The 72,089-nt window shown below is 39.4% G+C and overlaps 2 protein-coding genes across 4 annotated transcripts; one reads left to right on the plus strand and one right to left on the minus strand.

Moving 5' to 3' along the window:
- The first annotated feature begins 25,443 nt into the window (after positions 1-25,443).
- Positions 25,444-37,293, plus strand: CHMP2B (charged multivesicular body protein 2B). The gene is made up of 6 exons (XM_052794658.1): positions 25,444-25,613; positions 28,842-28,933; positions 31,914-32,108; positions 34,640-34,742; positions 35,779-35,885; positions 36,042-37,293. The coding sequence occupies exons 1-6, from the start codon at positions 25,580-25,582 to the stop codon at positions 36,153-36,155; spliced, it is 645 nt and encodes a 214-aa protein (XP_052650618.1). The 5' UTR covers positions 25,444-25,579; the 3' UTR covers positions 36,156-37,293.
- A 4,797-nt stretch (positions 37,294-42,090) lies between these two features.
- POU1F1 (POU class 1 homeobox 1) lies at positions 42,091-54,008 on the minus strand. Of its 3 annotated transcripts, none has more exons than XM_052794574.1 (7): positions 53,867-54,008; positions 51,005-51,070; positions 49,993-50,110; positions 48,762-49,003; positions 46,768-46,932; positions 45,232-45,292; positions 42,091-42,446 (listed from the first exon to the last, which is right to left on the minus strand). In XM_052794574.1, exons 1-7 carry the CDS (start codon positions 54,006-54,008, stop codon positions 42,233-42,235), a joined length of 1,008 nt encoding a protein of 335 aa, XP_052650534.1. In that variant the 3' UTR covers positions 42,091-42,232. The 3 variants fall into 3 exon arrangements, with proteins under 3 accessions (XP_052650534.1, XP_052650531.1, XP_052650535.1); XM_052794571.1 differs by having other exon boundaries at positions 51,005-51,154; XM_052794575.1 differs by lacking the exon at positions 49,993-50,110 and having other exon boundaries at positions 48,762-49,007; positions 51,005-51,154.
- Between the last annotated feature and the right edge of the window lie 18,081 nt (positions 54,009-72,089).

Below are 72,089 nucleotides of genomic sequence, written 5' to 3' on the forward strand. Positions count from 1 at the left end.
ATATGCAGCCTCTTCTCCCTTTCTTTCATAACATAGCGACATAAACACAGTGGTATCTTTTTGCTGAAAGATGATAAAATGTACATAATAAATACGTCTTTAGGCTGGGCAAGATGGTCTTTGAATTTAGCATATCCTACAGCTTTCCTAAACATTAGCAACATTACCAACCTCTGTCAAGAGATGGCCAAACTAATTTTTCAGGGGTCAAAAGTCATGTTTGAGATGTGCGGGTAAATTTATAATAAAGTTTGTGAATGCTTGACAAACCACTCCTATTAGTACCCACTAATCACTCTTTGCTGAATGTAAATTCAACAACGTTGCTACATTTCCAACAGCCTTTGAACCAACACTTTGTCTTGCCAGTATTTTATCCAACAGACTACACAGACACCAGCTTTTAAAAATGTAAAAGATGCTAAGTGATAAATTAGCCACCAGAGGGAGCATGTCCAGCTTCATAAAAATAATCCAACCCAACAAAGACTGACCAAAAGAAATACACTTGAACATTAACATATTTTAATGCAGACAGTTGCAGGGTTCACAGTGCAATCCAGGTTTCACTCTGTATACATATATTTGTATACATAATCTAAGGTGTGTGGGGGAAATCAGATTTAATTTCCTTTTTTCTTTCCTGTAAAAGCAGAAAGATAGCACATTGCATCACGTGTTTATCTGTTACTAATGTACCTCTTAAAATTTTTAGAAGCAGCACTAGGGTGAATGGTGCTCATGTATCGAAAACCTATAAACAACTGAGATTGCCGTGGCAACGTCTTGGCTCCCCAATTAACATAAATCCTGGGTAAAATCCTGACAAATCTGAAAAGGGGAGAAGGACATGCAAAGGTAGAGAAGAGCATCCTCTGCTGAGAGACATCTCAAGACAGCTGTGCACAAGAAGCAACTGGAATGATTACTACACATGCCCATCCTGCTGGTGAAGCGAGGCAGTTTAATCTCTGCTGAAGGCATTATTGGCTGACGTTTATGACATTACAACATAAATGTTAAATGCTGCAATTACATTTACACTGTTTATAAGTCTTGTGTATTGCTTTAGTTTTCTGTTCTAATTCTCGTATCTGGAGCTTCATTTCATTTTTACAGACAAGGCTATCAGTTACATTTGCACAAATGTTTCAGCCATTCAAGCTCTTCTCTAGAAAAGCCCTATACAAAATAGCAATTATGAGTTTATTGTTGTTCTCTCTGCCTTCCAAGAAAACCCCATATGTACTAGAGAGTAATTCCAAGAGGGGGTTTCTGGGTTTGCTGCTATAACTGAACACAAGCTTGATCATTTGCTTTCCAGAATTTTTTTTTATAAGAGGTTACACGAATTCCTTTAATAGTACTAACAGTTATGCATGCTGCCTGAGGACAGCATGATAGATGTCCTAAAGAACAGAAACCAACGAGGCTAAAAATTCTATAGGAAATTGGAAGGTACCTGCACATAAGCTGAAGAGAACATAACAGTATGGGGCAATATGTAAAAAGCTTATTAATACAAGGTTTCTCCAGTCAATGAATAAATTAGAAGGCACAGACCAATATAAGTTAAGTTTCTGTCAAGAGCGACAGGAAGATAATAAAAAATAATCCGTTACCTGTAATAAAAAGGTAAGCAATAGAGACACAGAGTGTGAAAGCTCTCAGATCAAAGATTTATCCCTGGGAACAGCAATAAAACTAGCTGCTGCAATTTAATTATGAAAGGGAAACATCTTGGACAACAAATTTACAGTGAGGTTCCAGCACACAAATTAGGATACAGTACTTTGTATCTTATAGAATTATCCCTACTCATCGTAAATCAACAGAAGATGAAGCTCATGCAAGGCCCAGCCAAGCTGAACAGAAAGCTACCACTGCCTTCCTGAGGTTACAGAGCAAGTCTTAACTCAGAAACTTTCCTTTAGAGGAAAAGGAACAGCTGCACTTTTTTCCTCCTACCGTATTCTCAGGTAATAAAGAAGTGCATATGAGAGAAATGCTGGCTTCTTCCCTTTTTGAAAAGCCAGGTTAAAGAAAATAACTATGACATAAAAAGCAAGGACACCTTAAAAATCTACAAACTATGCTGGAAGCTGCATAGGGTGGGATTCTTTTAGGATTTAGAAACAGCGTTTCTTTTTCTGAAGCCTTCACTCTAACCCTTAGGTTTTTATTCCATCAAAGGTATAATTAAGAAGTGTTGGATTTCAGAATTCTGCATAAAAATTTGGATTCACATTTACTCCTTTTGGACTTCTTCATAGGTGTTCTCAGGGACTGTAATATATAGATACGTGCGCTGAAGGAAATCTAAGGCTTTCTGGAAAACTTTTAAGAATACAAAGGCCTAATGCTGCTCCCTGTTGACTTTAAGGAAAAATTCCATTAACTTCCTTTGTGTCTTTGAAATCAGACCTAAAATGAAGAATAATTTGTTCATTTATTACCGCTGATTTCCAGCAGCTTAAAGCCAATCAAAAAGAGAAAAAACATCTATACTTATAAATTAAACCCTACCAAAGGAAAGCATTGATGGAAAAGGGCTAACAAATCCTAGCTTAACAAAGTAGATATTTATTAAATTTTGCAACCTTGCCTTGCACATAACCCAGCCTGACTAGAGCTTAGGTACTTAATGAAATCTGACTGGATTTGAGCATGTGCTTAAGCAGCATGCTGACACGGGCCTTGGGGATGTCTAAACAGGATTCATTGTGGAACAATACATTTATTTAGCATCTGCTGAAGACGGATTTCAGTCTGTCATGGAACACACTGTATTATGATACAGGAGAGGCTTTGGATGGCGTGTTGGTTGCTTTCCCCACATTCACATCCTTGCTGGATTAAACTTATTAAGTTTTAACATTAAACAGTTCCCTAATCCAGTTTAAAGCGATGCAGTGTGAGCAGACAGCAAGCCAGTGACTTAAGGACCCAGTGAGGTAGGGCAAGGAAAACAGAGCAGCTGTGCAGGATTTAACTGCACTGCAACAGATTCATTTTTAGCTACTTTTTATATTCTATAATTATCCCTTACACTGTCATTCTAATTAGCCAGATAGATGTCCTCTGCTGACAAGCACCTATAATCATACAGCTTAATTAAAATATAACTGAAATACCTGTGGTGATAAAAATACCTCTAGGACAAAAAAAAGCCTTGAATATAAAGGAAACTCACTTTACGTTTGCTACTAGATCCTACAGCTTCCTTCTTGCACCCTCACAGCAGAGTTTGTCTTGGTGCTCTGCAAGTTAAGCATATATTTGTACTCAGTCACCAGAAGGAATTTGGAATAATACTGCTATTCTCTTATTAGAAAATAAAACCTGGTTCCAAACCTTACTCACATTTTATTTAGTCACATACATTTGTGCAAAATCAGTCAACAACTGGTGAAACCAAGCAATTCAGAGCAGTAGTATTTTAGAGATGCTTTGCACAAGTTACATACTGACCATCCAGGGAGGACGACTGTGGAGAAACTGGCCTGGGGCTGTCCAAAGTATTCGGACTGATAAACGTCTTTACACCATGGCTGGCCTTTCAGCAAACAGGCTATAGACTAAGAGCAGTTAACACCCTTCAGGATAAAATAATAAATACTAAAACACAAAAGCAACCTTTATATCTTCCTAAAGTGACATCATCTTGCCAAGGTAGCTGGGACTACGGTGAAAGAAAAGTGGTGTGCTATCTGTGAACACACAGAGGCGATGTCTCCCCTCAGCCCTGGCGAGGGCACAGCAGGAGTGTGGTGTCCAGCTCTGTGTTCCCCACATACTGGAGCAAGTCCAGCAAAGGGCCAAAAGACAACTAAGGGACTGGAACATCTCGCGTATGAGGAGAGGCTGAGACAGCTGGGACTGTTCAGCCTGGAGAAACCTCAAGGGGGATCTTATCAACATGTATAAATGAAGGGCGGGGAGGGGACTGAGGTGATGAAGGCAGACACTTCTCAGTGGTGCCTGGTGGAAGGATAAGGGACAATTGGCACAAATTGAAATACAGGAAATTCCATTTAAACATAAGAAAACACCCCCTTCTTTATTGTGACGGTGGTAGCGCACACAGTGTAGCCTCAGCAGTCTCTCTCTTCCATGGTAGCTAATCAAAGCTAGTCATCTACACGGCACAGCATTTATCGCTTCAAAATTATATAATGGTTCCTTTAAACTCTACGTTGCTCTCTCTTTCCTTGTGACTTTATTTTTCTTTTCTCTGTGTCCAGGCAGGTCTTATTCCTGACGCTTTCTCCGTAATGTCTCATTCTGAAAATCTCATTAGCAATTCAGATAATATAGGAGAACGTAGCTGCTCTAAGTCATCATTTTTATCGGTTGATGGTGTTTTCTATGTATCCTGAAGATGCATCTTAAAGTTACAGAACACAGTCAAAACTTACTATAAATTTGAGAAAAGAGAAAGGTAGACTTTCCAGAAATTTGTGCAGTATACTTTTGATGGAACAAGCTAAATTGCATAAATTTTCAAAGTGCCTTTTAGCTCTCCACTATTGTATACATCTGTTAAACTGAAAGGATCACATGCAGTGCCTGTTCTACTTAAATTATTCAAATTCAGGATTGAATTATAAACCCCCTGAAAATCAAGAGTCATTTAATACAGTAGCAGGAACATTATAGGTTAAATTTATGAATATGTATCCTTATAATTTGTTTCATTGCACACGTAGGCGTGCACAGATTTTAAGCACTATTATAAGACATTAGGAATTTAAATGAAATATTAATTAGAAAGAAATTACTGAGTTTAGCAGCAGAGAGTTCCAGACAACAATTTGCTTAAGATTTGTTTCTAAGCCACAAGAGAAAAGGAGACTCATAGTGCCATCTGTTGGTCATTTTAAAATGGACATCGTTTAACGGAGGTTTGTGGTCTAAGGTAATAGCTGTTATGCTTAATGTAACACCAGCGAGGTTAACCACCTGACTAGTCTTAATAGTGAACCGCACTGTACTCACTTCACAGTAGTGTGTGTGGAGCACAACACCCCAACACAGAGCTGGGGGGTTGAAGTACTGATCAAACACGCACAGTTGACCTTAAGAGACTTTTAATTAGATTTTTTTTTTTTTTTTTTTTAACAATGCATCATGTATGATACGTACCAGAAGACAGTTTTTCAGAGTGGAGCTTCGTTACCGTTTTACTGTGAAGCAGAAGGGCACTTGAAGCAAGTCCTCCGATCTTCCCTGCTAACTGCACACAGGTTCAGACAGTTGAGCAGTGCACAAGAACTAGATTGCTGTTGGTGATGTGCTCCAGGTGCACACATAGCACACTCCAGTGGCTAATAGGGCAAAAAAAGGTCTGAACTAATGAGCAGTTCGTACAACCGTGAAGTCCTCCAGCACGTTCCCAGCTTGCTTGATGCAACAGACTGCTCTCAAACTACTGAGAGCTCATATGACATCCCAAAGTACTTCTTACGCTATGTAAAAAGTCAGATGGCACCTAGGTCATTACAGTTGGCCTCTGGTGGGCCATGGTAACACATATGGAAATGTTTGTGTTTGGGCTGTTTGCTTCACACACCATTTTCCTGTCTTTCTCTTCACATGTCCTATTACCTCCTGTGCCCCCTCTCTGTTCATTTCCACATACGTTACGAATCATGTTGGCTCTTGCAGGAAATAAAGTTTTCTTTTCCTTTGAACAGTTTTGCTGACCAGTTTCTCCCAATCATATTTTGGCCTTTGCTCTCTACCAAGCAGGTATTTTCTTTCTAATGAAGTAGTGGGGATTTTGGGTAATGGAATAGGCTGTCACGAGGCTGGCAGGGCACATTCACTTTCCAAATAGGTGTTTTTAATCTTTGCATGGGAGAATGGTATGAAAAGCTTGGCCAGTAAAAGAACATTCACAATCAGCCATCCATACAGCTGTTGGCACATTGTCATAGACATGGTGTCTCACAGACAGGCAACCACAATCTGATTGCATTTCAGAATGACATAAAAAAAAGGCCATTTAATTGGCCATAAGACCATAAGTCACTCTCTATGCACAGACTCATAAACCCAGTGGGCCAGGAGGTATGTGGCATCTCCGACAACTCTCCAAGCACCCAAATAATGCAAGTGACCCTGTCCCTACTTGAAATGAAGATGCAGAAGGCCCTTTTCAGTTCAAAGACTAAAACACAACCATTAGAGAATTTTCACATCTTCCTGAGATACCCATGACCTTGCTTTATTGGTGTACCATGGCCTGCAGGACAATCTCACATGGTAGCCCTTGATGCTTACATCATCACAGGTGCCCTGAGCTAGCCATAAAACAGAACTGTGGACAATTTCAGAAAATCCTACACAACTCAGGAAACCATGAGGAGTAAAGGTCTAGTCGGCACTTCCCCCATACACTATCTGAACACAATGGACTTGTGCATGCCTTCGGAGATTTTGATCAGACTTCTCCCACAATGCTCTTGCCCACCACAAACTGGTTAGCTGCTGACCGCTGGGAGTGGTGGCTCACAACACTCCATAGGACCAGTCTTTCAAAAACAGATTCCTGACATTTCATCTGATGATGCTCCAGCTCCAGTGCCAGCTCACAGGAGACAGCACTGACTGTGCCCTTCTGACATAAACTTCTGCACATGCTGCTATTTTCCCCACATCCCCGGGACTGAGTACATTGCCTGGGCCCACAGCTTCCTGCCAACTGAGGACATAGTAGTCTCTTGACAAGGACTTCCAGACTGTCAATCAGACAACAGGACATCTAGGATGGAAAGAATCATTTCTTGGGGCGGGGAGGTGTCTTCCCAGAATAGCTGCAAAGCCTCAGAAGGAAGAAACTTTTCTCCAGACAGCACATCTGTTTGCCCAGTGACAAGACTCAGCATCAGAAGGTGTTTGGGTAGTAGGCACCACAGTGCCATTTGTAAAGATGCAGGGATAGAAGTACAGCAAGAACACAAGGAGGAATGGAAAAAAACCATGATTTGCATGGGCATACAACCCACATGCACATACAGACTTACAGGCAAACATTTCTCTATGAATCCTCACATAGGAATTAAAAGATTAAATAGCTAATGAATATGCAGGCAGCAAGTAGGAGCAGTAATAGGCTTAGACAGGATGCTGGGCAACAGCATGATATGAAGACAGAGTGAGGTTCTTTTGTAGATTTAATGTCAAGGACATCACTTTTGAAATACACTTATATATTTAGATTTACATTTGTTTCACAGCTAATTTTTGCAGCTAAGCCATTGACCAAGGGGGTAGTAGGGGAACGAAACAGACATTAACAGGTTATGAATTTCATGTCCACTCACAAAAAAGCAGATTTCTGCTTTAGAACGATAATGTTTCAGTGACTTAGCAGGCTTGTCTATATATAATGGAGTCCTTGCAGGGAGAGGGGGAGGAAAACACTGTATAAAACTTTCCCTTCACTGCATATGTTTTGAGTTGAGAATTAAAAACACTGTCGTATCTCTGGATTATTTGCTCCATATATATATATGGTGTCTTGCACATGAAACAGCCAATGTACTCTATTGTGACAAAGTATTTACTCCAGACAGTGCAAGAGAGTACAGCAGCACGTTACACTCAATAACAGCTTTTGGTCAGATCATCAAAGGACATAAATGACTGTAAAAATATTTTTACAGTTTCACCAAATTCAGTTTGCTCTCAATAAGGATTTGACCTTTTATGTTTGCCATAGCAAAGACATGCTCTGTTACTAAACATTTTTTTCTTTTTTTAACTTATTTAAATAAGGACTAGCATAACAGGGGGCGGGGCGGGGGGGGGAGAAGGAGCTTTAGGCAATTGACTTTTCCAAAGTGTTTGCAGAGATAATTGGAAAATGTATTGAAAATGCTGCCAATCACCTTAATAGATGCAAAAATCTCATATACTTCCAGAGAGATGGAGATGCTCCTGAGGGACACCAGGAGACAGCTTCACTGTATTTGATAAGAAGTTTCCATTGGAAAAAATTTCAGGCTACATCATAATTTCATTAAACTCCATTAGAGTCCATGTTTGCTCCCAATCATTCTACTATATCTGCTAATTATTACAGAACAAACCTTTTTTCTTCTATTACACAGGAAAACATTAAAACATAAACACACACCCCCTCTGAATGAAAGCACTTTAAGAATTTTTTAGTGTGAAAAAAAAAAAAAGAAAAAATCAACCACAGCAGTCAAAAAAAATCAGTAGTAAAAGAGATGCCTGTATTATTTCACTATTTCTTTACAAATTTTCTCTCAGATTGTGGTGTAAGACTGTTTCAAATATTTGTTCAATATTCACTTTTCCAGTGTCTACAGGACACTTTGTCACCAACTACAGAAACACTCTATATTTTCTTGCATCTCTGCACATACTGAAACCAGGGACATGAGAGTGAAATGATGTTACAGATATTATCGCAGTATTTTGTATTAAGAATCCTGTAGATTTAAGAGGCATTTTTTTCCTTTTAAACTTCACACATACAAAAAATTTTGAATTAAAAAAAAAAATCTGTTACGCACCTACATAAAATGATCAAGCAATTGATCTTTTACAGATTCACTGCTTTTGCCACACAATTTGCCTTCACTTACCATTTGGAATTCACCAGACGATATATTTGGATTAGTCTTCTCTGGCTAAGTACCAAAGAAAAGGAATAAACATCACAAAGAAACAGATCTTCCACCATTACTGGTATGTTTTCCAAAACAAATATTATAGAAAACAGGGAAGGAAATGGACAATTTACTGATTGCCATTTTACTAGATTCAGCTCCCACTGTTTGAGCTGGATGCAATGTAGAAACTTGCATGGAATAACTGTTAATTTTCAGAAGAGCAAGTGGCTCACTAGATACGACGTAGCACAGTCCTGACTTAAAATATAGTTTTCTCTAAGCTCTACTGACAGTTAGCCCAAGCTGCATTCATCACTAAAAGCAAGGCATGGCACATACTGCTCTTCATTCAGCTTCTGTAATCCTGTCTCAAGCCTTTGGTGCACATAAGAAGAGAAGCGCATTTATATGCCAGACTGACATGTTGTACAGTAAAACATTGTACTGAGATGTCATTCTTCATACAAAAAAAAATGAAACACAAGATTCACTACTGCCTTCCTCAGTGAACTAGAAGAGCAATCGCAACAGCGGGTGGTTAACTATTTTGACTTAGCTGTTATCTAATAAACTCACATAAAACCCATTTTGCATACCTAAATCTTCATTACAATGGCACTGAGTAAAATTGCAGACCAAAACAGGGCTCCAGTGTTTGACAGCTGAAAATGCCTGGCCAGAGAAGTTATCAAGGATCACACAAAACTGTGGCAAATAACAGGCTATGTATTTGCTTTCTGACAATAGCACACAAAACAACTGCAGGCTAACACATTTTTGAGCTTAGACAGAAGCTGCTTGGCTACAAATGAACAAAATGGCAAATGCACACATATATAAAAAGAGACCCATAGAATGTGATCCTCCCTCTCCAATGGCAGTTTGAATGCCACCAGCTTAGTTTAAATTTTAATTAGATTTTACTGTAACAAATATCATAGATTGTGCATGCATACATGAGTACTGCTGCCAAGACTGCCAATAAAATATTTTGTCTCTTCACAATTTAGATAATCACAAATCTGCCCTTTTCTTTCAGCCAAAAACCCATTCTTAAAATTCAGAATGATAGGTTGTTTTACGTTGATGAAATAGCCAAGATAATTACAGAAACAGCTTGTTTCTCTCACAGATGCAAAAAAAGATACAATGATTGTCCCTCAACCACAAAATCCTGTTTATTATTTCTTAGGACATTTGCACAAAATCTGGAATGCAGCTTTACGATGCTACTTTTTCGACCGTGCCATTATAACCTCTTTCATGCAGTGTTTTGAAACATAGGCCTATTAGACACTTTTGTGCTTTACATAGAATATTTATGGAAGATTTTAGCTGCAAGTCATAAATGAATTAATAATGGTAGACTGTAACACCAAGAGCCAAAAAACAGCCCCCACAAAACACTATCTTCTCAAAGAAGTTAATGACGCCCCTTTATACAAGACAGCAGCCTATCAGAGATTATATTTTTATCCTGAAAAAGACTGCTTAGAATACAAATACCTACGGGGTTTTTTATACATTCAGCTTCCTCAATGTGATGATACACTCTGAACAGGATATCTGAACAAGAGAAAGTTAATTTGGATGTGTTACCCAGTCATAAAACTGGACCTCACGCCTTTCTTTATGCCAAGGAGAAACTTTGCTTCCGATTCATCTATCTGCCTTGAAATAGTTTTGTTTTGCAAATTTTTTAAAGTTCTCATTCTTTGAGTGCTGTACAGATCCTTTATATAAGGGCAATACTTTCCAGATAATATTGGCTACTTCTATGTCTCTACTTCAAAGTACACATTTTTGTTGTCCACTAAATGCTAAAGTGATATACTCTTCTTTCAGAAAATTGTTTAAGAAAATTTACATATAGTTGCAAGCTGTCATATAACAATTATTTGATGCAGCTTATATCAACATCAAGGATATTTTGTATGCTAATGAGAAGAGGGGTTTTGGTAATATAATCAGTTGTAAATGGAAGATGACATTGCAATACAAAACACTGATTAACTGGTTAAATTTAGAACTATTTAAGTTTAAAGACTAATATTTGTTCAAATACAAAATGTTTGTTTTATTTTATTGAATCAATATAGCAAAAGAGGAGTTGGGTTTTGTTTGTGGGTGGTTTGTTGTGGTTTGTTGTTGTTGTTGTTGTTCATCATATTAAAACTTCTCTGGAGCTGAGTTAATGTCTCAGGTGACGTAAAACTCTAAAGATGTTCCTACATCTTCCTGACCAAAAGACAAAAACAAAGGAACTAGAAAGTTGAAGAGTTGTGAACTTCCTACATGTTCTTGGGCTGGAGCCACCAGTAAAACCATCCTATGACACCTTTGATCCAAAGGAAAGATGACAGTGATACTTGAACTGAAGCAGTATTGGAAAAAACAGTCTTTCACCTTCTAAGAGATCTTGAATGAGAAGAATATATATTCATCTGAACATGGACATTTCTGCAATATGACTAATAATTCAGGGACAATCGTGAGGTGGGGTTTCTAAAAGCATAAGATATTTACTTATTTATCAGCAATTTCTATTTATTTTAAGCAAACTGAAGTTCTGTTAAAACTTAAAATGCTAGGACATTGTCCTGGCACAGACCAGACTGATCAGGCTATGTTTCCTGAAAGAGAGATGTGAATTGACCTTGTTAAAAGGCAAAAAATAGTGAAATTTGATTTAAATGCAAGTGTGTTAATACTAGTTGGTTAGTTGTTTCAGTATGAGACTCCAAGGAGCTGTTTTTAAGCAACAAAGTTTATATACCTTTGTTAGGTTTGCAGGCTGTAATTAAGATCACTACCTTTTCCCATTGATGCACTCTATTACAGATAGAAGTGGTTTCACTAACACTGAAATAGAAATTCCTTTGCCAGCTCCTAAGCTGATTTAGTTACCCTTAATATATTGTTACAGAATAGAGTACAGCTTGGTCTTATTTTCCTTTAGTGAGACTATTCCTTCAGATACACACTTTTTGCACTAATATGAACAGGAACATTTTAGCATTTGTCAGCTATGCTTTGCTGAGATAATAACTTTTATAACCACACTTGGAACTGATAGATATCTACACAGATCTGCTTTTCTTTAGTGGGATGGAAAACACTAAGAATTACCCAGTAAAAACCTTTGAAGCATTAACTGGATAAAAATAGGTGACCATGAGCAAGTAAGAATAAGCAGACAAGAATATAATAAAACTCAAATGTCATACAAATAGTTTTTGTGACTATATTTAGCAAAAGAGTGCCAAGAATCCTCCATTTTTTTTTCCTCAAGAGTTCCCATTATTCTTGTCCCAATGTTAACGTCATTTTAGGGGTACTGATAACTTTGATGTGAAACCCTAGATACAAAAAGCCAAGTTCAAAAATTTGTGAGAATCGTTGTTTTGCAACTAGCTGTAGAACTTCAAGACAAATTAAATTTAGGATGTTTTTCATTTACAGAAGAGTTTTTAAAAATAACGTATTCACAAAACAAACCCTCACAATTTTCCAGATGTACTCATTTATAGAGGATTCACCGAGTAACCAGAGGACAAGGTTCTCTTCCAGCTTCCACCAATCTAAATTAGGACAACTGAAATTAAACTGAATGATGGCATTGTAACAATGGTATAAATGACAAGAGGGTGTTAATTTTATTGCCTAAAGCTTTCAGAAAACTGTAGAGAATACAAAAAAAACAGAATGTGTGAAAAGCCTTGCATAATACTTCATCTTCCCACCAGCCAAGGGTGCAATCTCAGCAGTGCTCTGAGGAGTGAGCTGTGCATCATCTATTATTTCAGCACTTTGGAAAATCCATACATCTTGAAACATGCAATATCTCAGATGCTAGTGATTAAAACAGGTAACTGTTTTGTCCAGATCTCTGCAGGCATTAAAATGTGCATTTGTCTAGGAAGGCTAACTCTAGGCAAATAACTCTCTCTCAAGCTGGGTGAAGGTCACACAAGGGTTAAGAAAAAGTTTAACAGCCACGTTATATTGGAGTAATCATTGTAATGCCAGTGCTCTGGGCAATGACAATCTGTTAGCTCTTTTCTAAACCCAGTACAAGCATTTGTTATGCAAATGTTAGTGCACTGAATATATCGCACTGTTCCTACACTCATTCATACCAGGGAGGGGAAGAATCATGTGGCCCCATCCTCCCTCTGCAGCAGATTTCTCCCTTTAGCTCTTGTTTACTACCCTGTGTTTTCTCTAATCTAGCTTTAAATGTCATCAAGCACAGAGATGGTTGTTCAGGACTGGTTATAGTATTTGTTAGCCTTGTCTCTCCTTCCCAGCATAGAGCAGATTGATGTATACAGTGAATAAGCGCAATTCCCCTTTCAAGTGATTTTTAATGTGGTTTTGTTGAGCTGCATTGGTGGTACCCTGAGTACCTATAAACATTTAGCGCTCTATAAACAATTTGCCCTTTAGAAAGTGGGAACAGGAAAAACGGCCAAGTGTTTTGAAAGATTTAGGGCTGGATTTCCTTGAAATCTGTACGCTTGGTAAAGTACTTAGAAAAACTGGGAAACTGATGCTCCAACTGAGAAAGGTTCAAGATTAAAGAATGGCATGAAGGAAAATGATTCCTGTTTGATGTTGCCATTCAGTTAGCCACAGAAAATATACAGATAAGTAATATGCATAGAGCGTTTTGTGTGTATCACCACCCTATAGCACTGGCTTGCAACCATTTTTTGTTCGGAAGCCATCTTAAGAATTTTACCATGGACATGTGGAATACCTGCAAAACCAATTTAAGCCCACTGCAGAGCTTATTTTTCTGACTGACTTTTCGTGGACCTGCTAGAAACAGGCCTTAAGTTTGTTGAGGGCTCTGTAGAACAAATTGGAAACACATACACATATCTAGGTTTTTTCTGACAAAATCCCTCCAGTGACAGTTCACCATGCAAGTGAACAGAAAGATTGTTTCCAGCTTCCCATTGCCCTTGATTAAAATAAACAAACCAACCTGCCAGGAATAAAAGAAGTGAATCTGGTTACTTATCTTGGAAGAAATTAGCAGAAAGAAGTGTATGACAAAGTACATTAGCCACATTCAACAGTTTAAGCAAGATCTGATAGCCAAAACCACAAACCGAAAGCCAAATTTTCAACTTTTTTTTTCTTCCCTTCAAATGCGTGTGAAAACTAGGAACCCACCAAATGTTCAAGGAGACAGCCAAGTTCTGCCAAGGTAGACACCTCTGTCAGAGCAGTAGGTATGAAATGGAATTTCAGGGTTTTTTTGCACAAGTGCTAAGATACAGTAGAATTCATGGCTTCTCACCTCTAGATCTACAGAGACAAGAACGTAGTGATAATTGATGTGACTTAAGAATTACACTGGAGCAGCTGCCATGGCACACATGCTAGCTGAAGGACACACGGGAAGAAGATGGTAAATGGTCTGCACAGAGGGTGAACAGATGTAATTAAAGCAGGAAAAAGTGCCTGTTTTCTCCTCAAAACAGGAATAAGCAAATATGTACCATTAGACCATAGGACTGAACAGCTATTTGTGTTGATACAATAAATGAACAACTTGAACACAGGCAAATCTTGTGTGACTGAACATTACCTGTCCCCCCAATAGACTCATGCCCCTAAATGAAGGTGCTTATTTTGAAAATCCAACACTTCATGTGAAGGGCTTCGATGATTAAACGAAGCACTATTTTTCAAATTCTCTCATTTACAATCAATGACCCACAGAAACCTTCTTGGTTTTATTCAAAATGACCCCCAAGCATGCAAGTAACTAAGAATCAGTACCCTTCACATACCTGGCTATATATCCTGAAAATAAAATGAAAATAGTGAACTGCCACTCCTGAACATGGCTCAGGGCAGGACATTTAACTTTGTACTTTGTAGAGTAAAATAGTTGAACTAGTCAAAAACTACCTCAGAGGAGAAGACATTTTAGGATTGATAGCATATGGCAACTTCCCTTATTTTATTCCTAAATGTATCAAACAATTCCATTTTGAATGGAAACAAAATTATAAATACTTTAAAAACAACAAGATTCATATTTCTTCCTCAAAGTAATTATTTAAAGACATTATCATTATTTCTTGGGGGGGGGGGGGGGGAGAAGATACAATTCTATTTAGCATATCAATGAAATCAGAAGAGAAGTCCTATTGAAGGACTAACTCTCCTTAATGCCCTTATTCTCCCTTCATTATGCCATCGATGTCCCATGACAACAACATTAATGTGACACGGATGAGTTACGACCCACTGTTTCTTGCACAACTCTCAAGAAGCCCAAGGCAGGGTTTTCTACTTTGGGTATTGGGGCCAGAAAGCCCATGCATAAAACCAGTGTAGTAGAAGGACCAATTAAGCTACAGGTTGTTTTGCTGTAAGCAGTTAACCAGCTGTGCCTAATAAATTATTTGATTATACAACATCCTATAGTTTTGACATCGATTATAACCATGCATAAAACTAACATTCAGTGACTTTGTATATTTGCTTCTGTGATTATAACATTAATTCCTCCTGGCACTCATTAGTGCACCCTGGCAATCCAGCACTATTGGGTTTTCCATACAAATGGTCTGCATGCTCACAGCACCTCAGAAACATGGACTAATAAAATACAACAATCCTGAGAAAGAAGTGGGAAATGATTGCTATTCCTATTTGCTGACGAGAAACAGACCTGTGCAAGGCCACTCGCACACAAAGCAGAAATGAGTAAGAGAGTGAAACTGAGGCATGTGAACAGCATATGTCTGTATGTATACAATGGGCATACACACATGTAAGTACACATAAACAAAACACAATGCAGTGGAGATATCCAAGAAATTCCTGAACTAGAAGCCTGAGAGACAGAGATTTTTTTTTTTTTTTAATAGGTAGAATAACATGCTCATGTACACACTCTGTTTCTGGCACTTGCCCTACTTTACTCAGTGGCTTTCCATCATCTCTATATGCACTGCTTCATGCTTGGGAGCTGTAGCTATGGACATCACATTTCCCAGTCCCACACTGACTCTATACTACCCTGCCTTCTCACAAACAGGGAATTTGCTCTGATAAAAAAAGACAGATTACAAGGTCTTGCACAAACTTGAGTTTAAAAAAATCACTGTGAAACAGACTTCACTACCTCTGCAATTCTGAACAGCTGCCCTCTCTGCCCACATCCATTTCCTAAAAAAATACTGGCACGAGTCCTCTTCATAGAGGAGAGCCATCTTTTCATGTGACCACAAAGAACTGTGGATGGCTGTAATTGTTCTCTAGCTAGAAGTTTCTGTCCTCCAGTGAGGACCCAGAAACTGTCAAGATGACTCGGAGGACCATCACACATCACATGTAACAAAGCAGTGAATTAAGCACATCTCAAAAAAATTCAGACAGCAATTCATAAACTATTAAATGCAAGATTATGAATAACAAATAGATGAATGTAAATTCAGTTCTCCATGGATAATGCATGTACAAAAATGCTAATTTTTCAGGCTAAATTATTCACAACAAATGAGTCAATCAGCTCTATTCCCTCACAGGCCACTATTTCCGGGAGCTATTTGTAAGTGAGACAACATTGTTGTGCTTGTATCATCTATTTCTGTACAAGAGGCAAGTGCATGATAATCCTCTTTCTATTCCTTTATTGAGGCATTCTGTGAACAAGAATGGCAACAATGAACACAAGAACCAGCTGTAATTGATACTGCAGTGAGAGCTAAATTGCAAATTGGTGGATTTGGCTAACATTACAAATTTCAGTAGTTCTGATCAGGCACTTAATAACAAAATACCTCATTTATTAAGTGAGGTAGTCAGCAGAACTCTGAACAAAACAGCCTGTTTCAGAATTCTGTCACCATCATGTAAAATACTTGCTGTACAGGGACTATTCCTAAAACCAAAATATCCATAATTCCCAGGAGCAGTTACAATCGGAAACCACTATTGAAAAAAAGGCACATAACAGAGCTGCTCTTCCCTGACTTCCCAGCCAGCTGTATTTCCCCCAACGACAGGATCCCCTCCTACTTGGAGGGACTTAGCTCTCCTGGGCAGCAGGAGAAAAATACAGTTGAGTTTTTCCCCTCTGCTCCACAGAGCAAGACTTCAGCATAACACAGTTTGCTGCGCACTATACAAACCAGCAAAAACAGACCAAGTCTTCCTTCTCAGCAGAATAACTGTATCTCTGATTCATCTCCAAAACTGGAGCAAGTCCTGATAAAAGGACTTTTTCTGCTGAAAGACAGATCAAGCACTTGCATACAGGCTTGCATACAGATTCAAAAGAACTTTGCTGAACTGGGACATCAAAACCACCTGTGGTCCATGCTCTCCCTCTAACGTCGGACCAAGAACACAATTGTCACACACACATTTTTGGCAACTATAGCCGTATCAGAATCAAGGAGCAAGTTAACATAGTGATACTATTTTACAAGCAAACAGTTGCTACATTAGTCACTTCAACAACTTGATACAAGTTAAGAAAAAAAGAGCCACCACAGAGACACATTTTTTCAGATACGATTTAAAGGTTAAGCCAGGTAAGTCCCCTGAATAGGGATCTAATTAGATCCAAAGGCTCAGCTCAGGAGACCCATGTTGTATGAGCAAAGGAGAGGCTGCTCCACATCACTTCCATCGGTGACAGCTGAGTGTCCCAGAAGGTTACAGGCACTTGTATGTGGATCCTGGCTACCTCGTCTACCAATGAAACATCCCAATTAATTTATAAAGGGATTACCCATATGAATTCCCACTGAAATTAATGTGGCCAAATGTCTTTCCTGGCTTTGTAGAATTGAATCCTCATTTACATGTGGCTGAGCTCCCCCCCCCCCCCATCCCTGGAAATGACACGTTTTACTCTAGCTGTACAAAGTGACGATGGCATTACACAATTAAGAAAGAAATTGTAATCATGATGTAAAAATAGAGTTTTAACTAATCCAATATAAAACAGAATGCCTTTTTAAACAGTGAAAACAACACTGGTCTAATTTTTTCAATACTGATTCACACACAGACAACAAAGAGAACATAGATTCAACTAAAATCAAATGAGATTAAAAATTGCTTCCAGAGTTGGTGCTAAAAACAAAGCATGCACAAGGGCCTACTATGCTGCACTCTTGCAAGGCATAAACAGGGTCTGCAATAAACTGCTTGATGCTGTCTTGCTGGTCATAAAGCTATGAAAAAAAAGGGATATGCCATTTTTTATAACACTTTAGGGTCCAATGCAATATAAAATATATCTGGCTTTCTGGCAGTATATGCTTTGGGAGCAGATTCTAGTGATTTCAAGTTTTATATACACTTTTGCAGTACAGGAACTGAACATATTTTTTGTTGGATTGGACCATTAGGTAGCTATAGCTATTCTCAAAGGACAGCATTCTGAACCCCAGTGAAAATATAAATCATTAACAAAAAGACCAAGATGGGGAATCCTTGATTTGACATTTCCAGTATCAAGAGATATTGTTATATTCCTTTTATACTTCAAAGAAACATTAACTTTTCTAAAAATATTAAAATTAATTTGTCTTCATGTGAATGCAAGAATACCATCACAACTCCACTAAGTGTTTGCTTCTTCTCACAGCTATCAAAAGACTGAATAATAAATGTTTTAAAGTATTGCAAAATCATCATAACAAAAAAAAAAAATCTTACCTTCTGAAGGGATGAAGAATATCATGCACTTTATTTAGAATAAAATTAAGTAAATGGTTCCACTTTATCAAATTTAAAAAAAAAAAAATCCCCTCCATAACAATAATTACAAAAATGCTTTAAAAAAAAAGCATACATTAAAGATGCACCCTTTCATTTTCATGAGGCCCTATCTTTGTTTTCCTTTTTCTCTATTCTGTTTCTAAAGAGTCTCATTCATTAGTACAAAACCTCCACTATCCCACTTATTCTAATAACTTATAGTTCTGCTGCTCTACTTCAGGCTTCTTTTTGAAGAATCTGAATTGAAGTGCCAGTGTCTGTCTACCATTAGCTTATAGTTATTCAGCACCACAGGGCAGTGCTTCCAACCTTCTCCCTTTCCTAATCAGTACAATCACCAGCACCTTCACCTCCATTATTGAGGGTGGTCAGCTGAGCATCATCTCCAGATCCACATCATTTTAGCTGTATAAAACTCTTAGCACTCCCTCTTGCAGGGCAGTTCTGCTAGACCAGCCTTTCCAATTGAGGCACAAGGCTGAAGCTTTAATCCAGATACTCATTACCGTGGTGCAAGATGAGTACAATATCTTTCTTCATGTCCCTGATGAATCCAACCCAGCTCCTTCAAAATGTTTTGCAAAAGGCCATCTTCTTAGATGGTTGCTTTGACCACATTGCCATTTTCATTGCCTCCTTCCAAGTGGTTCCTTTGGTTATTCACCACAGACAGTGCATCTCTATTCAAGGCCCTCCCTGGCCTATCCCAGTCTCCATACCACCACCACCACACATTCACAGTCCACACCGACTCCCTCCTTCAGTTCTCATTAACTTTAGCTTTTAGCATCCTGTTATTGTTTTGCTTCTAACAACCATCTTTCATCTTCTCCTTGCCTACTCATGGCTGTTGGAAGGACTTCTTCACAAACTCAAGCAAAGATCTTTTTTCAAATGCTTAACATCTTTTTACCTTGACACCACGCACAGACAATATGTGAAGCTACATAAGGAAATTCTGGTTTCTCTGCACTGTCCAGTCTGTTGATGTCCACATATTATTTCTTACTATATTGGGACAATATGTTCTCTGGGGGATGGAGTGTCTTCCCCCCTCCAACATTTACAGCATTCCTAACCCAAAGCAGTCATGTTCCTAGATAATAATGTAAAACAAATAATGAACAGTAATAACCTTAAACTGAATTTCCTAGGTTTGTAATGCATTATTTATGAACAACTACTTGTAGTGTCTTTTACTTGAAAAAAAATTGTACACACATTCTCAAACCTGAACCTATTTAACACAGGTCTTGATGTGTTAAATCTTGATGTGTAGTGAATTCCAGCTAAGTTAAACATAACAACTTTACCATTAATGCAGCATTTTGCCTGGACAACATACACTAAATATTATCTAAGATACACATAGGAAGTACAAACAATAAGAACATTACCAATAAGGTTTTCTCTTTAGGATCAACAGATTTGGGTTAAAGGCAAATTATTTGAAAACAAGTTACTGAGGCAATATTCAATCAAAATTACTACTATCAGCCATAAACATACAGGACCCTTTAACTACCCAGGGTAATAAGTCTTGTATATTATTGCTGGGAATTCCTTCAAAGCCCAAATCATGTTTAGTTCGCAAAGCTCTCTAATTTATTTTCTGCGGTTGGGAGGAATCTGCTGCTAAACTAAAAATACAGTTTTACCCCCCATTATCTCTGCACATAAAGAGTCACTGAGCTTCAGGCTAGAATTAACATGAGATAGGCTATTATGACTGTAAGAACATTTAGCAGTCCCTGTTGACTTTGTGGTTTGTAATAATACATATCCTCCCCATAATCTCTCGCTCTTTTTTCTAAACTTGATGCCTTGAGGAGTTCTTGAAGCTTGTGATAAAATGCTAACTGTATTTACCTATTTTGTTGCTAGCCTGGATTTCCTTTTCTCCTTGGGCAAAGTCATTTAAAGATACGATATTTGCAAGCAAATGCTTTTAAAAGTATAACCCTTGATTTCATGAATGCCCTACAGAAATATGATGTCCTACTGTACTTGATTACTGAAGCAAAACTAAATCTGCTTGTACAAAGTAATAGCACTATTTTATAATGGAGTGTTCACTCTTTCACCAAGGAAGAACCTTGCAATCAGATGTGAAGGTTATAAAAGACATAGTCTGCAACTAAGTAGTATCTTATTATCACCAATCAAGGTAATAATTAAAACCAGATTTCTGTAAGGAGGGGTTAGGCATTTAGAGGGTTTCATAAAGCACTGAACTTCATGCACATACTAAATGGTGCAAAGTACTTATACTTTATTAAGAAGATGTTGAAAGTGACTGAAACTAAGGTGTAATCTTGCATACATAAGTATCTTACTTTGATATGCTGCAACAGAAAAAAAATAACTTGCCTAGTCTCTCACATGTATTAAGGATGGTTGGGTTTTGGGGGGGTTTGGTTTTGTTTTTTCAGAATTGTTCACAAATACATTCAGGAGTAAGAAATTAAGATGAAGACAACATCCTTTAAATGTCCAGGGTTCCAGTTCACTAAAAGCTCTTTGGCAAACTACAGTAACATTTCACATTTAAGATACTACAGCTTTTCTTTGACTCATTCTTGCCATTTTTTACTTACTCAGAAGTCTGTCAAGTGAATTCAGTGGATTGTCAGGCAAAACATGCACATCACAAAGCCCCTCTCACATAAAACGATAATTGCAGCCTCCATAGATGTCACACAGTCCTCACAAGAACAAATTAAATCAAACCATGCTTCCACACCTGAATGTGTATTTCTCTCTATCCTGTACACCTTGTATGCTCTAGGGCATAGATGAGTAGCAGTCTATTGGCAATTGATCCTTTTTAGGCAGAGAAAGAAACAATTAAGTTATTCATAAATCCCACAATACACTCTCTCTGCTTCACATACACGCCCAATTCAACTTAAATAATGAACAGATGGGAGGGAAGACAGTCACTTATATTTCAGATTCACCACATTCCTCAATATTTTCTTAAATTAATGAAAAATATCCTTTTTTGGAAAATGAAAATGTTTAGAATTATAAACTATTTTCAAATAGATAATACACTGATTGTCCTGTAGCTCACTGACTTGATTCCCATTGCAACCTCATTTATTTTGGCACTGTTCTTACTTGACAGCAATTCACTACTGCCATTATTTGTAGACAGTTAAATAGTTTTCCCTTACGAAGTCTCTCTCATAATTTTACTTTAGTGTTTCTAAGGGTTATTTCATACCTGTGTATTTGTTAGATGCGACTTCCCCCTTTCTTCCTGTGAACAAGGTATTTTTCAGTTCTCGTGAGCCTTCCACAAAAGTTGCTGGAAAGTTGTCTAATCCGCAAGGTGGGGGCGAGATATGTTGTATAAAACACTGTTTTATACTTGTACACATGAATAAGTGATTTCATTCTGAACAAAGCAAAGAAAATGAATTTCAGAACCACAGCACCAGAGGGAACCTCCAGCATCTTAACAGCTGCACCATTTCCACTGCTTTTCTCCACCTTCTTTATCCTCTCCTCTAGGGCCTTCTTCATTTATTCCTATTGTTTCTAAGTCTTTGTTCTTTTTCAAAAGTTTCCACACACACCTTTCGTGAAGGCCACCGATCCTCCCCTGCCCCTTTCCGCTTCATCTTCTTTCCAGCGTCTCACATCTTCTGGCAACAGAGCACGTTGCCATCACCTCTCCACCCTGGAGAGCACGCTTCAATTTCCAAGTACCATTACTAATGAATGTAATTAGAGATAACATCATGACACACACACAGACTTCAGCGGAGCCATAAATTTAAACACATCCATAATACTGAGCCTGTGCCACAGCAGATTCTTACTTAGGAAAGAAATTCAAGCGCTGAGTTGAACCACAGCCTGAGCTTCTACAGGGCCTGCAATTCTCTCCCTCCCTTTTCCTTTCTGTCCCTCTCCTAGCTCAGCCTCCCTTCATACGACAAGGTATGAGGTCACGTAGCCTTTAGAGCATGATCTCGTAAACTCTTACACGTGTAAGTGCCATGTCATTTGATTTCAGTGGAGTTCCTCCAGGATAAAGTAAAGTGTTAGTGAGTCCTTGCAGGATTTGGAAGAGGGCCAGTTGCTCAGGCCACAAAGACACTTCTCATAACCTTATTTTACACGTTAAGTGCTGTGCATTTCATATAACAATGCATTTATACCAGTCTGATTATTTATCTCATTCAGGCTCCTGTAATTTTCAACTTACCCACTTCATTCTTTACTACACATGGCCTCATTTAATTTCCTTATATCTGCAGCTGAGAAATTAGACAGGCCCAGAATAGATCAAACAGAGCACTGAATTTGGGTCATTATCCACAAAGCATCCCAAGACAGTCTGCCTTAGCTTGTCAGCGAAAGTTCACTTGCAATGTTTCCCTCACCCTCGAAAGGGAGTTATGGAACACTAATAACTTTCATTAGACCAGCTGACATAGCCAGAAAGCTTGAAAAGATTTAAAGCATAACCTTAAGAGTTTCTTGAGGACTCACATGCCTGAAAGCTCACTTCTTTTTCTCCTGAGAGCGTGTCAGAAAAGTATTTTTCCAAATCAGCCACTTTATCTACTGTTCTAAAGAACTGTACCCGAAAGTGCCAATTTGCAAGGGTTTCTTCATAGCAGCCATTTCATCTGAGCACCTGAACATGTTTAGCTTCAAGCAGACTGAACCTAGTCAACAATATGCCTAAATACTTCAATGGACCAATGCTAGAGTAGCTTTTATATATATATATATATATCTTTAAAACCAAACAAACACCACCTTTTTCTAAGTACAACTCTAGAACACAGAGCAGCTTTCCTGCTGTTAATCTGCTTTTATTACCCAAATTCATTTTCCATACTTTGCTCAATTTCAAATTAATACAGGATATCATACCATCCTTCTGAACCAGTTTTTGTGTCCTATTTCACTCAACATCCAACAACCAGAAAATACAGTCACTGCTTTTGTTTGCTACTGATATTTGCATACAGTCACTAAAGAAAGGCTATTTATTCCATCTGATTGATTTTTAAAGTTTGTCTATAGCATAAAGGACTAAGATATCATTTTTATGTTTTGATTTGCAAATAGAACCTGAAACAGGACATTGAGAAGCTAAGAGAAACACTGAAGTTTAAGCGTTATTCTCTTAAAAGATAAATTCAAAGCCTTCTCTTATCCTATCACTACTACCAAAAAAGATTCAAATCAAGTATACGATAGAACCCCAGCATTCAGGCTTATAGCACAAAAAAGTAAGTCTTGGCAAGCAATAGCTCAGACATACTTTATACATCGCAATCATGAAGCCTATTACAGACATCTTTGCTTACCTCATCACAAGTAAACATTCACGAAGAAATATTGTGGAAAAATGCTTTTCTGGTCTCATAGCTAATTAGCACAATTTAAGAGTAGCCCATAGTTAAGCTGCCCAACCTCTCTCTCAAAGAAAGGGGGGAACTGAATCTAAATTACAAGCACTCTCCCCCCCTGTGCATTTTCAAAGCCAGGATTTCAGTTTTGCTTACTAACTCATCTCTGACCGATCTGACCTAACAGACAGTACAGACATACAGGAGTAAACTTGTAAAGGGTATTTTATTTAACTTATCTCATAGTGAATCGCTAAACTTCCATAGTATCTATGTCATCACACATGATCTGGACTTCAGTTTAGCACCATTGGAGAAAAATAACTAAAAGGCCACGTGAAAAACAATGAAAACTTGCTATTTGCAATAAAGTAAGTATTTTCAGAAAATCAAGAAATTGTTACACCAAATATACAGTTTATACCTTCCTGTGTCCACATACATCTCCACACTGCTATTATAATATTCTAATAGATTGGTTTTCCATGCAAGGTTATAAAAGTGTGGTTTATTAGGGTACTGCCACCATAAACTTACAATTCTTCCTCAGGTTAAATTTATATCTAGCTATCAAAATGCATTACTACATTCCAATCACTTGTTTTTTCTTGCAAATTAACATACTCCCCCCCCCCCGCAACACTTTAAAGCGAGGGAAGGCATATCTAGCTAGTATTCAGACCAATAGCTCCGTATTTTCTACCGTAGCCTCTTTTTTATTTTCTAAGGTCGTGATGTGTACGTAGGTAATTGCCAATGATGAAACCACAGCTACATTACAAACTACCTTATTAAAAATTAAGGATTGTAATTAGACAGCGAAACCCAAGAAAATTATCATTCCTTTTCCCATTCTTTTGCATCTTGTGCACCACGGTAGCCGCGATCCTCAGGCAAAGGCTTATCTTAGAAGATGAACGCGTGACCAGCTCCCTCGGCACGGCGACGGCTCGGGACGAGGGCCCAAGAGCCGGGGTGCCCCTTGACAAAAACCCGAACCAACCAACCCCCCAGGCCGCAAGCCCACGGCGCGCCTGCCGAGGCGGCTGGAGCGCTCTGCTCGCCACGCGCCTCGTGCAGCCGCACGCCCGCGCCCCAGCCCCGCGCCTCGCAGGCGGAAACCGGCCCCGCGCCCGGTGAATCGCGACCGGAGCCCAAATCCCGACAGCTGCTCACGCGCGAAGCTGCGCGGCGAGGGGCGGCGAGCCCCAAGAGCACTACGCTGCTTAAGTTAATTAGTTTTTAATAATTAAACATACACGAAGAAAACCGAAACCGTTCGGCGGTGCCTGGAGCTGGCGGGAAAGCGCGCTGGCCCGGCCCGGCCCGGCCGCACACCGCCGGCGGGGGCCTCCCCGCGCTCCCCTCAGCCGGCTCCCAGGCTCGTCACCCCGGCGCCCGGGAGGGTCCCGGGGCGCCTCTCCCGCCGCCCGGGGTGACCAAAGCCAAGCGCGGAGAGAAACCCGGCGGAGAGGTGCTACCGCTGCCCCGCCCCGCCCCGGAGAAGCGACCCCGCGGACCCCCCTGCTGCGGCAGACCCCGGCGGGGAGAGGCGGCCCGGGCCCCCCACGGCCAGCGGCCGCCCCGAACCGCCGCCGCCGCCGCCGCCACCGGGTAGGCGGGTGCAGCGCGGCGGCCCGGCCCGCCCCTCGCCGGCGGGGAGGCGGAGCCGGGCGGGTCTCCGCGGCCCGGCCGCTTCCTGGTCACCTGAGGGGGAGGCAGGAGCCCGCTGAGGCGGCGGCGGCGGTGGTGGTGGGGGGTCCGGCGGCTCCCGGTCAGGCTGCCGCCATGGCCTCGCTCTTCAAGAAGAAGACGGTGGACGGTGAGTGGGGCGCGGGGCCGCCGGCGCCCGGCGGAGGGCCCCGCCGCCCCTCCCGCAGCCCGGGGGCGGCTGGCTGCCGCCAGCTCTCGTACGGTCCCGGGCGCGGAGCTGGCCCCGGCCTGGGCTCGGGGGGAGCGGGAGCCCGGGGGTGGTGGCGGCGCCTGCGGGGCGGCGGCCTCGGGCTCTGTGTCCTGGCGGAGCGGGAACTCGCAGCGAGAGGAGGAGGCCACAGCCCGCCCGGGGTGACTCACCGGCGGCGCTCGGGCCAGGCGGGGCGGCGGGGAGAGTCCCCGGGCCGGCTCCCTGGGACAGCGAGGCGGGGGGGGGGGGGGGGGGAGAGATTCCCGGGGCATCGGGCCCTGCGGGGCGGCCGGGCCGGGGCGAGGTGTGGGAGCCGGGCCCCAGTGATCCCGGTGTGTGGGTGATGGAGGAGGGGGAGGAACGTCTCTCGTTGGCAGCGAGGGGACAAAACAGGCCGGCGAAGAGTTGCTGGAGCCGAGAAGGAGCCGGGAGGCGAGCGGTGCCGGTCTGCGGGAGCCGGCTTTCTGCGGCGGGGAGAAGGCGGCCGAGCACGGCCGCAGGCTCCGGGAGCCGCTGCCCGGCTGCGCAGAGCAGCTGCCGAGCCGCCACCGCTTGCTTGGCTTTGTACGCGGGTTTTAAAACAAGTTGGTCTTGATGTTTTTGTAGTCGGTCTGTCAACAAAACGCTTAAACTTACACAGAAGTAACGGTCTCCAAAGTAAAGCCGAAAAAGATCGCTTACCTGGCAGCAGTCCTGTGGGCAACGGTCAGGCCTCCAAATCGGTGTGCCCCAGGCGTGGCGGTGGGGCAGAGGCTGGCTGGGGGTTGGCGAGCCCCAGAGCTGGCTGTCTGGCATGTTGGGTGCCCTGTGTCAAATCAGGTGTGTCCTCGTTTGAAAATGGCTCGCCAAAAATGACGCTGTGCGTCAACCAATTGTGTGTCACCAACGGAGAATACGTACGTTTCCCACTTGTCTCTTCCCATTTTTGGTGCAACACCTGAAAGGGGAGGAAGGGGGAGATGGCACTGAGCTTCTCCCATGACCAAGGCAGGATCGTAGGAGCCGGATCAAGCCCTACTGGGTGTCTCTTGTCCAACCTGTTTTAAGGAATGGAGGTGCTTCCTCCTTACCCTGGTGTGCGAGGCAGTGGCCTGACACACGGGAGTGGCTATCAGCAAAAGGCTGTCTCAGGAATGCCCCGTCTTCTGTCTGCTGGAGTAAAGAATTTGCGTCAGTTATCACAGAGAAACAAGAACCAAGGTCTCATCTTGGCCTTCACTTGCAAAAACAAATGAAAGGGCCTGTAACTGCAGATAGTTGTTTTCGGTTTATTGCTATCCTTAGTTTGAGCTTGTGAGATCAGAAACAACAGAAATAAGCATCGTGCTCACCCTTATTGTCTCCTGACAAGTACAGTTCTTGTTTCTTATCATCTTGAAGTTCTTATTTCTCAAGCTTTCTACATGAAGGGATTTTTTTTTTAATAGTTATTGTAGTTAGACAACAATCTTGTGTGTAGCTATTAAGGTTTTTCTTTCATTTTCGCAAGTGCAGCTGTGCAAGTAATATACGTTTATCTACCTTCAAAATTACTTGCCTGTAGCATTGTTTTCAGTATAATTTTCACTGCTGCTTTGCTGGTGTGAAGAATGCAGTGTTATATTCCATGTCATCTTTCAGCTCTTCATTATTGTCCATTGAAAAATCTACATCTCCTGAAGATGCTTTTTGTGTAGTTCTTGGAGCAGTAGTAGCACTATAAAAACAGGTCTCTCTTTCACGGAGTTTGTTTGGAATATGTATTTATTTGGCCAAAAACAATTGGTGGGAGGGGTTAGTGTATATGCTCTCTTTAGAACGCCACTGAAGGTTTGGGTTTTTTCTGGTTCAAACCTATTAAGGCCGAAATAATTTCGGTGATGGATGTTTTACAGTATTTCTGATTGTGGAAATGAAGAACGTGAATGCTTCTTTCTTTTTGTAGAAAAATTGTCACAAGCCTTAAAAAATGAAAAGGGTGGCTGCAGTGGCTAGAATTTATCCTTCATGCCTTTATTTCTGGTAGCAACTCTGCCTGTTTGTATTGACTTTCATGTGCTTCAAACTTTGTAAGTACAATAGCAGTACCCTGCCATGTTACTTCTGTGGATCAGAAGAAAGAGCTCTAAACAAAGTTTATGTGACAGTCTGCTCCTTTTAAACTCCCACCCAAAGTTTATCTAATGTCGTGTAGACGGGTACATTAGGAGTAGATGAATCTCTTCCTAAAAGTACTAACTTACTTCCTCTATAAAGGTCAGAGGATGCTGAGTCAGATGCAGACCTCTCTACCTTTGCCCAGGTGAATCACACCTAAGCACATGCTGTAAATTCTAACGAAAGTTAATTGCAACTAGCATGATTGATGCCTATATTGTAAATAATACTTGCTTTAATAAGTGGATGTTACTGGTAAATGATTTTTAAATAGTACGGTGGACAAAACTCCTATGAAGGATGATACATTTCACCTGATAGACAGGGTTCAAGCTTCTGCTGGCTATGTCAGTTGTCAGGAAACTTAAATTCACTATAAAGGCCTCCACTTTCATATGTTAATATTCTTAAGCATCTGCTAATTGATAAAGTTCGAACACTATTGCTCTATAGTCTGACTTGAAGTTGGGCTGTGCAGATGCGGTATGTTTATGGAAGAGAGTAATCTCTGTCAAACCAGAATAAGGACAGAGAAGAGCAGGATCCAGGACTTGCATCTAGGAGTATCTTCGCTGTTTTAATGGACTTGAGAACTCCTTAACTGCTCTCAGATCTCATATATAAGGTTTCTTCAGCTGGTCTACCTGTTGCAGTTAGGCCTGACTGGTTGAAAAGCAGTGGGTTCACAGTGGATGTTGTTGCTAAGTTAGTTGAACTTGCAGAAAAGTGTGTGTACCTAACTTACTGTGTGGTTAAGGCTATTGCTAGGGTGCAAAGAAACATACTAGGTAAAATAGCCTTTTTGTTATGGGATATGGCCTATGCTGCTGAAACACAATCATGTATACATAAAATTGTATTTTGCTAATATTTCATATATTTGAAATGCTGACAGTTCATTCTGAACAAAGGGAGGCTGCCAAACACACTGCATGTCTGCAGAGTGCTTAGCAGATAAAATGTTTATGTAGTATTGAAAACTTTTCCCAGCTATAAATATTTTCTTTCCAGATATAATAAAGGAGCAAAATCGAGAGTTAAGAGGTACACAGAGGGCTATAACCAGAGATAGAGCAGCACTCGAAAAACAGGAAAAACAACTGGTAAGTAGAACAAGGAACTTTATTTTACTCTTTAAAAACAAAGGTACACCCCCAATATAACGGAGAACTTACAAAGCGCTGAAGATACAACTCAATGTATAATAATTGAACACTAAAAAAGTTGTCTTCCCCTTTTTGACTTTTCAATTATTAAAATTGTGTTGGAAAAAATATACTATCTAAAAGTGATTCTCAGCCTTTAAATAGGAAAAGCCTGAAACAATATGTTTAGATAAAATAACCACATTCATTTTTCCCTTCCATTCTTAGCATTCTCTATCCTTCAGAATGTTTTTTTCTAACAGGCTTGTAAATCAGTGGTCTTGTGGTGGAAAAGCTGAAAGAAGTGTCAGTGCTATCATATGTTACCATGATTCTTCAGTAGGAGAGTACTTGAAAAACCATAGGGTATCATGAATACCCCATAGGGTGTTATTTTCATTCATATAGAACTTCCCTAAAACTAGCTAATAATAGTAAAACTATCTGCCTAAATTAAGATCTATTTAAAACTTAGTGTGTGTGAGCTATCGAGCATTCAGTGAACGGATGCTGCACCTGTGTGGCAGTATAATTGGATAAATGGATGTGACAGATGGTGGGGTTTGATGCATGAAGACATGCTCAGACTGTGGGAAAAGCTATGCGAATCCAGCCACTCTTTCAGTAGCTATTTGGTGTTTCATGGCAGCAAGTGGCATGAGTACCAAGAGGTAGGAATAATAATAAACTAAAAGAGGTCAGAGAAATTGTTTCTGGAAGCCTTGAACATGTAAGATATAATAGGTTACTCACAGGTAAGGAGTTTTTCAGTATGAAATATTTTGACTCTGGAAATAACCTTAATTTTCATTGAATACTCAGGTTGAAGTTTTGATTACTACAGTAAATTGTTTCAGAAGTGTTGGATTTCTGAGAATAAGAAAGGAGAAGTGAAATATGTCTTTGAAAAAGTTAAAAATTGCTATTACAGTGAGAGAATCAATGGACAATAAATATTAATTTTCAGAGTTATATCAGGTGAAAAAGGACCAAGGGCTTGTCAGTCAATCTCAGAACATTTTGTTATGTACTTTCTTCAGAAAGACTTTTTTTTTTCCTTAACTATGAGGTACTACCCTGAGAAAACCTAGTTATATTAATTCAATGTATAAAAATACCTTAAAGTATACAGACAGTTCTGTTTCAGTTCAGTAACCTCATATGACTGTATGAATTTTGATTATTTTTTTCCAGAAGAACGTAACTGACTTTAATAAGCTTGCCCCAGACCTCTCAAAAGCAAATAATGTATTTCAGGTCTTTACCCAAATTCTTCTTAATTAAGAATAAAATCACCTATATATAGGGTTTGATTTCTGCGGCTGGATTATCTGCAATGATTTAGCAATGGTTGGTGTAGGTTTGCATTTTGCTTTGAAAATCAGGTTATAAATGCTACTTAAGTATTTCCTCTGGATGAGAAAAGTCCTATTTTCAAATGTTTGCTGTTAAAACTAGAGTGCAAACTAGTGTTTGCTAGTGTGCAAACTAATCCCTCCTATCCTTCGCGATACTTGAGGTATGAGAAAAGGAGATAATATTCTGGGCATGTTATAGATATTTGGTTTTGTGGTCTCTGTGAGCTACTTACAAAGAGGACAGCTTTACATATATTTCAAGCCTCTAATGTTTGAACTGTCTCATGCTCCTTATTTGCTGATCTGTACCTTCTTGGATTAAAAATAGTATGTGTGACACAGCCTTTCAGAAATTATGGATTTATAGAAAAGATCTTGTGCTGGTGCCATCTCTATAGTAAACTTAACCATGATCTTTCCTAGTAGTAAAGCTAATGCAGTAGGTCAGTTTACACTTGCTTTAAACATGACTGTTTTCATATCCTGGTGACCAGTATTTACCTTTTCAGAGCAATATATCTTCTTGTAAGTGCAGTTTTCTGGACTATCTGGACTACCAGTGTACATAAAGTGAAGCAACTGTATTCCTGTAGTAGGTATATTCTCCTGAAGAATCACAGGAGAAAGCTGGTCTTTAAAGGCTGCTTTTACTTGATGATAAAAATCAAGATGTACAACTGGAGATGTACAAAGAACTGAGATACTATGGCAAGCCCTCCTTAAAAAGGCTGAAAAGGAAAAATTAGTTGAAAGGTTTACATTACCAAGTCACAAATCAGAAGGCATACTTCAAAAAATCCCAGCTGATAAGATTATTTGTGCCAAAATTTTCCCTGGTGCCTCTGGGCTAAATAGCTTGCTATTTCTCCTTGAATTGATAGATTGGGGTTTGGGGTTTTTTTGTAAGGCAGAAGTGTCTTTCTTAAGGTTTAAGCACATGTTGTTGTAGACGAATTATACCACTTTTATTATGTGCTAAGTTAAGTCCAGCTAAATTATGTGGGCAAACAGCCTATAATTATTGCTTATCTAACTTTATCTACTTCTTCCCCAAAAAGGTTATGAGATTCTCTCGAGGCTGAAAAAGTGTTAAAAAGAACCTATGAACTCCGCATTTCTTCCATGGGTGTGATGTGGCTTGATTGCCTGTGAATGCAAGAAATCAAAGATGATTAGAGTCATGACACTAATAGTTAGCTGGCCATAATAATTTCTTCACTTCTGGGGTTTTTTCTGAAGTGTTACTCCCTATCCAGATATGGAATTTAATGTGCGCATATAAGTGAATGTGACATTATGCAGAAGTTGAAGTCTTTTGGGGAACTGTGTGCTACCATACTATAATTCAGTTTTGTTGTGTTTTTTTCTTCTCGTCAAATCATAACAGCATTGCATTTATTCTACTAAATAGCCTTGGTAGAAAAGCAAGGAAGACTATTTATATAACTTTAAATGTCTTAAAAAAATAAAAATTGAGAGGATATTTAACTTTTGGAATTTAATTATTAGTGTTAAGGTTTAATTATAGTCTTTGTTTGAATGAAAATTCTGTAGAATTAATCTTATATCTTTTTTAACAGGAACTGGAAATAAAGAAAATGGCTAAGACTGGTAACAAAGAAGCCTGTAAAGTGCTAGCAAAACAGCTTGTACAACTGCGGAAGCAGAAAAATCGAACATACGCTGTTAGCTCTAAAGTCACTTCTATGTCAACTCAAACAAAGGTCATGAACTCTCAGATGAAGATGGCAGGAGCTATGTCAACTACAGCAAAAGTAAGGCATTACAAGATATTCTTTTACATTAAAATGCAGCATAAGGTTGCAAAAGTTAAGCTGTGTTATTTTGTGTAAGATGATTGAAGGGATAAAACTTATTGCTTAATATCCGAAATGGTGTTGAGCATACAGTAGGGAAATGTAATTTGATTCATATAATGAAATTTTTGTCTAGTCAATCCAGCCAGTTAGCACCTAACAAAGCATATTTTCTTGGGCTAGACATCTGTGAAATGTTTGCGTGATAAAAAATAAACTCGAATGCCAGTGGAAGAACTCTTTTAATACATCAAAAAACCCCAAACCATGCCACTACATGTCTGGCCTGTATACCTTGTCACAAGCAGTTTTTATTGGGAAAAAGTAGGGCATGCTTCATCTAGAAATCAAGGCAGTATGTCACAGTAGCTCTATGGCTTGTGCAAAAAGTAGGTTATTGCTTTGGATCTTAAGTTCCTAAGGAAATCTAATCTGGAGTTCCCTGTCATTCTCACTCTCCATGCTCTAAGGAAACAGTATTGCATTAAGTTTTCTCACAAATCTCATCTCATGAACTCAGATTTTTCAGACTCTTATCTGAGCTAGTTGTGAACTTTCCCCTATTTCCTTGAATGGATGAATAGGGAGTTTGCTTTTGGCAAGGAGGATTGTTCAGCTTGAGGTGTAGGAAACAGAATTAGCGTGCATCATTGTAGACGAGTTGTGCTTTTATCATAGTCCAAGTTAAATCCAATTACATGCCAGTTAAACACAGTAATGCAATGCAACTTAGTGCAGAAAGTAACGACTGCTAAGGCGCTGCTGTCAGATGTCTTTTAGAAGCAGTGTGTTGGCAGATGTCAGCCCTTCAGTGATACAAAGTTGTGTCTCTGCAGCAAACTTTCCATCCTCCATGACTAACCCACAAAGGGGGAGCTCGTCTGACTGTACAAGCAATCGAGTTAAACAGCTTACTCCTTATTCGTACGACAGTGTTGCATGTGAACGAGTTGGTCTGGCTTTTTAATTATTACATGGTTGACTTGTTTTTATCTATGAGACATCTTGGATTAAATTTCTCAAAACCAAAGTGTCACTAGACTAATTATGAAGGTAAGTCAGTAGAAAAAACAAAAATATTAAAAAAATAAATTAACCAGCATCCAGAAAAGCGATATTTTTTGAAACACAGCAGGTACCTCTATGGGCTAGTTTGTGTAACATTATTGGAGAGGAAGGTGTTAAATTCTTCTGGTAATTTTTAAAGTGAGTATTTTGCCTTATCAACATGGGGATCTTAAAAAAGAAAAGTATTCAGTTGTTCATTTTGAAGATCATAAACTATTCTTAATCTCACACAACCATCAGTGAAAAATATATGGACTCAGTTGCCTCAACAAGCAAGACAAATACATGCATGCGAAGTTTTCAAAGTATTTTCTATATACTTTTTAGCATGTATGGCACTAATTTTGGACATAAGAAAGTCCAGTTAATAATTACCTGTTTCTTTTAATCATGCATCTAACCCTTATTTTCTGAAGATATATAAACTCTGTATGAGTTTAGTGGAAATATTTTTTTATTTCCATCTACAACTCTTGTGAAAGAATTCTAAAGAACCAACACCCTCTAAGTCCAGAACAACTTTTTAAATTCAAATATCATCACTATGAACACAGTCTTTGAAATTGAAGTAACATTAGAAGCATAATACATTATCACTTTAAACAAACTCAGAGATGAAGGCAGAAGAGCTTCTACAAAGCCAGTAGCAACTGTAGTAGCTTGACAGCATCCCTTTTAATTAATCAACTCTTTTATCTTCTTAAAGATGGTTAGACTTTATGTTTGAATTGCTCATGTCTATATTTAGGTTTTGGTGTCCCATGAGACATACAGTAGCTTGCTTCTTAGGAAAGAATAAAGTACTAAATACTGGTGCCTGCAAAGGCAGTGCTACATGCTCATAGTAAAACAGGTGAAGTTTTATTACACTGTCACAGAAAGATTGCTACCCATTACAAAGGTTCACCCTAAGCTAATATGTACTTCCTGAACACTTCAATATTTGCTTTTCAGAGAAAAGTAATTTTTCCATTAAATTATAACATAAAGAAACAATTGCAATTTAATGCCTGTCCTCTAGTGGTGGTTTAAATAAATGTTCCTTACTGAATAGAAAAACCTGCAGCCATTTACCTCTTTAAAGTGTATAGCCTGCAAGTTAGGTAATATTGTCCCATTCTTTTCATTTAGATCAGGCAGATTTTTCCTAATATAAGGCCAGGAGAATGGTCGTGGTGCAAGACAGACGCATACATTTAAAAGCGTATTTATTAGGGTAGTAGCTAGCAATATTTCTTACTAGGTACAGACTGTACTGTTGATCTGTTGTGTCTACAGTTCTCACAGGATGTAAAGGTACAAGGAAGGTGAAATTTGGACTGAAGCATTTTTCATTAGAAAACTCTTATTCCTTCTTAATGTATATATTGGTATTTACTAATGTCTCGTTGTGTGATTAAGGGTTTTTTCAATATTAATAGACAATGCAAGCAGTTAATAAGAAAATGGATCCACAAAAGACACTACAAACTATGCAGAATTTCCAGAAGGAAAACATGAAGATGGAAATGACTGAAGAAATGAGTAAGTTCTGCGCTGCAGGGAACGGCTAGCTACAGCCCACAGTGCTCTTGGAAGGGTAGAACCAGTCTAGAAATACTGATGCTTGAAGTTTTACTTCTACAATGAGATTGACAGCAAAAATGAAGAGCAAACAAAACAATGCATGTCTGAGCAGGGGAGCTGAGCCTTAGGCTTTTTAGTAGCTCTGGATACTAAATCTAGAATCTGTTCCTTCCCATCTTCATGCATAACAGCCATCATACTTCTAGAAACAACATACTGGAAGGGAAGAAGGTTTGAGACCAGTTCAAAATCTTGTTGGCATAACTGGTAGGGGAACTTGAAAAATTGCCCTTTCTGTAGCTGATAGTTTTGCATGTGCTTTTTCTTCTGGGGATGGACACTTAATTTAGAAATTATTGATAACACGGTGGTATGGGATGGTTTTGTCTCCTTTTTTTATTTAAGCCACAAACTTCTTGGGGGGTAGCAAGTTTCTTATTCCCAGTTGCATCTGTCCATTGTAAACTAAGTAATACCAAACTTCCTGGTGTTGCTCGCACAGTCTCCTACCTATCCTAATCCCTGCCACTGTGTTGGCCATAGTAAGTAGTATGGACTCAAACCAATGTTGTTGAGCAAGATGTGAACACCTCAACTGTGCAGAACTGTATTGTTGCAATTCAGAAATTAGCTGAGTAGTTAACAATTTAGCAACATACTTGGAGGAGGAAGAGGAAAGGGATTTTTATGAAACCGTAGAAGATGTTTTTAAGAAAAGTTAAAACCTAGTAGAGGGGGAGATAGTTCAGTTGCTGTATTTTGATGAAACTAAACATTTTTATAAAAGCAGTCATGCCTTACCCCGTTGTTGCTCTAGCTGTGCTCACAGGCTTTGCAAGGCAGAGGTAAGAAAGCCTCTCCAATATACAGGTGCTTTCTGTTAGTATCTTACACAGTAGTATTACTACTACATTCTGGGAGGATAGAAAGTACTAGGTAATTTTAGTAACCTTTTTGCTTAAAGCAGTGTGGATTTTTTTTTCTTTCTTCTAAGTTAATGATACTCTGGATGATATTTTTGATGCTTCCGATGAAGAGGAAGAAAGCCAAGACATTGTTAACCAAGTGCTTGATGAGATAGGAATTGAAATCTCTGGAAAGGTATGGCTATTTTTACCCAGTTCATGTGCTTCTTCCCCTTCATTCCCTTTTTTTAATAGTTCATTCTAGCAGCCTTTATTCTACAGTCTTATTCTAGAAGTCAGCTTGTCATAATATGTATTATTTTGACTGAAGAAAACTTCTGTATTCTTCTAGATGGCCAAAGCTCCGTCAGCTGCCAGAGGCTTACCATCTGCATCAACATCAAAAGCTGCTACCATATCAGATGAAGAGATTGAACGACAGCTCAAAGCTTTGGGAGTCGATTAGCTGGATGGCAATATGCAATCTGCCTTCTAATTATTCAGCTGCAGACAGATGTAAAAAGTGCAAATACTCTTTCAATGCAACTGATATCTAGGAAAACTCTGAAGCTTCAGAAACGACAACTTGAAGTTGGTACTGGGGGAAGGAGAAGAGGAGAATATTTTGAATCAATTTACAGGGAGAAGTACACTTGGTGTATCCATTGCATGGAGTCTTTTTGAGCACTGGACCAACCAGGGCTGTAGTTCTAATGATAGATTCATTTATACCTGATCTGAATCTGTCCTCTGAATTCAAAGTTTTCTTCTATCTCGCTTCCTGATCTATCTTTAGAATTGGCTATTCTGTGGCTGGTGGTGATGCCTCCTAGGACAGCACCTATATAATATATATCATTTTTATAAAACTATTGCTATAGAAAAACTTTTAGTCTGTCATCTTAGCACAAACGAAACTTCACCTTTGCTCTTAGTTGGAAACTATTTTCTTTTGATGAGAAATAGCCTTGAAAGTCTAGCAAAATTAGGCAGAAAGAAAAAGCATTTGATGTATTTCTTTCAAATTCCTGTAGTAACTTTGAGTTGATTAAATAATAGCTGGTTATTCTTTTTACTGAAAGGGAAGGATATAGTCCTTGTGCAGTTAATTTTACTGGAAGAGGATTTAAATTTGCTAGTGAACTTTGTTGCATGAAAGGCACTGACTGAACTCTATTGTACTGTAACATAGCTGGTTTCAACAGAATTGCTGTGCCTTTATGTATATAAATCTTGTACCTTTGTGATTTTTTTTCATAATGAGTCTTTGAAAGGTGAGTAAACTTGTACTTAAGATGGTTTCACAAGACACTATGGCGAGACCTCTGTGTACACTTGATGGGACTCTGCTGAAGTTCAGAAATGCACTTGTTCAGAAATGCAACCAGTGCACTTGCAAAAAGGACATTTGCCTGAAACAACATTTGTATATATTTTACAGTATTTCTTAATGGAAGGTAACTGTGCATAATTGTATTGTTTACTAAGATGCAATTGATCACATTGATAAGCTAAATCTAAATTTTAGTTTTGAGAATGATTTTGGATGATACTTCATAATTACTTGTCTAAACACTATAATAAAAGTGTTCTGGTTCTGTGAAGGTTTTTCTATGGTCTCTGAACTGCATCAGCATGGTTCTAGCTTTAAATGGAACGCATCAGGCTAGTGAAATAAGAACTGTTCATATTTTAAATAGATGACAAACTCTGAGAATGCAGTTCCCAGTTATGACTTCCCAGATGGTGTGAAGTTCCTCAGCCCTTAGCCTGCTGGAGATTATTTGCCCCTCAGTTGTGCTGATTTAGTGGGGCTGTTCATTGAACAGAAACAACAAGATCATCTGGGCTTTGAAAAGAGAAAAGCAAAATACCTCCCAAGAGTGAAACCAGGATAACTGTGGGGGGACAAACTTCATAAAGAGACTTTGCTGCTAGAGAAAGTGTAGCAGGAAACCATAACCTCTATGAATCTACTGTTGTCGCACCATCTGCTTTTTAGGATTGATGTCAACAGAGAGAGAAAAAACATAGGTAAGCCCTCATCTGTTTTTGGCATAGAAATGCAGGTGTTCTTTCTCTTTGAAGAAGTAATGGACAAACTATGAGTCTGTGAGGTAGTGGGTAGGAATGTGTAAGTTTATATATTGCATATATCCAATATGAGGTGAATTTTTTTTTTTTTTTACAAGTTATTTTGTAAAAATCTAATAAAAGGCTTTTTATTCCACAATGACTTTGTCCTCTGTAGGGTTAGTCTAACACATCTGTCTCTTAGTGGTCTTTCTGTGGACTTCTGTTAGCTGTGATAAATTTTCCTTTGACTGGAGCTATAAAGCAGCACAATATTTGTTGTAGTTGCTTGTGGGCCTTTGACTTAAACTCAACATTCAGTAAAGACTTGATCAAGTTTACATTCCCTTCTGTTTGTAACTGGGTGCCCAAGTACTGCTCGTAGGCATTGAAGGAGAAACCATAATGTGAAATAGTTAGGTATAAAATGTTACTGATTGATTGCATTTTGGTTGAACACCAAGGCTTATGTGCTTTCTGAATGAAGTGTGCACTTTATCCTTGTAATAGAATTACACCCAGGTTTGACAGTCATTAAGAGTTCTTTCCTCTGTCTATGGGGTTTTGGATGAACAGGAATAAAAGCATTGCTTTTTTGGTGTCAGTAAGACTGCTGAACTAGGGCTGCTGTCAATATCTATCCAATGTTTCTGTTAATAGTTACCTTTTAAGTCCTGCAGCTCTAATCTGTATAAAAATCTTTCAGTAGTAGAGTGAGAAGTGTTGTAGGTTTGCAGGTTTGCTTATATTTATTTCAATTATGGTTAGTATGTTGTAGGTGTCTAACAAAAGTGCATCTCCTACTTAGAAACAAATTCCTTTTAAATCACTTTTAGCAGACTAAAAAAAAACCCCACTCAATCCTTAAACTCCTTTATCTTTGCTGACACCTTAGTAGCAACTCAATCTGAAAGTCCTCAGTCCAAGAACAGCAATGCAATTGTACATAAGCCTAAGAATGGCTCTATTGGGGCAGCCCAAGGTCCATCTCACCCAGAATCCTACTCCACAAATGCCCATAAGCAATGCCCAGGAAAATATGTTAACAAGATAAATGTAGATGACACTTCCTCCCCTAATACTCTTCCAACCTCTAACTATTTTCAATTTGGAGCACTTCCAGAGCCATATGTAAGTTCCTCAACAGCTTTGAGTGGCCTTCTCATCTGTGAACTTCTCTATATAAATAAACTTCTGGCACCCACATTTTTTAGTAGAGGAGTTCCACAGATTTTTTCCCCACCATATTAAGAACCACCACTTTTGTTTTTTTCTTAAGCTTCTTGCCATCTTCACATGTTTGCTCCTAGTTCTTACATTAGGCAAGACGGTGAACAGCCTGGCTCCATCCAGCCTTTCAATACAGCTCATAATTCAGTAGACCTCTATAGCATTCAATGCACACACATTAAATCTAGAAAAGAGGCAGTAGCTTAAACAGCTATTCAGCTTACCTTTGACCTCAGCTTTGCCTGTATAGGGGCCTTTTCTAGGTCCTTCAGATGAGGGGAACAGAATGCTACACAGTATTTCAGAGACAGGTGAACCACAGATTTAAATGTCATCATAATGTCATTTTGTCCTAGTTTTAACACCCTACCTAAAGTCACTGGGAAAAGTAAGAGCAAGAAAAAAACCCACAAACATCTCAAAGAAAAATGGTGCAGCCCATGTTAGTCAAATGGCCAACTAAACTCTTACTGGCAGGTTTATAAAGCTACCCCTCAGAACTCTTATCTAGGGGTTTTTCCCCAATCAAGAGTGATTGATGGCAATTACCCAGGAAGTTGTTCCTACAGAAAAAGAAAAAAAAAAAGAATTGCCACTCTCTCTTAAGTCTAATGGCTGCAGTTGTAGCACATTAAGTTGATTTCATCCAGCTTTTTTTCTTTAAACAATTCTAATTTGTTTGTATTTCCATGGCAACAGCTAGATGTGTTTAAGTGGTGGCTGCTTCCTGCACTTAGCCTGTTGTCATTCTTTTGCAAGAAAATGGCGTTATGTGTCACTTTTCATTTTATTTTGCTATGCTTGTGCAATTAGCCTTCACTTGTGAGACTTTTTATAAGACTAGAAATGACAATGTTATGGTAAGTCAGCTCTTGAATTAATTATTACAGCATGCTAAAATGAATAAGCACATCGGCATGATACACAACTAAAAAAGTACAGTGTTAACCAAAACAGAACTACAAACCATTACCTGAAATACCAAATGTATGAGAATACTTTATTGGATGTGGGGGTTGGGAAGTACAGGCTTATAGCATTTCTAGGAAGCCTTTTATAATTAAGAAAATAATTTGGAATATAAATAAAATTTATATATATCGGAGAGTAGTTTCAACAAACATAACATTAGATCACATAACATGAAAGGTACACAAATGCATGCCACCACCTTCACTGAGTGCTAATCTTCTAACTATTTATCTTGCATCCTTTTGGAAAGTCATGATCTGTCGATACACATGTGGTGGATAAAAGCTACCACTTGGTCTCCTGCAGTGGGTGAGCTATGCTGGTGATGAGAACAGCCTGAAGAGAGTACTTAGCACAATTTCTCCCCTTTGAGTTATTAAATTGAAGTTTTCTTCTAAATCAAGGTTATAGCAATGCATTCATCCATAAAAATGTATTTTTTTAAATCCAGGAGCCTGATTTCCATAGCTGAATATGCCCATGGTCACTGTAATAGGTATCAGAGATAATTTAACGTACACTAGAGAGAGAGCACTTAACTTGCACACGCTGCTTCTAAGTGGTCTTGAACATTAAACTCCTCTTGCTTTCTGTGGGCCTATTATCAAGACATTTTCTAAATCATCAGGTCTGTTTTATGGAAAAATAACATGTATCTGGCCATTACTACTTGCTTGTACTCAATTTCAGTCCTGGGAAAACAGTCAAAAATACATATATGGTAATGGGCTATTCTAATAACAATGAGCAGGGCTGATGAGATGGCTGGTTAATCTATCCCTAGTGAGTACTACAGTCATTAATTCAGTTTCTCAGTGCCTGTCTTTCTGATAGGTGGAGCTCTGGCACTGCTTCCCCCCCCCCCCAACCCCACAGTTATCTCTCTAGGCTAGAGGATGATGAAAAAGGGTTTATTTTTGATTAGTGGGGTGTAAGAGAGTGGGAATGTGCAGTGCAATAAATGCTTTGTATGGGTACTTATTTCAGAGCTCAAGGGCCTTCTTTTTTTAGCTTAACACACTATCTCTGGTGTAAGTATGTCCACACATGGATTTAATCAGAAAAAAATACAATGCAGAGAAAGCCCAAAGTAATAAAACCCCTGATAATTCTCTAGTTTTTTCCCCACAGGTCACAAAGTCTTAAGGTAAGGTAAACTGTATCCCAATTTTTATAGCTAAGCCTATCCAAATCAAACTTTAAGGCATATAATAAATTAGCAAGAATTACCTCTGATAACAAGCATTAAAAAAAAGTCACTTCTACCTGACACCCATTGAAAGCAGTCAAATGGTACACTGAGACAGAGCACACAGTACAAACAGTGGTGACACCTCTGTACTGGTAAGCTTACTCTACTGTAAACAATGACAACAATTGTTGCACATTTCTAACAGCTTTGTCCTGAACTTACACAAGAAATTTACCTGATTCACTCAGAGGTGTACAGCTGTTGTAAGCGGGTAGCTGAGTCTGAGCCGTTCTTTGGAAAGGCAGGTCTTCAGGTACCATTCTGCTACCTGGCTCTCAGATCTAGTGGCAGTCCCATAAGATCCCATGGGTATATCCCATTCTTGGCCATAACTAGATATTCCGCAGTGTCACCACTGCTTGTTTAAGGTCACTTATTCACCTTCTCTTCTTTGAAGTTCTCATTTCTTGCTCATGCTCAGTGTTCACCACTGGAGATGGGACCCTGCCATGTGCCTAATGGCTTACAATCTCTCAAAGGTTAGCGCAGTTAGCTAGTTAGCACGGGGTGGGGCAGGGCTGGAGGGTGTGGTAAAGCACATGCATGGACATGCAGAGGCAAAATACTTTCAACACTATACCTGCTGATATCAAGCTTTGTAACCTTTCTTCGCATACAATACGAAGGCTTTGTTTCCTGATGGTTAGGGTACCTACATGGGGTTCTCTGTTAATTATTAAATGTACCACAGATGCAAGAAAGGCACAGCACAGGGAACCTGCAACTACTTGTGCAACTTGGAAAGCATTTCTAGTTGAACAATGCATAATAGGTTCCTTGCAGTTAAGCAGAGACCTCCAACTCTTTAAATATATGCAGTAGCATTTAATTTGTTTCCAAACTTTTACATTAAAATCAGGTCTTCCACAACACACCTTATCTGAAGCTCACTAGCTTGTAAGAGAAACAAGTGGTTTACTGATTTTTCTTTTCTTTTGTTTTTTTTTTTAAACAACATAGTATTTAAAATACTTTCAAAAAGCAAAACAGAAATCCACATCTATACATGGAAAGTTTTACCGGCATTCGTGATGCTCCTTGATAATAGAACTAAAGGTGTTCTGATGTAAACTTGTCTTCACTCTTTTTTCCCTTTGTCTTCTGTTGCAAAACCAAACTCTCACAACTTCTTTCTCAAGATTGAGCCCCTCAGCCATCCTCATAATTTCCTGAGAAGAAGGCTTATTTTGTTCTCCAAAGTGTCTTTCTAGGGCTTCTTTGGCAGCAATACTGGATAAAGGGATAAAACGTCACCTTCAAAAACTTTTCTGGCACATTCAGGCTTTCACCGCTAGTTCAGGAGAAGGGTCAAGTAAGAGCACAGAAGATAGTGACTTGGTTTGTTTCCTCTTTTTCTATGTAAAGGAAACCCCCAGAACTTAAAGTACACTGTATCCCTTTGCTGACATGAACAGCATGACATCATGCAGAATTTCAGCACGGAGTAATTTAAAGGCAAAACCAGCATCAAGTTCAGTGCAATTTCAGTGGTAATCATGAAATGTTTGCGCTTCTTGGTGTTCTTGAGGAGACACAGCTACTAGCTAGATGTGAACAGGATCACGGGAATTGGAACAAGCCTGACCACCCATTCTGCCCCAGTTACAGCAGTGTTGTGAGGGTTAAGCAAATGCACATCGGTGGGGTTACCTGGTTGTGTCACATCATTTGGGTTTACAAAGGGGAAGAGCTCCATCAGTTACAACTGGGGAAATGTATGTTGTTTCAAGTTCTGTATTTCATTTTGTTATGGAGAGGGCACTAGTGTTTCTAGAAATCACAGAGATTACAGCAATCTGTTTTAGCAATCACATTTTCTAAAAGTCTGCCTTAATCTATTCCTCACAATCAGCAATGACCAAAGTTGAGTGGTTCAATAAACAAAATAATTTAAGACTCCTATCTTTTCTTATTGTCAGATAGAATTTCCTTAACGTTTGTATTACATGTTCTCAGGAAACAAAGAGTATCTGCAACACGCTTGTGTGCCAACAGGATGCACCCAAAACTGGCTTCACCAGTAGCTGTAATTTCTTTGGACACAAGGGGGCACTTCATGCATTATTCTGGAAATGAGGTGCAGGTATTTCTGTTACAGAAATATACAAAGTATCTGCTGGAGTTCTAGTTATTTCATTAATTGATCTGTAACACGTTGTTGGTCTTTCATTTATAGGTCTATTTTGCAGTATTTAGTAACATTACGAGAACTCCCTAATTAATAGCATGATGTTCTGCACACAAAGAATTATAAAACCATCACTAGTTTCGACTAACAGTTTCTTAGGCTTTTTAATCAAAGCAGAAAATAAAATAGCTTCTGCAAATTCAAATTAAGTAGTTTTTGCTCAGGGTACGAGTAACCTAATTTGGTTAGTGGGACTTTTGTTTTACCTCTAGTTTGCCTTCAAACATCCATTAAGAATTGCTACGAGTAAGGCTGCAGTTTGGATAAAGTCCTGATTAGTTTGAGGTCTTCAAACTGAGGTCCTATATGCCTTCAAAGGAACAATTCATATTCATCAACAACTCATCAAAATCATGAGATTTTGTCCTGAACTTCACCTCAATTTTCTGTGCCCTTGACAACCTGCCGTGTTTGATACTCCCAGTGCAGTGGGGTTAGACGTAAAAGCAGGAATAATTAAAAAATGCTTAATATGAGGACTGATTTCCTCAATAGCTGTTAAAAAACAACACCAAAACCCACGTTAGATGAGCAGACTTCAGCGGGCTCCTCTAGCCAGGAGAAAACACCTAGGGCAGAGATGCTCTCGACTCACAGCTCTCACGCAGGCCATAATACATAAACTGGGCAAGGTCTTGGCATGGCCGCTCAAGGCCTTAACGGCTTGTAGAGAAGCTGAGAGGAGAAACTGGCCTCCCAAGAGTAAAGCTTCATCCCTTGTGAGGTGCTGTGATTAGCAAATGAGCTATGAAGCATCTCCCATCCCCACTTCACTCCTAATTGAGAAGCATCCCCTCAGAGGAATACTTATTTAAAAAGTCAGAGAGAAATAACATCTTCATTTTATTCCTTATATCAAAGGCAATATAACTCAAAAGACAAGTCTCAAGCCGAATGTGAGAGGAGAAGGTACATGTTGTGGCTGTGGGACTATAAAGCAGCTTACATCTCTGGCAGGTGGCACTGCATACCGGGAAGGATCCCTGTTCAAAGAACAGGCAATTTACTGTAACAGGTAGGGCCTGACAGCACCAGGGGTGTGCCCGGAGCCAGACAAATTCCCTTCCTGTGGAATAATATTACAGCTCCTTGGAGGCCCCCTTGAGTGAATTCTTCTTCACCAAAGGTTATCAGAGTCTGGGATATCTAAAGAAGAAGGAAATACCCCATGTTCTCATTTTGCCTATTTGGTATTTGTTTTTTTGTAATATGATTTACCAGCCTACTTGATTTCCATGTGGAGTTGAGGCTAGATAGATGGTAGATGTTGGCCACCTGAGATGTGAGAAACAGGAGAAGGAGGTTCCCAGAACAACTCCCTGTTTTTTCCCTTTAGCTCATTAAAGTGTTTCTTTGGGAACTCCAAAGAAGCCAGTGACAGAGGATAGGGACAGGGTTGTAGTATTAGGTGTAAAAATCTGCCCTCAAACTTCCCAGACCTCAGTTCTCTGGCAGAATAATGTAATTTACTTTGGTATAATGTAGAACCTCCCCAAATGAAAATAAGAATGCTCTGATACCTTATTCACTATATAGATATCATAAAATTTGGGCAGAATTGGAATAATTTTTTTTTTCGTATTAAAGTGTGTTGTCATATGTTGAAAAAAGTCTTTAATTGGGGAAAATATTATATTTGGAGTAAACTGGGGTTTTGGAGAGTTATGCTGTTATTTTCCACTGAAATGTTTTAAAACAGTGAAATATTTTTAAATGCTAGCTATAGAGATTCATTAATAGAAAATAACATTTTGATTTTGAACCCAGCAAAAAGAAGCATCTTAGCCAAAGTGGTTTCTAACATATAACACCCTAAATATTTATTACCTTATGGTGGTTCTGCGCTTTCTCTTCCGCTCATTCACTCCAACTTTTTCATTATATAAAGCTGTATTAAAAACAAAACAAAACCCGGCAGTTACCTTCCACAGAGAATGGAAAAGAAGCAGAATCATCTCCAGAAAAAAAGTGCCTTTCTTTGAAGACAGAAGAAAGCTAACAGCTAATGCCGCTGAATAAGAGCAGGACCACACATAGGAGCACTTCTTTCTTTAGGATGGTTGGTCACTGTTCTACCTCCACCTGTAAATGCATATAAGCAAAAATGGTGTGCCACCAATAAAGCTGCAAACAGCACTGGCTCTGTGCCTATGTACCTGCTGAGCTGTACTTCAGCCCCCTCCTTTGACATACCTTGTTCCTCCTACCCTGCAGTGTGCAGTCTAGGGAGATGGAGTCCATTTCCATACCCCTTGGCTACCTCACCCTCTTTCTTCAGAAATACAGCCTTGGCTCCCAACCCCATTTATTCATCTGCCTCTTCCACCCCACTTTCTGATGGACAACTCCCCCCTCACTTCTCAGAGGACGCTGCCTGCATGCATGATCTTACCCTGCAGCTCAAGCCTGTAACGCTGCTCAGGCAGTCAGCAGCTGCTACCCACCACAACCCCCTCACAAGCGATTCTTGCAATGTGCTGGCCACATTAGGTAAGCCTCCAGTTTCTAGTGCAGTTACAGGGGAAGTAAGCTTTCCACCTTTTGTTCAAAGGAAACTGAAGTGTGTGGCAGAAGCAGCTGTTTAACAACATTTCCCAATGTTGAATACAACAGCAAATCCAAAAAGTAGCATTAAGATCATCTTCTCTTTCTTCCTATGCTAGGTGAGTGCTGCACAGTGGAAGTCCTGGCTTTCAATGTCACCTCCAGGCATACTTCTTCCCAGCATTGCAATTCATCCAGCTGAAAAGGCTGTTCTTTAAGGCAACCCATTTTCTTTAAACCAGCCAACCTGTTCTAAGGTAGACTTCACCCAGTGAACCCTATGACTCTTCCTGCAACTGGAAAGTAACTGGGCAAAAGGAAGGGAATCCACTAGTAGCAAAATGTCACATCAAAAACCTCTATGCCATGCTATTCTTCTTCAGGGTTTAAAGACCACTGCCTCAGCTGAACTCAGATCCTTTCCTCCATGGCCATATCTCATATGCCAGAGGTTGGAAGGAAGAGTCCTTTGCTAGTGAAGAATCCCTGTACACTGCTAAATGGGCTGTCCTGCAGATCCTAATAATGGCTCTGACTTATGTTACAGGACTGGAGCTAGTTTGCTGGGTTGCGACTGAAAGAAATTAATGCCAGTAGGCCAAGTGAAGTTTCTGCTATTCTGTACCCTCCATGCATTTCAGTTTGCCCCTCCTTGCTCACCCAAAAACGATAACCAAAATTTAATATAAGCACACCTTAGTATTTAAAGCTGGTAAACCAAAAACTTTAGTCTATGGAAGGCGTGTATTAGTCCTTCAACATATATATAGGATTCTGGTTTAAATGCAAATCAATATTTAGAGGATTTCAATTCTCTACCTCCTACTTGTTCTGCTTCCTCCAGCCACTTGGACAGTATCGATTTCAGTTTGCATGCGTTCTTGAAACTCAGCTGCAAGTTTTCAAACCGGCAAATAGTAGTTTGGCTGAATTCCGAGCCATGCACAGCAGCCAGTGCTTCTCCAACGTTGGTTTGTGTATAACCTGTCAAAAACAAAGATAAAAAAGTCACTTTGGAGCTTTCTAGAAAGGGTTACTTTCCTTGAGACACTTAGCCCTTCACTGCTGACTCTTATGAACAGTGTGTGCCTGCAGTGTCTTCAGGATGGGCTTTCTGCAGGTGTCTTTGTGGCTGACTCTGAGCTCGCCTCAGAGACATGTTCAGTCTCCTGTTGGTTTCAGTGGAGTTTTACCCTGATTTAGTGGAGTTTTACACTCCAAGATTAGGGATTTGAGAAGGATCCAGACACCCCATATTTTTCTTTCTATAGATGGTGCAACGGCAATAAGCTAATCCCTGGCAGCACCGCTGGTGTCCTGTTATTTGCTACAACAACTCAGTTGAAGCAATCAGAGAAATGCTGCAGTTTCCATGCAGACACTGACTTCGTAACAGCAGGTCCCTGTTCAGTGATCTGAATGTGTATCTGCCATGTTCACGGGTCTGGCTCATCATCCTTGCTTTCTGTCTTTGCATCAGAACAGGCAGGATCTCTTTAGATGCTGAATGTCTCACGAGGCAGCTTTTTACCTCCATTTTGATTGCACTAACTCTGCGTGTCTCAGTCTCAGACACACAGCCCATATTAGCTCTGTCTTCCCTTGTAAAGCTCAACCTCAGATTAGTTTTCCTGTGCAAATTGCATTTTTCCCATCAGAGCATTAAGCCCAGTCTTACAGGCTCTATCTCATTTGTTTGCATCAGAGGAAGTTTTGTTCCCTCAAATTCAGGATGAAAGTGAAGTAATAATTACAGTGATTAACAGCGTAGGACCTAGCAAACCTTTCCATTGCTGTGGCTGACATTAAATACATACTATACAGCAAAACTGACCAAGTTGCAAAACTATTTTAAACCCTAAATTTTTATTTCAGTCCTTATTTTTACACTGCAAATGGAACACACCAGCTTTCTAGCTGTTGAGGTAATGCATAGAAACCTGTAATAACCTTGTAATTTTTTTACATTTATAAAGCTAGAAGGATGCCCTATTCTGTAATGATACAATGTAATGTTATAAGTGATAATGTCAAAATCGTACTTTTCATTCGGAGTACCCAATATTCATAAAGTGGGCTGAAACTGCAGCACTGGATGTTATTTTTTTTCAGTACAGTTCAAACAAGGGTGAGACAGGCTTTTACTTTGCAATGTGCCTCTATCCCATACAGGTGAGAAAGACAGGGCTCAGTCTACTTTTGTCCTCAGCTATGATTGTCCAGTGAAAGACAAGCACCTCACTGGAGACCCTCTAATGCAATCCATCTCGCATCAGCCCCAGTAGTTATCAGACAGCAAGTTGCTGTCTTGTTGCTGCTGTACCTGTGTCTTGGCACAAGAAAATAAACCAGGAAGAGAAGCTTCCTACTAGTATGAAAGATTTGCCATGGATGTCACCCATCTTGTATACTGAAATGACATTGCACCATCAGATGAAGCATTTTGTGGAGAAGAGGATGGGTATGAGAAGTTAGAGCATGTGCTGCCCTAAGTCGCAGAAAATTTGGGGCTGTGCAAAACAACGCACCTGTTACTGAATACACTTTAATGAAAAGCAATAATTTGCTCTGCACTTAAGACAAATAATTTAAGGGCAGGAAAGTTTAAAGTAATTTTCTGTGTACTACGTTGCAAAAAGCTGAAGTTCATTAATTCCACGCAAGTCTTCTAGGAATGGAAAAAGTTTGGCAGTGCAAGGCAGGATTAGAGTTATGATTAGACAACTGCAGAGGCTAGATCATAAAACATTCAGAAATAATTGGTCTTTCACAGGAATTTTTCAGCCTTTTGTTCCCAGTCATGAAGCACATACCCAGCTTAATTCTCCGCAGCTTAAATTCGTTAGCAAATTTCTCCAGTTCCCTGATTTCAGGGGAGTCCATGTCAACGGGCTCTTCGACAGACTTGCTTTTTCTGCGGAACTCCTGCTTGAAGTCTGCGGCAGTGGGATCGTCCGTGAGGAGGGACTGGTGCATGGGCGTGAAGCTGTGGCCAAGGGCACAGGAGCTGGCGCTCAGGGCATGCTCCGGGAATTTGTAAAGGCAAGGGGTCAGGCTACCTGAGCAACACCAAAAAGAAAACTCAGTATAGTCATTCTCTACTGCTACACAATGAAAACATGCCTTCATCGTCTCATAATCCATGTCTGTAATATTTATTATATAACATATGCAAAAGTATCAAAGAGTGAGAATCTCCTAGGAGATATGGTCTCTCTCATCCCAATAAATGAAAAATGACCAACAGCCACTTTCACAGGCCACAGCCATCCTATTTCTTAGCAAACTGTGATGCACTTAAATAAGATGGTAAATGGTCCAAACTTAAACAAATAACAATCCAAGGCCTCAGCTGGAATTAAGTGGCACAACAAGACTGATGGATGTATGTCATTTTGAGCCACATAAAACGTGCCAGTCTCTATTTTCTGGTACAAAGTATATTTCCATGTAAATACCGTTTGATGCTCAGACAAGATAATATCTTGGTTTAGCTTCAGCATAAAATTTGTCTGAGGAAAGTACACAGGTAAGAGCTCAAAGGAAAAAAAACAAAACCCAGAACACATTCAGAATGATCATTCTGGCTTAAAAAGAAATTGCTGAAGGACAAACCAAAACTATCTCATGCTACCTTTTGTTCACAAATATCAGACTTAACAAGGAAATTCAGTTAAGAGTGAAAGCTGTTTTTTTGTTAGATACTGTACATAGAGCTAAAGAGTCTCTGACCTGAAGGGGGGGGGAAATCATTGTAGAAATATTAACACTCTTCAGTGTATCTGGAGCAGCCAGTAAATTCCAGGTTCTTAGAACAATCTTCCCAATTTTCTAAATTACATAAAACTTTGTGGCAGAACTCAGAACTTCATTAACCTCCCATACCTTTCTCCATTTACTTTTCTTGTCTTCACTGCCCCGATTGCTCTCACCGGCATTGGAGGTTCTAACCCCATAGGAATGTTTTATATGTATTCATACAGGATAACAACAACAAAAAGATTTTCTCAAAGAATAAAGGAAAAGACTAAAAAAGAGAAGGACTTGCTTTGCAAGGTGCTGACACCGTTTACCACATTGGGATGTGGCATGCTGCATGTCTGTAAGATGCGACTCTGGGAGAGACTTGCTGATAGCATCTCTGGAGTTGCAGGCTTGATGCCTAAAAAAAAAAGTAGGGGTAAAAAAAGGAGAAAAATGAATATGTATTTATTTTGGAATGAAACAAAATGAACTTCTGAGCAATACTTTTCATTTAATACCTATTAACTTTTCCTGGTGATGTGAACAATGCCAGGAAAGGTTGCTACAGACACATAGATGCACAATGAAATAGGAGCATTTGGACATTTGCACGCCGTGAAGGAAGTCTACACTCTGTCCCTAAAAAGTCCCTATACAGATGTATTCATCTGTGCTGACTTACTCTAATATTTCCTTCATTCTTAAGTGAAATAAAATCCTGAGTTTGATTTTGGATTATCTCTGAGTCATGATAATTTCCTGGGGGTTGTGTTAATTTGGTTCCTGGCATTATCTCATTGACTGCTACCCAAACTTGCATAGAGTAACAATTCCTCTTTCTTACTCAGCCTAGGACATGGAAAACTGAGCAGGATGCTAGCATACATTCACAAGTGTAAAAATCCATGATCATCTGTATGATCTGCCTACCCTTCCACCATGTCACCATTTTATTTTATAGCTCCAGTCAGGGCTCCATCACCCCAGGTACTGGTAATACACAGGTATATTGGGTACATCACTCCTGGTCCCTCAAAAAGTGATGATCACCAGGGGCAGTTGACATAGGTAAGCAAAAAGAGCAGCGCTGTCCCAGTCTTGTAAAGAGAAATAAGATACAGAGTGATTTCCCAAACGATGCAGAGGTTTGGGGAAACTCTGGGCCCTGACCCCTAATTTCCTAACCCCTTTTCTAGTGCCTTAATCCCAGTTCTGTCTTCTTTAAGCAACTGTCTTGAATTGGTCCCTCTAAAGGAAAACTGGCCCAAATCAACATGCTAATAGCTCACACAGTTGAGTGTATGTCTCTTACCTGCCATCACCCCATAGGTAGATGGTTGATTTCCATAATGACAGGAAGGCACAGAGTAATGAAGGCCTGCCGAAGTATTTCCCAAAGTTGTCATGGCAAAGCGGATATGGAAGCATATAGGAGTTTGGATCAAAGACAAAACAGACGGGACTGGTAAGAAAATGTGCGAGGATTCAAGACACAGCCTTTAAATTCAGAGACAGACAGTATCCTTGTATGTAGTTTTTGTGTGCATTCAGTAAGTGTTTAACTGTGGGCCATAACTGTCAGGTTAACGCCGCTGGAAGTCCAGACACTTGGACAGGTCACACCAGTCAAAACTGCCAGTATAAATAGTGAGATACCCTCTGAGCCAAGACCAGAAATTGTCAAGCTGTGGTCTCGATGCATTATTTGTAGTATAATCTATGGGCATAACCCAGTTTACATATACTGCTGAGCAAGGGAAGCATTGAACTCTCCAGGAGGAGAGCAGTTCCTCTCCCCACCCAACTTCCACACACCATTTCATTTAATCTTACATAAAAATTTGCTCTGTGTTCCCAGAAAATTGATTGGCTTCGCTGCTGTGCAAACCCCACATTAAGGAAGGCAATATTTTATGCATGCCTAAGACCTGGGTTTCCAAAAGCAGCAGTTTGGGACATTTGCTTTGAGGCATCCAGAAGTGGCATTTTCTTAAGTGCCAAGCCACCAAAACCATTTTAGAGTGCTTTAGCAGGGTGGTAGGGAAACAGAATGATAGAGTCTAGGCTCTTCTAAAAAGTTAGGCCTAAATCAACATTTTCTATCATCAGCACCAACAAACACACAATTAATTTATCTCTAGTGTTTTCACGGGGATGTTTCAGATCTGTGCTCAGTAATTGCCAGTGCCTGAAGAATCAATTTTTTACTGAATGCAAAATGAGAGATATGACTCTTTCTCATGCATAAGTAGGCACCGAAATGCATATACTGTCCCCTCTAACAACTGCTATAAAGTATAATATAAAAAATTCATGTTCATGAGCATTCAGATATGTGAAACTGCACATTAGAGCACACATTCTAGTTGTTCAAAACAATATAATTAATAAGAGATTAGAATGTTTTTTTTTACAACTGTAATCATAACAGTAAAATGTCCTGTTTAGATACACTTATACAGATATAAAATCTACTAAAATAGGCATGCTTATACTAGTATAAATGCACCCAAAACAAAGATTGCATTAATAATACTAATGCATTTAGAGCAATACAACTTTTCTGTTGAGGTTAAGATCTAAGTGTTTACTGGTGTTTTTTTTCTATTCTTTCATAATCCATGGACTATAATTTTTATGCATAAAAATAGCGTTTTCAACTTGCTAGTAAGGATTTTAAATTAAATAGTGAGGATGATACTATTTAAATTAAATAATCAAATTGTTGAGGATACTGCAGAACATCAGCTGTATGACATGGTATAGTATTTGAACAGAAGTATATTCACTTTTATTTTGTGATGCAGAATTGTTGCATGCACTTTAAAAAATTTTTACATTTAACATAAGTCATTATTAAAAATTCTTTCATGTCTACTTTGTGCACAAATTCTCCTTAGATGCTTTCACCAGAATGGCATTGTTCATTACAATTTCTGAATCTATGTATGAAATTTGTAAACCTTTACTGATTATAGTTAGCACCCTCTGTCACTGCTTCCATTCTCACAGCATCACCTGCTAGATGTGATCCTGCAAACAAAATTCTCACTGACTACAGTGGCATTTGTCCTTGGGTGGTAACTACAAAATATCAAAACCCAAAGCTGAAGCAAATGAGCAAATGCTTTTGGCTGGCTGTCACCATATACTTTTTATTACGAATCAGATGAATCTAGAAAATACTACTATGACACAGAGACATAAATTTGGCCTCATACAAAATTTAAATTCTCCTATTGCCTACTACCACTGTTAACCAACAGCCATATTAGGATATTTTGACTCTCCTGCTTAATGTATAAGATCCTGTTATCTATCACCAATGCTTGTCCTTACTATTAAGATGTTTTATTACCAATGCATTTCAGGAGAAGGCTAGCTTCTTGTTAAGACTCCAAATAAAATTCTTACCTTAACGTAATTTCAAATAAATAAAACTATTTCTTTTTCTGTTCCTGAAAGCTTTCCATCAACAATTCCTGTATTCCAGAATCCCACTTCTGCAGGTTTAAGGCTGCAAGAAAACTCTCTTTCTTTCTCTGTCTCTCTCTCAGAGAGTTCAATGATTACATAGTCCTAGTATTTAAATGCAATTAATTGGATTATATACACAAACACACAAAATTCAAAAATATTGACAAGACTTCTGCCACCAATTTTGAACATCCCATGTAAATCTTAGTCTTGATTCAGTATGCAGTATGCTTTGTAAAGCAGTGTTTTTCTTTCTTGAAAACTTCCCCAAATGGTATTTAGACGTGACCTGTTCTAAATACAACTCCTATTTAAAGTAATTTATATTATTTTAAATTGTGGTTACATGATAAATAAACTTTCAATTAATTTACATGACACTTTTTATTGAAGACTGTATGGTCGTAACAACAGTGACAGTTTTTGAGCCTGTTCTAAGCTAATGCATTGGTAGCATTCTTGAGCTTAATCCTGTAACAAACTTAAAGCTACAAATTTAGCTAAACCACAGACAGTTGGGGTTTTCCTGATTTACTCATCATGCAAAGTTTTGTGAAAATGCTTCTACTCAAATGTAGTCCCAATCACACATAGCATTGATACCAAACACTTTCAGTATTGCAGAACTCAATGAACACGTATCATCCAAAAGCATTACAAATGAGATACTGAGAGCAAGATTATTTTTAAAAAGTACCTGTAGACACAACATTGGTGGCATGGTTAGAAACCGGCAGGCACTCTGCGGCGCTGTGATGCATTATCAGAGGCAGAGAGGGAGAAGAGTCAGAATTCAAGGGCACAAAGGTGTCAGATGAAGAAAATGCTTGGCAAGTCATACCCTCCAACAGGCAAAAGAGCCACTTGCCCCTGTTTTTTAACAGAACAGATCCTGTGCGATTAACAGAAGCTCAAACTCTATTCCAGGCTTTTTACCTGCATATAGGTATACAGGAGGGCTCCAGAGCACAGGGACGTCGTGTGCAGGTATTTATACCACTAGGAAATCCCTTTATCCATTTTAATGTTCTTTTCCCAGCAATATTGCTATACTGCTATAGAGCCTCCTTCCTTCCCACACAAACACAATACGTGTCCAATTAATGGGGGTAGAAGAAGAGGGAAACCAGAGACATGATTTGACAGATATTTTCAATTAGGTCTTTTGTAAAGAACAATGACCAGAAAAAAAAAATATAAAAGTATCGTCTCCAAAGTCAGTAGCAATAAGACAGGTACGTTTAATACTAAGTAGGTTTCCACAGTTAACACCTGCCCCCAAAGTCTAATACGGGCAATTGTCTGGAAGGCAACCCAGCTGAAAGCTCAATCGAAAGTCTGCAATAGTCAAGAACCTATAGCAAAATAATCTAAATTAACCTAATTCCCAGCAGTTGCACAGTGATCATTTGTCTTAACATATACTAGTATAAATCAGAGATGTGTAATATGGAGCAGCTGTATCCAGGAGGAAGTTTCTGAACAGGTAACTTTACATAAGCATGATGCACTAAATGTTTATCCAAGATAAACTCTTGAAAGACCCATAGTGTCACGTAAAACTCATTCACAGTTCCTATTAGTGATTTATGCTACCTCAGCATCTACAATCTCATCCAGAAGGTCCTGGTCTTTATTGTGCTACACACTAAGTAAAAGCAGGATCTTTTCTCAAAGAATTTACTAAGTGATTTGCTGGCATGAGATTGGAATTACTTTGGAGCATTGAAGAATGTACAGGTTACCCTAAAAATCATGCAAATTATTGCAGTACACCACAGTCACATATTCTATGTATATGCCATAAATTTTAAAGGAAAAAAATGACACAGATGGTCTATTTCATTTATTTTTATTTTTTAGGAGGTGAAATGTATTGATGTGGAGGGGTTTTTTTGTGATCTGGTTTTTGGGGGTGGGGGGTGGTGGTTTTTTGGTGGTTTGTGACCAAAGATGTTTGGGTTGGACCTTTTATTTATTTTATGCAAAGATGATGATACTTTCTCTGTGTTTGGTATTCCAAACTGTTTCAAATGTCTGAATTAGGATTTTGACAGCATTGACTTCAGGTATGCAATATGGGAGAAATCATACATGTTATTTTGTCCTTTTTCACAGATTATTGCAGAAAAGTGGTATTGGATTGAGGCATTCTGTAGAATTCTCGATATTATCTTTAAATTTGTTTTGAGGATGGCTGCGCCTGAGGTTGTTGAGAAATTTCAGAAGCACTGCATATGGCAAATTGCACATGTGCTCTAACAGTGGTGAGGCTCTATGCTCATAACTACTATCCATATATGCATTTCCATACTGCAAAATATACAAATTTTAAAATAATCCTTGCAATATTATGGAAGATTCTGTCATCAAATGAACTGCCACCTGTATTACTTTGGACTTGGTCTGATATATATTAAAGTCTGCGGACTCATTAAGTACACTAACTAACGAATGAGAACTGAGTCCTAAACTCTTGTATTTCATTCAGCTGAGGGTGTATTTGGAACCCATACAACTCTCAGACAAGAGCATGGTACTGAAGGAAACTAGGACGCAAGTCAACAATGATGGCAGTGCCTTATAATACCCTACAGACTATGATCAGTTCTCAAATAGTATATCCTTCTTATGACACAAAAAATTTTGTTAGCTCCAATGGCAGATGTGTAGCACACTTGGCCGGAGTGCTACACCTAATAGAAAGTGCATGAACTGTTACTCAACTGAGTGGAAATTCAACAATTATTTTAAGCATTTTCACCTCTGGTGACCCTTTCTCCCTCAGCAAGGAGCATGATACATCGATGAAGGGCTTCAGTCCACCTATCTACTGGGGCCTTGAAGCCACGGGAGAAAAAGAAACACTAAGAATAACTTTACAGCCTTGTCCTTGACAACTCTTTTTTTCTCAAATCCCAGCAGGTAATATTTCTATGGCAAACTCATAGCTAGATGCAAAGAGGTTGTAACCTGTCCCCAAGTGCAAGATGGAGCTCACTTCCAGATTTCCATTTTTCCTGAGGTCAGGAGACTTACCTAACTTTGCCCAGGTGCTCAAGCTTTCCACACCTACACAGTTCATTATAGGAGGTTGTAGTAGGTTCATGAAGGGTGCTCACAGAGTCTCTCTTGGTCCTCAGCAGAGGCTGTGACCAAGATAGACTGGGAAAGTACATGCAGCCAGCAATCATGAGGCATTGAACTTTGCCTCAGGGTACAGTAAAAAGCTGTTCTCTGACACCATCCCAGACATCACCTCAAATGATTTTTTCATGCCACTGCTATTCAGTGTTGTGTTTCATACTTGGATTTTTATTTTTATGTGTTTGTGCCACATTGCCTACTTCTCACTACAGGTAACCACTTCAATATTTTTCTTTTTGTTTTGATTATGACTGAGTTTTTAGTTGCATTTGGTTTAAAATAAAGTTATTTGGCTGCATTTCTGAGGATCCTGAATAGCTAGACTCTGTTACCAATACTAGGTATTTAATAAATTTCCCATTCATCAGATAGAATAATGGAGCTCCTTTCTAAAGAGAAGAGCACCTCTCCTAAAGCTTTGTTACAACCCTCTGTGGATGCTAACCTGTTACTACTTCTGTTCTGCCAAGAATCCCTTGGTGGTGAAGTCCTGACACGCCAGCCACGCTCAACTAATTTGGCTGGGCTTCAGACTGTGTCTTACCCAAAGTTACCCTATGACTCTGTAGATAATAATTTCATGGTCAATTTTAAACTCACAAGGATTTTGCCAACATTTGCTCTTCTTATCCCAGCTCCTACCTAGATCTGCAGTAATAGATACTCTCCTGCTTGTTTAGGGAGATCCTGGGGCCACATGGACCTAAGAAGCACCTCCTTTACTCCCATGCTGACATCTTGGGAACCTGTGCCAGGTTTTTGTCCAAGGACACTCCATTCTGGCCATGAGATCATGCTAATTATAAGCAAAAAGGATGATACAGTGGTCTTCTCCTGTGTCAAGAAGCAATCAGACTTTGGGACTGGAGAAGTCAGGTTGAACTAACAGCAGTTTCTCTCTTCTGACTACACTCACAGAAGACCCAAGTTGTTCCAGGCTGGTAGACCAAAAAATGGGAGTCCTGGAATGATGGGGTTTTTTTAGGTTGGTTGGTTGTTTTTTTAAAAAAAGTCTTAATCTTACAGGACTGTAAAGGCTACCCAAGGTCCTTTTTGCCTCCTCAGAAATTAACAAGATGTGCCAGCTTATCTACAGCCTTAGAGCATAAATACTCCCCCTCACTTCATTATATGACCTGTATCTGTCCTCCCTCCAAACTGCAGTCTAAGACCAGATCTTAAAAAGAAAGGCAGGACTGTCCTAATTATGTACTAATAAATCCCAATCACCATCTGAATCTCGACACTCAGCACCCCAAGTTTGGACAGCTTATGCAAACCAAATGTATGTGTCATTTTCTGGTGAGAAAGGCTTCACTGGACATACCCAAGTGGACCAATAAATATGCATGGAAGTTATTATCACCCAGAGAGCCCTCTCTTCCTTTATTTCTGAATTGTCTCCTAACAGTTAAAAATGAGAGAGTAACAGTTCAGCTGAGGGTTTCTGCCAGCAATTTCAGACCTGCTGCCACCAACTGAAAGAGATCATCCCTTCCCTACACTTGCAAGTGGTCTCAAAAATTCAGTGGGGGTTTTCTGCCCTGAGACACAGACCCCATTCTCCACTTGGATGGTGATGTGATGTTGGTACATGTCACAGTAGAGCCCATCTGCACTCTCCTGAATCCTCAGTTGAAACTGGCCTTCCAAGTGGCTATTACTTCTATAAGGAGGACTAGGGAAAATTAAGATTTTTTTAATGACTGAGCCCCTTTTTACACTGTCCATTATGGGATAATGTTGAGCTCACTTTAATTTCTTCACGTAAGTTATCTCCAATTGTTACTTCATGTCAGGAGACTGATTGTTTTCCCCTAAAACTGTTCTGACTGAATCCCAAAATACTGAAGAGACCCTTCAAAAAACCTTTGAGTTTTTGTTTATACAGAATTAAGCTATTTGTTTTCTTGGCAGAAAGATCCCTTCACATGGTTTTCTCAGCTCAGACATAGCCTCTCATTGTAGGCTCTCAGGACTGGCTGTGAGACAGCCAGGGAGAGCACCATCATTTTGCTCACAGGAGCACAGCATCTCTGTTTCTAAGAGATGATCCCATGGATTTTCAGCCTCACCTTTGCCAAGTGCTACATAATTGCAAAGGAAACCAGGCACAATGCAGATCTTGGCAGCATCATTCATTCATTTGTTCATTCCTTCTCCTGGGTCTCCAAGATATACACACACCCATGTATCCCTCTCTCCCAAAAATGCATCTCAGAGAACAACTGGTTCCTTGGAGAGTAAGCTTCACTTTTGCCTTTACTGCACATGGGGTGGGGTTGGGGATCTTCAACTGTTTCTCTTTCTGATACTACTACAATTTGTAACCTGTTACTCCTGTATGTTTTTGCACAATGTACTTGTATGTAAAAATTCCTCTGTCACATGATTCATTTCTATGCAGAATACATAACTTCCCAGGATTTAATTCCATAATTTCATGGTTAGTTTTTACCAAGTTGGGTAAAAACTATAAGATAAATAGAAAGGAAACAGAAAACTACCTTCTGACTTGTTTCTATTTTGCCAGTAACAATCTTTTGCAGACAGACAATAATAACAGGTTGAGCATGCTCCAACTACATTCCAGATTTCCAAAGAGTCCCAGCTCTGCCGGGGCTTGCAGTTGTATCATTCCTTTGTGTAGGTTATTTTCTTAATTCATTGTACTCCTGGCACACTCTGCATTGCTCAGCAATCATGCAAAGCTGAGGAGTCCGTTGTAACTGTTTCACATGAAGCACCCAAGCTCTCCCTGCTCAATGCTGTTTAACAAGAGCATCTGCAAAACATAGTGGAGGCCATTTCAGATGCACAGACTCCAAAAGATCCTTATTGGAACAGCAAGTGCAGAGTTCCTCCTGTCCCCATGTCTCAGGCAGAAATACTCTATCGTTGCTGCACAGGCTACATCGGAAAGCTGGTCTGTGAAGCCCACAGTAACGGCGAGGGTAGCCCCTTAAACACACATGCTTGAACTGATCTTCAGTATCACGTGCATTTTATTTTTCAAGGACTTGTCTTCATGGAGTGAGCAGTCCCAGTGGTAGGTGGCATCAATAGGAGCTGGAAGTACTGAGCATTGGAAGTACTGAGGCAAAGCTGAGAGAGATTTCAGCACATCTCAGAATATAAGCATTAAATATGCCAATATTACCACACAAAACCAGTGACCTGGATAGAAATAAGCACTAGTGACATAACTGCAGATGCTATGTCATTTTTTGCAACATTTTAATACTTTCAGTAGTTCACAACTGCTCTAAAAATCTGCATGTTTACACAGTTCTTCCCCTTATTTTTACTATCCACAAAGATCTAACTGAAATTGCTATGCTCATGTTATTGAAATACTAAAAAGACAGAGGAATATCATAGATTTATGTTTTACTTCCCACACTGTAAACGAAAAAGACATCTCTAAGTACATTACACTGTGCACAGGAAAAAAAAAAAATCTTTCTTAGGTAAGACATAAATTGACTAACTGTCAGCGTATGCCATGGATAGTTTCATCCACAAATGATGGGGAGGGAGGGCAGATTAAACATTTTCAGGGAAGACACTTTCCCAGGGACCAGCACAATGCAATTCACTTTTAAAAACCTATCTGGTTTATCTGGTCTTGCTGCCAAAGTCTGGTTCGCTGGAGTCTCAGTAAAAAACATGTGTAATTGCATTAGAGCAAACAATAGCCTTTAAAGCCTGATTTAGACCAAGTGGGACTAGTTGATAAAGACCAAAAAACCATAAGATTATTTGTTTCCCCGAACCACCTGTCCTTAACTTTAGATCATCTCTGCAGAAAAGAGCCCCTGAATGTACAGCACAGACATGATCTGTTATCTGCAGGGAAAGGTGGTGTTCCCACGGCTCTCAAAGAACAACGTGAGCCTTGTTGTCAGCAGCTCCCCATACAGGGAGCATCATAAAATATGTTTAAGATCTACAATCTACACTGAAATAACACAGATATACAAGTTCCACTGGTTTGCTCCATGCTCCCACTCAGACTGGTGCTTCTCAAAATTTTACACGTTGCACATGCACTGCTAGAGAGAGACCCCAACACTTCATGGCAGTGGCCCAAGCTCATTCCAGTGTAACTCCAGTGAAAAGCAATGCAGGATCAGGCTGCAAACAGTTATGACTGGGCCCAGACAGTGGACACCTATACCAGACATGAATTTAGCTGAGTCTGTGGAAAGAAAAGTTATAGTTAACATCTTTAAAACATTTACAAAATACTACTAATGATTTCACAATTGTTAAAGGCCAGGTTTAAAACTCAGATGTGTTATCATTGACTCATTTTCAGTTAGTTCAGGACCACATAATGTGCTTTTCAGTGGCAAAAGTCTATTTTTTCCATGTAATTTTTCATTTGGAAAATTGGAACTTTTCCACACAGAAAAAGATTTTCATATTCCTGGTATGAATCTAAATCCACACAGTGCTATTTCTAAAAACCTAACTTTTCAGTGAGCACTCTTATTCCTCTCCAAGTGACTTCTTTCAATTTTTCTTATGTCATTTCAGAAAGGGTGTCTGTAACACCAGGAAGTTTTTATCATGCAAACATGTGCTTTTGCTACAGTAGCCAGACCATTAATTCTTTCCTAGTTTTCCCTTTCATATTACAAGGCAAACAGAGCTTTCACAAAGCTTTTGTAAATATTCATGTACACTGAATACAATGTAAACGGTACTGTGAATCTTGCAAATTCAACATTGCCTCACAGCTTCACAAGTACTTGACTTCATTATCTAGCTGCATCTGAGTTGTCAATTATGAATCAAGCTACTGCAGTCAGAAGTTCCTGATATTTTCAGATTCAAAAGTGTGCCCAACTACTAAAAAACACTTTCAAAAGATCAGATCATTCATCCATACCATATAGTATATGTTTACTGAAACTTAATTAAAACAAACAACAAGAAATCAGAGTAGTTTTGCAAGGGTCAAACATTGTAAAATGGTATCACTTGCTAAGATTTGATTTCACGGTACTTTCTTAAAAAGAGAAAAACTCTCAACATGGTACCTGAGCAAACAAATAATGGTTAGATATGGGGGTTTTTGCCTGCTGGATAGTAACATGAAATATTTGGAAAACTCTAACATTTAAAAGTTACTATAGCATAGAAATGAGTTACATTCACTTGTACTTTAAAGGTCCCTTCACATTCCCCCAAATGGTGCAAACATATAAATCCCCTGCTTCTCAGTTTATACTTTCATTAGCAAAATGGTTTCTCCCCAAATGCAGTCAATCAAAAAGTCATGTTTATTTAAAAAACAAGTAAAGAAAAAAAATTTGATTGAAGGGGAATTGACTGGCTTCAGGTCTGAAATGTTACAGAAATGCCCCTTTATACCCTGAAGTGACACAAAGATGGAAGGAAACAAAATGTAAAGGAATGAGCGTAAGCACACCAAGGCAAAGAAAGTACAGCAAATGAATCAGACCTAAGAGACACAGCTTGCCAGGGTAAAGCTGCTAGCCCAGATCCCTGAGATCATAAAGCTCTCCCCAGAAAATGCCTTGGAACTACCCAGATAGGTCATCTGAATATCTACCGATGTAATACCGAAATTCTTCAACATTACATATAGCCTAAGACCACATCATCTAATCTCTGCAGCTTTACTGTGAATTAGTCCATTGACTATTAAAGATGGCAAGATCTGTCAGAAAAGCCAGAAGCTAAACTGGCAGTACAAGCTTTCTCCTATCCAAAGTACAAAAATCTACCACACACAACTTTTTCTCAGAGACTGGGCTTATACAATTAAGCAATTGTATTAAACAATGACAATGAACAAACCCTCAAATATTTTTCTGGAAATTATCTTTCACTTCACGTATCTCCAAAATCAAAATTTCTTTTTCATTCCCAGAGAGGGCATTGAATACTAGCCTCACTATCTTTTGAAAGGATTTCAGAAATTTCCTGAAAAGATCAGAGTACATTTAAAGGCTCAAAACATTCCTCCATGGCCATTTATCACAGCAAGATGCCTTTGGCATTACTGCACATGCCTTCTTTGAATAATGTACACCTTCTGTATTTTCCTGCAAAGATGAATTTCATAATCTGGGTTTAGGCCCATCTCCAGCTCTTGGTGGATCACAGCAGTTTCTGCTATAGCAAGACAATCCTCATGAGCATCTTGTCCACCTTCACGCCACATAGTGAAAGAACGCGTTTTACCATATATTCTTTATGTGACCTCATCTCCAACTCTTTACAATTAACTTAATTCCAATGAATACCAAAGAAACTTTGGTAGTCTAGATACTTGCTATACTGCCAGCAATTTCACATGATTCACAGCCAGAGGCAAATGCATGCCTCGTATGCCCAAGACTCTCTAGGGAAGCATGAGAGGCATGTGATAGGTAACAACTGAAATCACATTCTGGGAGGCTGATTAATATTTTTGCCCATTGCTCAACTTTATTGGAAACTTGGGACAAGGATAAGTTAAAACTCATGGGAAATGTAATGAATAATGAGAATCCTCTTTTTTTTTTTTTTTTTTTTTTTTACTTCCTTTCCCTCTGGCATAACAATCGCCCTCTGATGTGCTCATCTGCTTCCCTCCTCTGTTACATGCCTCCTGTCCCTACTCCCCACTGCTCCTTCATCACGTGTCGCGGGAAAGAGGAACAGGTTAATATATTCCCAATTATATTTGGATATCTGACCAGTGGAACTGATGAACACTTTTCAGCTATAAAATTGTTCCAAAACTAAAAGCAAAATCTTCAGTTTCAACAATTTTGGCATAAAATAAGTAAAATCAACATATTTAAATGGAAAGTTTCACCTTTAATGAAAAGTCATTCAGAATTTCAGAAACTATATCAAAGGCCTCACCTAATGCTCTGGGCATCTTTGATGAGCTTTCATAAAGTAAATCTAATACTTTTTTCTTTTTTTTTTTTAATTACCCGAGGCTGTTTTAGATAAGATATTCAAAGATTTTTGATCTGCAACATTACCAGTGCTGTTTAATGCAGATAGTACAGATAGCTTGTATAGAATAAATGGTGGGAGGAAAGCTTTCCAGACAAACTGCAACGTTAGACATCCACTCATTTGGGATTAATCCAAATTTGTGATAATTATAGGATTACAATGTTACTTAATAAGATTTACAGTAGTAAAGGAACCAGATAAAGAAATCTGTGGATTTTTCCAAATTTAATTTGAATCTTCTGAGGTTACTGTCTTTTATTTTTTTAAACAACTCTAATACTTCAGATCACAGCTTATACAGATACATTTTGCTCTTTCTTACCAAGATTACTGTAACGTTTATTCTTCATACTGAAAAATTACCTATATTCATCTAGGTTCAGTCTAATGAAAATGACAGCAACAACCAGTTACAAAAAAACCAACCCCAAAACCGGACTCTGAAATACATTCAAAATATTAGGGTCGGACTTTGATATCCTCACTAAGCAGTACGTTAAGCAGTAAACAGTCTCAAAATACTTCAGAAACACTACTCAGTACATGTACAGCTGGCAAGATGTGGGCTAAATGGGGCTTTCTAATTTGCTAAAATGATTAGTGATGAGAACTCAATTATTTCTGTATTCATGGAGCTAAGTGATAAAATAATGCTGCTTTCCTTCATTATCAGTGTAAAATAAAGGTCATCAGCTGGCTACAAGGATTAAAACCTAAAAGAGACTATTATACGAGCTCCCAGAAAATCCTAGTCATCTATATTCATACCTGAACTTTGCCTGCGCACACTACATTGATGAATATTAGTGTATTAGACAGACAAACATCATCAGCTCAACACGGTCAGTAGTTTTGAGTTTCATTACCAAACAAAACAACTTGCAAGCAAAGTGATTTCATTAGCATATTCAAACCACTGACTGGCTCAGTCTGAAGGTCATTTAAAAGTCTTTGAAATACAAGACAAAATTTTAATTCTTAAATCTCACATAACATTTAAAATGCATTATTCTTTAGGAAAGTATTTCATAACTCTCACTAAAAATTTAATCCACACAACCCGATTAATCATTACCAAGCAGTGTTAAACCTGAAAAGTGCACCTTCTCAGTAGAAGAATAATCATCATGGTATAGCACCACTTTGCCATTCAATATCTCCTTTCACCTAAAGGCCTCATTGTTGTCCCTGAAGGTATTGCTTCCATTTTATGGGTGAGGAAACTGATGTGTTAAGTAGCTCACCCAAGAGAATACAAAACCAGTGGCCAACCTACGGAATGCAGCCAGATCTATCAATGACATTTTAATCAATGCTTTACTTATAAAACTATACAGCTTTTCAATGTATTCCTATACCATAGGGGAAAGCCTGAAACGTCTCACTAGGTGGGCATAAGGACTCAAAAATTCCACTTGCATTATCTGGAGTGCATCTAAGGGCAAAGGACCATACTTGTCGAGTCTCCAAATTCAGAAGCCACTGTCCAAGATCTGAGCTGTTTCAGTCTCAATACAAGTTGACAGCTGGGAGATCCATCCTCTCATGTCAAATACAAGTGAGAATGGGGGTTAGGGAGAGGGGGCTTTCTGATTTTTTAAAGGTGAAGAGTAAAATGATCTCATTCATATATGCACCCCTCTTAAAATATTGCTCAGGTAAAAGTTGGAAAGTGGAAACCTTCCCAAAGCAAAACACAGCTAAACTCAAACAATAATGATGGAGAGATTTTCATAAACAATTTGCAGGAGACTATAAGAAGTACTTATTGTTTGAAAGCATTTGGATGTGTTCCTTTCTCCCCAAGGCAAGTATTTTAATGCTCCTTGTTGGAACTGCATCTACAGCCCTTTCACAACATCACTGCTCTGCTAACTAGGGCCTCACTGTCCTTTTAAAAAGCCCTACCACACAGGTACTGTGCTTATGGAAACCATGCTGGGAGGCAGGCGCAACAGGTCTTTGAAATTTCCTTTTAAATCACAGCACTGCATTTTAATCTGACAGCATACGCGTGTAACACACGGTGAGAAGCTTCTCACTGTACCAGCAGGTGTGCTGGCCTGAAGGAGCTGATATTTAAATAAAATACTATGCCATTTTCCAGGTGTTAAAACAAACAAGCACAACTCAAACATGTACGTGAGAGGGGGGAAGCAGAAGAGGGGAGCCCTTCTGTGTCTTTACAGAGAATCACCCCGTGTAAATAAAATCCTAAGTTTAGCTCAACAGCATTTAGACCTTTGAAATCCCCTCTTTCTTCCCATGCAAAGAAGCCCTACAGGGAGAGCAGCAGTAGGCTGTGGGTAGGGAGCATGACTCTCAGCATGGCTGAATTATGGGTGACCTCCCCTGTTTCATACCATACCTGAAGCTGTCATGCAACATGGTGGCCTTCATCCTGTTCCACCACCATCAAGAAGAGGCAGTTGGCCAGTCTCCACCTCCTCCCAGTGCTGTCGGCCAGCCTGTGGAGCCAGCAGGCAGCTGGGGAGCACCAGCATGAGACAAGGCCACCAGGGAACACTTACATTTCACGTGCGAGGTGTAGCGGTCAGATAACTTTGTAGGAATTCCCTTTTGGAGAGGGATTTCTTCCCCTCCAGAGCAGTCAAACACTCCCCAGCTTGTTATTCCTCAATGCCTGCAAAAGCCCCGCAAGGAACCTAAAGGATCCTCCCAAGTGATGCCCTTTTCCTTCACCTGCCAGGCCATGCCCATCTTGGGACTGCACAGCATCTCAGGAGCTGGGCTTTTAAGGAAGTCTCCATTAGGACACTCTTGCAAAAGATGCATTAAGTCAGGGGACTCCAATAGTACTGAGCACAATACACCCAGCCCAGGGACTTAAAACATGATTTTTCTCCCCGCACTCCTTCCTATGAGGGGAAGGATTTTACCACAATGAAATTCCACTATTCACCATTGCAGCCTCCTCTGCATAGCAAGGATGGGGTAGGGTAGGAACAGGGCGCCCAAGCTGACCACCGTTCTCTACAACTTTTACACCATTTACCATCATATTGCAGTGGATGAGGGGAAGTAAGGAAGTTATTGCAAGGAAGACATAAGCCAACCGTCGCAGTAACTTAACACCAAGAAACACGAATAGCGTTCTTCTTAAGTCACTGTCAGACTATTGGGTTTCTTTTACAAGAATAATAATTATCCATGTGTGATACTGAATAACAAGTCAGTAATACAGAAGATTCTGTGTAGACTACATACTCTAAAAGGGTTATACACAAGGAAATACTCCCCTTTCCTACACGTGCTACCGGGACAAAGGGTGTGAATATACAGAAATAAAAGGAATTCCTTATCCACATAACACTGTCTAGGAAGAGCACTAACAGAATTCAGCTCCCCGTTCACCATCCCTGGTTCAGATCAGCGTGAATGAGTCTTTTCAGAAGAAAAGGGGAAGCAAGCACAGGGAGATGATGGGCAAACAGTGTCTTCGAGTTCAGCATGGTCTCGAGATCTGCACTGATAGTGGTGCCATATCACCACCACTGCACTATGAAATATATTTACAGTTGTGGACTTCAACAGTTCAAGTGAAGAATAAAAAAAAAAAGAAAAGGAAAGGAAAGGAAAAGGCCACTTTTACTAACCTTTCCATAACACAATCCATTATAAACCACAAGAAAAACCTCAAGCCAAGCATCTATGTGAAACATGTTACCCTGCAAAATGTAATCTAGTTGAGTGCATCTTCCCAACACCCTTTGGTTGACTAAACAGATAAGGAAATTTTTCCCTTTTCTGCCACCTTGTTACTTCTCTTTGTTGTTTCCTCCTCTTTTCAAACCCTGCTTCCCCCCAACTCGGAACTGGCTCCGATTCCCTTTTCTAAGCTCCCTCCAACTACTCAGTTGACTCAATCACATGGTGCAAAATCACTTGCATTAGAGGACGCCACCTTTTTCTTGTTGTCCAGTAAAACTTAAAACTACAAGTTGAACAAAAATATACAATATATTAAAAAAAGAGCTGGCATGTCTGAAAGAAAGCCAGTTCTAGCACAATCGTTCAGAGATTAGTTACAGTCTAACCTTTTTATATTTAACTGGAAGTTAATTTGGGAGGTATATTACTGTTTCCTCAATGAAAATAAGAAAGTAATGAAAACCCCAGCACATCCCCTGTCACAAAGCTACAGTAAAGGTGAAAACCACCACCATCTTCTCTGCCAGCTGGCATTTACTAGAAGCAGATCATAGTAATACCACCATATCCCAATTACTTTTATGTAACAGTTTTATAAACAATAAGTTGATTTCTTCCAGAACTTCCATTTGGATTGCCTCTGACTAAATAGCTACCCTCCCCACAGGAGAGAGGCTTCATTAGATCTGAATAAACACCAGCTTTTGATTTTCAGTCTTGTTGGAGCTGTTTAAAAAAAGCTGGTGAACTACCTGACTGCTCCTTGCCAGAGAGCACGCAGGCATCTGCCCCCCTGTTTGCACTGTGCACCCCAACACAGAGCAAAAGGAATGCAAAATCAGATCGCTCGTCTCTATTCCAGTGCACTGAGAGCATAATGACTTTTCCAAATGCCTGGGAAAAAACACATTTGATTTTTTTAACATCCCCATGCTGATGTGATTCACAGCTATTGTTATTTATTCTGCTATACAGCTTTCATGCAGATCATCAGCTGAGCAATCCAAATGATGAATTAAATCCTTACAATGAAATTCTACCACTCTCAGTGACTGTTTTATACTAGCCTGAGACAAATTACCTTTGAGTTCACAAAAGCTTTAAAAGAGAAAGCTAACTAAGAAATATGGCATTATAGAAAACACATATGTTGCTAGTAATGCCTATGATAACCTATCATCTCTACATAGCAAACGCGGTACCTGAGCAGAAGATTTCCACAAAGCCATCTTTTAATCTTTTTCTTAATCCAACACTCAGACTCATCTTCATGTTTGCAAAACATAGCCACTTGTTCTTTTTTCCCCAAACTGTTGAAAGCATGTCCATATCATCTACAGAATATTCTTCTAAATGAATAGCATGACGTATTCCCAATAGCAAGCCATTTTTCAAGAGGCAACAAACTTTATATAGAGAATAAATAAATTTATAAAATGAATACTTCATATCTAAAGAGAGAACTAATTGATATTACTAAGAGCCTCCACCTGTCAGAGGATTTTATTAATAGCTTAGCTTTAAATAATCATTCTTAGGTAAAGATTGCTTATTTAATTTTCACTATTTGCTCAACAGTTAAGAATGACATAAACCAGTAAAATATCACATTAGGTGATACCTGTTTCAAAAGTATCGCCTTTGTAGTGAGAGATACTACAGCGATATTAGAAAGGAGGTATATGCTGACACAAAATACTTGGCATGAAAGAGGTAGGCAAGACACCATTTTAGTGTGAGTTTGTATTTAAATACATAAATAATCCAGTAAGATTTTCTATGTTCTTACATTAAACTACATGTTAAAAATAAGGCTACTATTCTGACAGTAGTTTTGGCAGCATGCTTGGCTCTTACTGCGGGCCTGTCAACTCTCAGAAGGTAACTTCTACAAGATCAGAATTTTTCCAGGATCAAGAATCATCCTGTAAGCGTAGGAAATACATGGGCAAAATGGTAAAAGTTAACAACATACATGTGTTTATGTACAAATACGTACACATACTTCACAGCTTTGCTTCGGACAGAGAGATAGAGCTGATTGTGTGCTTATATCACAAATATAGTTGAAATAAAGAAGCTGTTTAATATCCATGCAGCCTCTTTCAAAATAAAGATATTTGTTAATTCCATGAAAGGACACTCCAAACAAATAATTTCATAGTTTTCATGAATATTAGCCATTTTGAGAAAAGTTGAAGAAACCAAAATATTAGCAAAAAAAGGCATAGTAGGAGTAATAAAATAAAATGCTTTGACACATTTTGGTCATATCATTAAGCACAGGATTGAAAAGTATTGAGAGCACTGAGATACCAGGGCATGTCAAGGCAGTATGATAACTGGTAGAGAATATAAATATCTATTTGTGCTTAACTATCATGCAAGTTTTTTTCACTGTTCTTACACTGATGCAAATTTAATCTGGAATACTATTTGAAATAATGATTTTCCCTACTGTTTTCAGAGAAAATACTGTTTAAAAACTTCCATTTTGAAAGTTTTCTGCCCTTTAGCAAGTTGGTTTGGGGATTTTAGAGCTTCTATTCCAAACTTCATGCGTGCCCAAACACTATCCTGCAAACAGGTCACTTTTGGAAAGTTAACACTGAAACCTGTATATAAACAAGAAAAGAATTACCCTCCCTTTCCATAACTGGAAGAAAGCTGGACTATGGGTCTGTTCTAACATATCAGCTAGTTCCGCTTTCCTCATCTGCCAACCTGAATTCCTACAGGGAGGAAAAAGTTTAATGAAGGCCTTTTTTTTTTTTTTTTTTTTTAAAGGCACATGCCCATTTTTGAGCTTTTGTCTGTTTTTATTGAGAATGTCTAAATACAGCAACCTTCTCAATTGAAATTTGGGAAGTAAAAAGTGATGTAAGAGTATGTTCATGAATATGGCTTTAAGCCAATAATTTTGTGTTTTCTGGTAGTGAAAGCTATTGCATACTTTAAATACAATACCTCAAAATATACTTTAAAAAAATCACCAAGAGTTGAGCTTCAATGTGATCTCTGAGTATAACCTTTGAATGAAATTCACAGAGGAATAAAGGTTATTTGTGTAACATACAGAACTTCCGTAGCAACTGGTTCAACACAGAATGATCACAAATCTCACTAACTCACTCATACATTTAAGCTTCCTCTTAGCTCCTCAAAAACACTCTTCCACACCTTAAATTGTTGCAAGATTTTTTTTTTTTTCAATGAACTAGTTACAAACATGATCACCATTAACAACACCAGTCAGCCACAGTGGTCAATCAAATACAGGAAGATGCTCAGATGCTGCAGTGTCAAGATCACCTCTAGAGAGAGTACAGACATGTGGACACGTAACAGATAAACCTTCATATCAAATACATAGGGAAAAACTTGGGAATTAGGGTTAAATGAAGTAAAGTGAAACATTAATAAAAAGGAATTGCTTGGATTTTATATTTTTTTTAGTAATTGAAAAATTAAGGAGCAATAAAACTGATTTGAGATTCATCTTTCATAAAAAGAAGTAGCTGACAGCATTCAGTATGTCTTGAATGCCAGATTTTACAACACTGTGATGGGTTAACCCTGGCTGGATGCCAGGTGCCCACCAGAGCTGTTCTATCACTCCCCCTCCTTCTCAACTGGACAGGGGAGAGAAAATATAACAAAGAGCTTGTGGGTTGAGATAAGGATAGGAGAGATCACTCACCAATTACCGTCACGGGCAAAACAGACTCAGTTTGGGGAAAAATTAACTTGATTTATTACAAATCAACCGGAGTAGGGTAATGAGAAATAAAACCAAATCTCAGAACACCTTCCCTCCACCCCTCCCTTCTTCCCGGGCACAACTTCACTCCCGGATTCTCTACCACCCCCCCCCAGCGGCACAGGGGGACGGGGATGGGGTTTACGGTCAGTTCATCACACGTTATTTTCTGCCGCTTCATCCCCCTCAGGGGAAGGACTCATCACACTCTTCCCCTGCTCCAGCGTGGGGTCCCACCCACGGGAGACAGTCCTCCACGAACTTCTCCAACGTGGGTCCTTCCCACGGGCTGCAGTTCTTCACGAACTGCTCCAGCATGGGTCCTTTCCACGGTGTGCAGTCCTTCAGGCACAGACTGCTCCAGCGTGAGCCCCCCACGGGGTCACAAGTCCTGCCAGAAAACCTGCTCCATGGGCTCCTCTCTCCACAGATCCGCAGGTCCTGCCAGGAACCTGCTCCAGCGCGGGGTTCCCACGGGGTCACAGCCTCCTTCGGGAACCCACCTGCTCCGGCGTGGGGTCCTCCACGGGCTGCAGGTGGATATCTGCTCCACCGTGGACCTCCATGGACTGCAGGGGGACAGCCTGCCTCACCATGGTCTTCCCCACGGGCTGCAGGGGAATCTCTGCTCCGGCGCCTGGAGCATCTCCTCCCCCTCCTTCTTCACTGACCTTGGTGTCCGCAGGGTTGTTTCTCTTACATGTTCTCACTCCTCTCTCCGGCTGCCGAATACCGCCGTCCCAACTTTTTTTCCTTCTTAAAAATGTTATCACAGAGGCGTTACCACTATCGCTGATTGGCTCGGCCTTGGCCGGCGGCGGGTCTGTCTTAGAGCCGGCTGGTATGGGCTCTGTCGAACACAGGGGAAGCTTCCAGCAGCTTCTTACAGAAGCCACCCCTGTAACCCCACCCGCTACCAAAACCTTGCCACACAAAACCAATACAAACACACCGAATGTTTTCTATAGAAAAAATTAGCATAAAAGTGAATCGAGTGTTACAAAGACACCAATTACGAAAAGCTGATCCCTACACTCTACATTAATCTCTACATTGTACTCTTTCCATAGCATTAGCTTGAATTTTTGGCACATCAAAAATCAAAAGTAAGGTTTCTTTGTTTCAGCAGGCATTTTATATCCATATTCAAACTGAAGCACAGTGGATAAATCAACCCCCTCATTGTCAATCCAAAGTTCAATTCTATGCAGTCTTCATCTAGTTTTTCTATAGAGGGCCAGAAAAATTGCCCCACAGAGTTTCAAGGTGTACATTTGCAACATTACTCTTTTCATTTTAGAATAACAGGTGATAAAATAATTTGACAAGTTTTCAGTGCTCAAACTCAATC

Source organism: Harpia harpyja, chromosome 8 (genome assembly GCF_026419915.1).
Source record: "Harpia harpyja isolate bHarHar1 chromosome 8, bHarHar1 primary haplotype, whole genome shotgun sequence".
NCBI lineage: Eukaryota > Metazoa > Chordata > Aves > Accipitriformes > Accipitridae > Harpia > Harpia harpyja.

Excerpts from the sequence above, each read along its gene's own strand:
- CHMP2B (XM_052794658.1), top strand. The coding sequence starts at position 25,580 with ATGGCCTCGCTCTTCAAGAAGAAGACGGTGGACG. Across the intron at positions 32,109-34,639 it reads CTATGTCAACTACAGCAAAA|ACAATGCAAGCAGTTAATAA; the intron begins GTAAGGCATTAC and ends CAATATTAATAG. Across the intron at positions 35,886-36,041 it reads GAATTGAAATCTCTGGAAAG|ATGGCCAAAGCTCCGTCAGC; the intron begins GTATGGCTATTT and ends GTATTCTTCTAG.
- POU1F1 (XM_052794571.1), bottom strand. The coding sequence starts at position 54,008 with ATGACTTGCCAAGCATTTTCTTCATCTGACACCTTTGTGCCCTTGAAT. Across the intron at positions 51,155-53,866 it reads CACCAATGTTGTGTCTACAG|TCCCGTCTGTTTTGTCTTTG; the intron begins GTACTTTTTAAA and ends TTTTCTTACCAG. Across the intron at positions 50,111-51,004 it reads TACCTATGGGGTGATGGCAG|GCATCAAGCCTGCAACTCCA; the intron begins GTAAGAGACATA and ends TTTTTTTTTTAG.